General features: G+C 41.9%; 1 protein-coding gene, 1 long non-coding RNA gene, 1 other non-coding gene and 2 pseudogenes across 6 annotated transcripts; 2 read left to right on the top strand and 3 right to left on the bottom strand.

Annotated features, from left to right (window-relative positions):
- Positions 1 to 32397: 32397 nt before the first annotated feature.
- Positions 32398 to 54722, top strand: LOC140627286 (uncharacterized). The gene is made up of 3 exons (XR_012026122.1): positions 32398 to 33272; positions 33886 to 34055; positions 53957 to 54722. It is a non-coding gene; the product is annotated as an uncharacterized lncRNA (long non-coding RNA).
- On the bottom strand, positions 37813 to 38983 carry LOC140627285 (eukaryotic translation initiation factor 3 subunit H pseudogene; annotated as a pseudogene).
- Positions 49474 to 49966, top strand: LOC140627828 (large ribosomal subunit protein uL24 pseudogene; annotated as a pseudogene).
- A 2922-nt stretch (positions 54723 to 57644) lies between the features above and the next one.
- On the bottom strand, positions 57645 to 65328 carry LOC140628181 (melanoma-associated antigen D4). 4 transcript variants are annotated; one of them, XM_072817282.1, is made up of 13 exons: positions 65188 to 65328; positions 64005 to 64215; positions 62874 to 63710; positions 62310 to 62513; positions 62139 to 62202; positions 61813 to 61892; positions 61362 to 61453; positions 60556 to 60635; positions 60431 to 60473; positions 59957 to 60019; positions 58863 to 58977; positions 58075 to 58505; positions 57645 to 57882 (listed from the first exon to the last, which is right to left on the bottom strand). In XM_072817282.1, exons 2-13 carry the CDS (start codon positions 64212 to 64214, stop codon positions 57873 to 57875), a joined length of 2229 nt encoding a protein of 742 aa, XP_072673383.1. In that variant the 5' UTR covers position 64215; positions 65188 to 65328; the 3' UTR covers positions 57645 to 57872. The 4 variants fall into 4 exon arrangements, with proteins under 4 accessions (XP_072673383.1, XP_072673384.1, XP_072673386.1 ...); XM_072817283.1 differs by having other exon boundaries at positions 64005 to 64245; positions 65188 to 65322; XM_072817285.1 differs by lacking the exon at positions 65188 to 65328 and adding an exon at positions 65054 to 65187.
- Positions 59223 to 59354, bottom strand: LOC140628952 (small nucleolar RNA SNORA11). The gene has a single exon (XR_012026865.1). It is a non-coding gene; the product is annotated as a small nucleolar RNA SNORA11 (small nucleolar RNA).
- Positions 65329 to 72089: the final 6761 nt, after the last annotated feature.

The raw sequence follows: 72089 nt of genomic DNA, 5'->3' as shown, positions 1-72089 counted from the left end.
AACCAAAACCAAAAAAACAACAAAACCATACCATAAGAGACTCTTAACTATAGAAAACAAACTGAGGGTGGCTGGAAGGGGTGGGGGTTGGGGGATGGGGTAACTGGGTGATGGGCATTAAGGAGGGCACTTGTGTAATGAGAACTGGGTGTTATATGCAATTGATGAATCACTAAATTCTACCTCTGAAACTAATAATATGCTATATTTAATTAAAATGATTTTAAATTTAAAAATTAAAAAATAAACAACCACAATAAATCCATAGGAAGCTAGATCCTGTTTTCCCTAGATCCGAGGCTTTGTAGCATTCTATGATTGGTAGACTTGGTGCAGGCAAGATGTTTGTAATAGTCTTCCGGGTTAGGGGCCTCCGCTCTCATTCTCACGTGGATTTACCCTACAGGAGAGGTGCCTGCAAGAGCCAGAGGGGCGGGGCTTGGTGTAGCTGCTCAGTTCTCCACTTGGTGGTACTGTTTAGCTCACTGAGGTCTATCAGTGCTGGTGGGAGAGGGGTGAAAATAGTTTTGCCCCACTTTCTCATCTCTGGAGCGGGTAATTCACACCCACCTTTCTTCAAGAAGCCCTCACAGACATGCCGACAATCACCCCTCCTGTGACTCTAGCTTCTGTCAGATCCCACCTTCACCTTGTCCTTGACCAAGCTGTGTAGGACTCCTGGATTTTATCTCAGGCACAGCTATGTTTCAAAACCCCCCAGTTCAGAGACCCCCCCACAGCACAGACCTGGACTAATCCTCGGGGAAAAGGTCTCCCTGCACTGTAGCCAGTGCAGAATTGTCCCGGAAAACAGTCACAACAACAGCTGGCGCCAGGGTTTGCCCTCAGCAGGCATCTTTGTTCCAATACTGGTAAATAGGGCAGCTCATCGGTGCCTGAAAGGTCCTTTGCCCATGGATAGGCCATGTAACCCCTACGAAATGCACTCCAAGCAGGGGAACACCTTCTTCCCATGCAACCCAGTGGATCCTCAGACAGTGCTGCCTGCTCCTGGGCTCTGCCTTGCTTCCCCACTAGAGCACCACCAGGTATGACCTTGGCTATGGTGCTGACCTCCAAAACTTCAGACTCTGTGCTTAGCTGTTTATTAAAAACTGGCAGTATTAAAACCCTCTTTTTTCCCACTCAGTGGTTTTGAGAAATAATTTTCTTGTACAGTCCCCTGTGTATGTTTTTACTCTCTTTTTTTTTTTCACTATTTCCCTCTCTCCTTCTTTCTCGCTACTCTCTCTGCAATCAGGCCTCCCTCCCCTTGCAGTGCCCATGGCTCTCTTCTTCCACAAATCAACTCTCCACAATTCCTACCTTCCACGGGTCATTTTTTCTGTTTGTAGACATGCAGCTTTGTTCTCTAAGACTTCTGAAGAATTTCTTGGGTGTTCAGAATGATTTATCAAGCTGTGTTCCAGGGAGGAGTCAAGCTTAGGATTGCCTAACTCCTCTGCCATCTTAACCCCCTCCCCTGCAACAGATTTCTATATATTGCTTTTGTATCCTGCAACTTTACTGAATTTATTTATTAGATCTAACAGGTTTTTTTTTTTTTTGGTGGAGTCTTTAGGGTTTTCTATATATAGTATCGTGTCATCTGCAAAAAATAAGTTTACTTCTTCCTTACCAATGTGGATGCCTTTTATTTCTTTTTCTTGTCTAATTGCTGTGGCTAGGACTTCCAGTACTATGTTGAATAACAGTGGTGAGAATGGACATAGTTGCCTTGTTCCTGACCTTGGAAGAAAAGCTTTCAGCTTTTCACCATTGAGTATGATATTAGCTGTAAGTTTGTCATACATGGTCTTTATGAGGTTGAGGTAAATTGTCTCTATACCAACTTTGTTGAGTGTTTTTATCATAAATGCATGTTGAATTTTGTCAAATGTTTTCTGCATCTATTGAAATTATCATATGATTTTTATACTTCATTTTGTTTATATGGTAAATCATGCTGTTTGATTTGCAGATGGTTAAACATCCTTTCATCCCTGAAGCTTTACTGAGGCCAGATAAGGGTCCTAGGGGTGGGACATGCTTATAGCTTTAGCAATGAGAGAAGAGCATTGTGGGCAGAACACACCAGTGGCTTTGCGGAGGCTCTGTCCATGTGGACCTGCATGCACTAACAAGATAGGGGCAAGTGCAAAAATGGCACTTGTTAGTGCCTCTGTCCTTGAAGAAGTCGCAACTAGTTCTTGCCCCTCTGGCAGATACTTTAAGATTAGCAAATGAAATCTCTTTTATAAGTAATCTAATCACCTCTCAAATTTCTGCCTTTAAGTTGAGTCCTGGAACAGGTGGGTCTATGTGTGAGCCTCTCAAAAGGAGTATCTGAGGTCCCCATAGAGCCTCCTGGTACGCTGAATGTAAGCCCCATTGATTTCCAAAGTCAGATGTTTTGGGGATCACATTTCTCTGGTGCAGTTTCCAAGAGTTGTTGTGTCTGATGTGGGGCACAAACCCCCTCATTCTTCAGGGAGAAGCTATAGGCCCACAATATCCCTCCCTACTTTGTGTTGTCATGCCATGGGTAAGGTTTTTGGTAAGAATGTGTCATGTCTCTGCCTCTCATACCCATCTCTAATCCCTTATTCAGGGAGGGAGCTGTTTAGTTAGTTTTCATTTTCTTTTCAGTGGGAATTATTTTATATGTAGCTGTAGATTTGGTGCATCCATAAAAGGAGTTGAATTCAGTGTCTTCCTATGCAGCCATCTCAGACCAGAGACTTCTTTCTTGACCTATGAATTATTTATAAATTTATTGCTTATTTTCTAAATAATTAAGGATTTTCTATATTTTTGTTATTAATTTTTAGTCTAATTTAATTATGATCTGGCAGTGTGCTTTGTATGATTTGTATTCTTGCAAAATTTCTGATGAGTGTTATGATGTAATTATTATTCCTGTTTCTCTATAATATGCCCCTCCTAACCCTGGGATACCTTCAAGATTTTCTTTTCACCTTTGGTTTTCAACAGTTTGAATATGATATGGCTAGATGTGGTTTCATTTTAGTATTTATCCTTCATGGTGTTTTCTGAGCTTTTTGGATCTGTGGTGTCTTTTCTCTCATTAATTTTGGAAAATACTAGGTCATTATTTTTCAGATATTCTCTGTCCTTTTCTTTCTTCTTCTTCTTGGATTCTAAATATGCAATATGTTACACTGTTTAATATTATCCCACAGATCTCAGATGCTCTGTTCTCATTTTCTAAGTCTCTTTTCACTTTATGTTTCAATTTCTAAAACTTTTAATTACCTTGTGTCAAGTTTATTAGTTCTTCCCTTGGCTGTGTTGAGTTTATGGATAAGCCCACTGAGCAGTCTCCATCTTTACTACTATGTTTTCCTTTCTACCATTTCCATATAACTCTTCTAATAGATTTCACCTCTCTACTATAATTATCTATCTGATTTCAAATGTGTCTAATTTTCTCCTTAATTTTTTTAAAAGTAAGCTTCATGCCCAGTGTGGAGCCCAACACAGTACTTGGACTCACGACCCTGAAATCAAGACCTAAGCTGAGATCAAGAATTGGACAAATAACCAACTGAGCAATGCAGGCACCCCTAGAGATTTTAATATTTTGATCTTAATTGTTGTTATTTTTAATTTTTAATTCCTTCTGATCCGCCATCTGTGAGAAACCTAGATCTGGCTCTAATGATTGCTTTGTCTATTCATAATCTATTTTTTCTATTCTATTCTATTCTATTCTATTCTATTCTATTCTATTCTATTCTATTCATTTTTGTATATCTTTGTTTTCCTCTCCAAATTTAAATAAAATTTGTTTTTATTTAAATTCCAGCTAGTTAACATACAGTACAATATTAGTTTCAAGTGTAGAATTTAATGATTCATCAGTTACATACAACACCTGGTGCTCATCACAGCAAGTGTCCTCCTTAATACCCATCACTTGTTTAACCCACCTCCCCATCAGTTTTTTTCTCAATTTGCCTTTTTCCCCCATATTCGTCTTTTTTTTCTTGAATTTCACATATGAGTGAAATCATATGGTATTTGTCTTTCTCTGACTGACTTATTTCACTTAGCAAAATACTCTCTAGCTCCATCCACATCATTACAAATGGTAGGATTTCATTCTTTATGACTATATATATATATATATATATACACATCACATCTTTTTTATCCATCCATCAGTTGATGGACATTTGGGCTCCTTCCATAATTTGGCTATTGTTGATAATGCTGCTATGAACATCAAGGTCCACTTGCCCCTTTGCTTCAGTATTTCTGTATCCTTTGGGTAAACACCCAGTAGTGAAATTATTGGATCATTGGGTGTTCTATTTTTAACTTTTGGAGGAACTTTCTTTTTTTTAAGATTTTATTTATTTATTCACGAGAGAAAGAGAGAGAGGCAGAGACACAGGCAGAGGGAGAAGCAGGCTCCATGCAGGGAGCCAGACATGGGACTGGATCCCCGGTCTGCAGGATCATGCCCTGGGCTGAAGGCGGAGCTAACCTGCTGAGCCACCCAGGCAGCCCTTGGAAGAACTTTCATACCGTTTTCTCGAGTGGCTGCACCAGTTTCCATTCCCACCAACAGTATGAGAGTGTTCCCTCTTCTCTGCATCCTCACTAACACCTGTTGTTTCCTGTGTTAATTTTAGCCATTATGACTGGTGTAAGGTGATATTTCATTGTAGTTCTGATTTGTATTTCCCTGATGATCAGTGATGTTGGGCATCTTTTCCTGTGTCTATTAACCATCTGTCTGTCTTCTTTGGAAAAATGTCTATTCATGTCTTCTGCCCACTTTGTAACTAGATTATTTGTCTTTTGGGTGTTTTATACGTTCTTTACATTTTTTGGATACTAACCCTTCATCAGATATGCCATTTGCAAATATCTTCTCCTAGTCCATAAATTGCCTTTTAGTTTTGTTGATTGTTTCCTTTGCTGTGCAGAAGTTTTTGTATTTTGATGAAGCCACAATAGTTTATTTTTACTTTTTTATCTTATTTTTTATTGAAAGCTGGACATGTATAGAGTAGTAGAAATAACAAACATAAATAATATTTTTATCCTTGTAAATGAACATGATTTTTTCTAGACCTTGATTTTATTTTGTTTGCTACATTCATACTTTGAATTTCTCTCCCCACCTTTTTCTTTGCATCTTTCCTTTCTGCTGCTCCCTTGAGTGATTCTATTTCTTGAGATCTTTCAGCTGTTTTCCACTTTTACTCCAGGTTTGTTAGCATGGCAGTAAAGGGGTCAGGCAGGTGGGGTTTCCTGGTAACATGAAGGGTGAACTTTTCCAAAGGAGACAATGAAATCTTGTCATTTGCAACAACATGGAGCTAGAGTATATTATGCTAAGTGAAATAAGTCAGTCAGAGAAAGACAAATACCATATGATTTCACTCATATGTGGAATTTAATAACAAAACAGAGGATCATAGGAAAGGAAGAAAAAAAGAGAGAGAGGGAGGTAAACCATAAGAGACTCTTAACTAGGGGCAACCCGGGTGGCTCGGTGGTTTAGCGCCGCCTTCAGCCCAGGGTGTGATCCTGGGAATCCGGGATTGAGTCTCCTGTGTCGTGCTGGGCTCCCTGCATGGAGCCTGCTTTTCTCTCTCTCTCTCTCTTTCTCATGAACAAATAAATAAAACCTTTTTTTTAAAAAAAAGACACTCTTAACTATAGAGACCAAACTGAGGACTGATAGAGTGGAAATGGGTGAGGGATGAGCTAATGGGTGATGCATATGAGGGCACTTGTGATGAGCACTGGGTGTTATATGCAAGTGTTGAATCCCTAAGTTCTAATCCTGAAACCAATATTACACTCTATTTAACTAACTAGAATTTAAATAAAAGCTTGAAAAAATAAAATGTATTTATTTATAAATGTCATAATTATGTACATATACAATGCAAAAAATCTGCAAGCTCTTAGAACATATAAGTAAGGTTTGCAGGGTTAATATATAAAGGCCAATTATTTTTCTATATATTAACAATCAACAAATGGGAAGAACTTAAAACCACACCATGTACAATAGCATAAAAAGACGAAATACAAAGCAATGAATCTAATGAAAGAAGTACAAGGTAATCTTGCACAGTAATCTACAAAATATTATTCAGAAGTAATTTAAGAATTTAAGAAGTTCCCAAAAATGCCATGTTCTTGGATTGGAAGAATCAAAGTTGTAAAAATGTAAATATTTTCAAATTCTTCTCTACAAATTCTATACAATTCCAATAAAAATTCTAGTGTTATTTTTGCTGGTGGAAATTGGGAAGACGATTCCAAAATGGACTTATAGAAATACAGGGGATCCCTGGGTGGCTCAGCGGTTTAGCGCCTACTTTGGCTCAGGGCGTGATCCTGGAGTCCCGGAATCGAGTCCCGCGACGGGCTCCATGCATGGAGCCTGCTTCTACCTTGGCCTGTGTCTCTGCCTCTCTCTCTCTCTCTTTCTGTCTATCATGAATAAATAAATAAAAATCTTAAAAAAAAGAAATACAAAGAAGTGCCAAGACAATCTTGAAGAATAATAATAAGCTGGGAGATGCACAACTACTATAGATAACAAAAATTATTTATATACAGATAAAATATTAAAGATTATTAAACTTCTTATTATTCTATTGATGAAGTCCCAATAGTTCATTTTTGCTTTTGTTTCTCTTGTCTTCATAGATGTATCTTGCAAGAAGTTACTGTGGCCAAGTTCAAAAGGGTGTTTGTTGCCTGAGTTCTCCTCTAGGATTTTGATGGAATCTTGTCTCACATTTAGATCTTTCACCCATTTTGAGTTTATCTTTGTGTATGGTATTAGAGAATTGTCTAGTTTCATTCTTCTGCACATGGCTGTCTAATTTTCCCAGCATCTTTTATTGAGGAGACTTTTTTCCAATGGATAGTCTTTCCTCCTTTGTCGAATATTAGTTGACCATAAAGTTGAAGGCCTATATATTAATTACTTCTCTATTGTGTTCCATTGATCTATGTATCTGTTTTCGTGCCAGTACTACACTGTCCTCATGATCACAGCTTTGTAGTACAACTTGAAATCCAGCATTGTGATGATCCCAGCTCTGGTTCTTTTTTGATATTCCCCTGGCTATTAAGGATCTCTTCTGATTCCACACAAAATTTAAGATGATTTCTTCCAACTCTCTGAAGAAAGTCCATGGTATTTTGTTAGGGATTGCATTGAACGTGTAAATTGCTCTGGGTAACATTGACATTTTCACAATATTAATTCTTCCAGTTCATGAGCATGGAATATTTTTCCATCTCTTTGTGTCTTCCTCAATCTCTTTCAGAAGTGTTCTATAGTTTTTCGGGTATAGATCCTTTCCCTCTTTGGTTAGATTTATTCCTAGGTATCTTATGCTTTTGGGTGCAATTGCAAATGGGAGTGACTCCTTAATTTCTCTTTCTTCAGTCTCATTGTTAGTGTACAGAAATGCCACTGACTTCTGGGCATTGATTTTGTATCCGGCCACACTGCCGAATTGCTGTATGAGTTCTAGCAATCTTGGGGTGGAGTCTTTTGGGTTTTCTATATACAGTATCATGTCATCAGCAAAGAGGTAGAGTCTTTGTCAATTTGAATGCCTTTTATTTCTTTTTGTTGCCTGATTGATGAGGCTAGGACTTCTAGTCCTATGTTGTATAGTACTGGTGAGAGTGGACATTCTTGTTTTTTTCCTGATCTTAGGGGAAAGGCTCCCAGTGTTTCCCCATTGAGAATGATATTTGCTGTGGGCTTTTCGTAGATGGCTTCCAAGATGCTGAGGAATGTTCCCTCTATCCCTATATTCTCAAGAGTTTTGATCACGAATGGATGCTTTATTTTGTCAAATGCTTTCTCTGCATCTATTGAGCAGATCATATGGTTCTCGTTTTTTCTCTTGATGATATGATCTATCACGTTGATTGCTTTATGAGTGTTGAACCAGCCTTGCATCCCAAGGATAAATCCCACTTGGTCATGGTGAATAATCTTCTTAATGTATTGTTGGATCCTATTGGCTAGTATCTTGTTGAGAATTTTTGCATCTCTGTTCATCAGGGATATTGATCTATAATTCTCCTTTTTTTGTGGGGTTTTTGTATGGTTTTGAAATTAAGGTGATGCTGGCCTCATAGAATGATTTTGGAAGTATTCCATCCCTTTCCATCTTTCAGAACTGCTTTAGTAGAATAGATATTGTTTTTTCTTTAAACGTTTGATAGAATTCCTCTGGGAAGCCGTCTGGCCCTGGACTTTTGTGCCTTGGGAGGTTTTTGATGACTGCTTTAATTTCTTCTGTGGTTATCGGCCTGTTCAGGCTTCCTCTTTCTTCCTGTTCCAGTTTTGGTAGTTTGTGGTTTTTCAGAAATGCGTCCATTTCTTTTAGATTGCCTAATATATTGGCATATAGTTGCTCATAATATGTTTTTTAAATCATTTATATTTCCTTGGTATTGGTTGTGATATCTCCTTTTTCATTCCTGATTTTATTAATTAGAGTCTTTTCTCTTTTGTTTTTAATAAGGCTGGCTAATGGTTTATCTATCTTATTAATTCTTTCAAAGAACCAACTCCTGGTTTTGTTGATCTGTTCCACAGTTTTTCTGGTCTCTATTTCATTGAGTTCTGCTTGGATCTTTATTATCTCTCTTCTTCTGCTGTGTGTAGGTTTTTTTTAGGACCACCAGTTTGGATTGCATCTCATTTAATTGATCTCATTTAATTAATCTCTTTTAACTGATTTTTAATTTCAGCCTGATTAGATCTGAATTCTGCAGTCATGAAGTCTCTTGAATCCTTCATGTTTTTTTCCAGAGCCACCAGTAGCTTTGTAATTGTGCTTCTGAATTGGCTTTCTGACATCGAATTGTACTCCAAATTTTGTAACTTGTGGGAGAGAGTACTGTTTCTGATTTTTTCTTTTGTGGTGGGTTCTTCTTTCTAGTTATTTTGCTCAGTGCAGGTGGCTAAAATCATGTTGTACTGGAAAAAGGTAGAAAAAAGAAAAAAGGGGGAGAAAAACAAAGAACAGAAAACAGAAACAAAAAAACAAGGAGGAGTATCCTCCAGTTCTATATACTGTAAATCCCTTGACATCCCATGGAGTTTTCCAGTGCTGCTTGGTCAATAATTTGCTTTTCTCCTGTCCTTCCAGTTGGTCTTCTGGGGGAGGGGCCTGCTGTGCTGATTATCAGGTGTGTGCACCTGCGAGAGCTGCGCCGCCCCCTGCCAGGTGCGCGGCTCAGTGGGAGCTGTTTATCCTGTGCAGCCCCTGTTACCTGGCGGCCCTGCTCCATCCTAGGCACAGGGTGACACCAGGAGGAACAACAGCAGTGGCAGCGGCCAGTTCTCCAGTCCTAGAGTCAGCTCGAGCAGCAAGTACCACAGTCTCCCGGTCCACACTGGCCTGGATGCTTCGGGAGTAGGGGGCAGCTCGGGGGCGCCCGGTGGCAGGAGCGTCCTCAATTTCCTGTGCCCTCCTGGCTTCTGCCTGTCCCGGGGGGAATGCAGGATCCTGGGCTGTCCCTCGGAGTCCTGGGCTCTGGGGCCTGCGCCACTGGAATTGCGTTCCTGATGCCGCGCAGCACCCTCTGTCCAGAGCCCCCGCCTGAGCTCTTCCCGAGGTCCCACCCGGCACAAGCTCTAGCCCTTTACCGCACTCTGCCTGTGGTGTGTGGCACGCTCTCCCCTGGGGCACACATCCTCTGTTAGTGACCCTGGGAACCTCGAGGCTCCACTGCCCCTCCTGGGATCCTGCCCGAGTTCCCTGAGAGAGCCTTTCTGTCCGGGAAGATTTTTAAAGTTCCTGCTTCTCCGGGGCTGGGCTTTCCTGTCCTGGAGGCACTCACCGCCTGGCCTTAGCCCGGCTCCTCGTGGGGGACCCTCCCCACTTTATTCTATTTTAGTTATTTATTTTTTCCATCTTCTTACCTTGTTAGGAACGCAAACTCCTCTCTGTAGCATTCCAGCTGTTCTCTCTTTAAATCTCAGGGCGAATTCATAGGTTTTCAGGATTATTTAAAAGTTATCTAGGTAAATTGGTGGGGACAGGTGACCCTACTCTTCCGCCATCTTGCCTCCTGTCCCTGTTCCCAGGTATATAGTTTAGTGATTCAGCATTTACATACAATACCTGGTACTCATCACAAGTGCACTCCTTATTCCCCATTATTTACTTAACCCATCCCATCCACCTCCCCTCTGGAATCCCTCAGTTTGTTCCCTATAGTTAAGAGTCTGTTTCTTGGTTTTCCTCTCTCTTTTCCCCATGATCGTTTGTTTTGTTTCTTAAATTCCACATATGAGTGGAATGATATGGTATTTGTCTTTCTCTGACTGCCTTATTTCTCTTAGCATTAATACTCTAGCTATATCCATGTCCTTGCAAATGGGAAGCCTTCATTCTTTTTTATGTCCAATACGATATTCCATTGTATAGCTTTTTATTTTTTAGTGTTTTCTTGTATGTTTGTTTTTCAATATAATATTTATTAGCAACTTGTGTAGCTCTGCTAAAATTCTTGACATTTTTGTTGAAATTGAGTAAAATTTATTAATTAAGGAACTTTATGATGTTGAGTCATCCCATCTAAGTACAAGTAGAATCTTTTCATTTGTTCAATTTAAAAATTTTTCTTGATTGGGGCATGTAGGTGGTTCAGTCAGTTAAGTGTCCAACTCTTTATTTCAGCTCAGTTCATGATCTCAGGGTCATGAGATTGAGCCCTGTAAAGGGCTCTGCACTCAACAGGGAGTCTGCTTGAGGATTTTCGCTCTGCCCCCCCCCACACTTGCTGTCTCTCTATCTCTCAAATTAATAATGATTTTTTAAAATTTCCTTGATCAGACTTTCTATTTCATTTTTTTTTACAATTTTTAAAATTTTATTGAGAATGTGTTTGGTAAGTTTGAGCATTATGTATACACCCATAAAATCATTCATCAATGACACAAGATAACATATCCGTGACTCAAAATGTTTTCTTGTGCCTCTTTGTAAATTTCTATCTTCTTTTTCTCTGCCTATGTCACCTCCATCCTCAAGCAACCACATATACTTTCAGTTATTATGGTATACATTTATTAGAATTTCACATAAATTATCTAATATATACTTTTTTACATGAACTCTTGCTCAGAATCTTATTCATTTATGTTATTGTGTATTTATTTTTTTATAAATTTGTTTTATTGGTATTCAATTTGCCAAATTATAGAATAACACCCAGTGATCATCCCATCAAGTGGCCCCCTCAGTGCCCGTCACCCAGTCACCCCCACCCCCGCCCACCTCCCCTTCCACCACCCCTTGTTCGTTTCCCAGAGTTAGCAGGCTCTCATGTTCTGTCTCCCTCCCTGATATTTCCCATTCGTTTTTCTCCTTTCCCCTTTATTCCCTTTTAGTATTTTTTATATTCCCCAAAAGAATGAGAACATATAATGTTTGTCCTTCTCTGATTGACTTATTTCACTCAGCATAATACCCTCTAGTTCCATTCATGTCGAAGCAAATGGTGGGTATTTGTCATTTCTAATGGCTGAGTAATATTCCATTGTATACATAAACTGCATCTTCCTTATCCAGTCATCTTTCGATGGACATCGAGGCTCCTTCCACAGTTTGGCTATTGTGGACATTGCTGCTAGAAACATCAGGGTGCAGGTATCCCGATGTTTCATTGCATCTGTGTCTTTGGGGTAAATCCCCAGCAGTGCAATTGCTGGGTTGTAGAGTAGATCTATTTTTAACTCTTTGAGGAACCTCCACACAGTTTTCCAGAGTGGCTGCACCAGTTCACATTCCCACCACCAGTGCAAGAAGGTTCCGCTTTCTCCACATCCTCTCCAACATTTGTTCTTTCCTGCCTTGTTAATTTTCCCTATTCTCACTGCTGTGAGGTGGTATCTCATTGTGGTTTTGATTTGTATTTTCCTGATGGCAAGGGATGCGGAGCATTTTCTCATGTGCATGTTGGCCATGTCTATGTCTTCCTCTGTGAAATTTCTGTTCATGTCTTTTGCCCATTTCAGGATTGGATTATTTGTTTCTTGGGTGTTGAGTTTAGTAAGTTCTTTATAGATCTTGGATACTAGTCCTTTATCTGATACGTCATTTGCAAATATCTTCTCCCATTCTGTAGGTTGTCTTTTAGTTTTGTTGACTGTATCTTTTGCTGTGCAAAAGCTTCTTATCTTGATTAAGTCCCAATAGTTCATTTTTGCTTTTGTTTCTCTTGCCTTCGTGGATGTATCTTGCAAGAAGTTACTGTGGCCAAGTTCAAAAAGGGTGTTGCCTGTGTTCTCCTCTAGGATTTTGATGGAATCTTGTCTCACATTTATATCTTTCATCCATTTTGAGTTTATCTTCATGCATGGTGCAGGAGAGTGGTCTAATTTCATTCTTGTGCATGTGGCTGTCCAATTTTCCCAGCACCATTTATTGAAGAGACTGTCTTTTTTCCAGTGGATAGTCTTTCCTCCTTTGTCGAATATTAGTTGACCATAAAGTTGAGGGTCCACTTCTGGGTTCTCTCTTCTGTTCCATTGATCTATGTGTCTGTTTTTGTGCCAGTACCACACTGTCTTGATGACCACAGCTTTGTAGTACAACATGAAATCTGGCATTGTGATGCCCCAAGCTATGGTTTTCTTTTTTGTAATATTCCCCTGGCTATTCTGGGTCTTTTCTGATTCTACACAAATCTTAAAATAATTTGTTCCAACTCTGTGAAGAAAGTCCATGGTATTTTGATAGGGATTGCATTGAATGTGTATATTGCTCTGGGTAACATTGACATTTTCACAATATTAATTCTGCCAATCCATGAGCATAGAATATTTTTCCATCTCTTTGTGTCTTCCTCAATTTCTTTCAGAAGTGTTCTATAGTTTTTAGGGTATAGATCCTTTATCTCTTTGGTTAGGTTTATTCCTAGGTACCTTATGCTTTTGGGTGCAATTGTAAATGGGATTGACTCCTGAATTTCTCTTTCTTCAGTCTCATTGTTAGTGTATAGAAATGCCACTGACTTCTGGGCATTGATTTTGTATCCGGCCACCCTGCCAAAGTGCTGTATGAGTTCTAGCAATCTTGGGGTGGAGTCTTTTGGGTTTTCTATATACAGTATCATGTCATCGGGAGAGTTTGACTTCTTCTTTGCCCATTTCAATGCCTTTTATTTCTTTTTGTTGCCTGATTGATGAGGCTAGGACTTCTAGTCCTATGTTGTATAGCACTGGTGAGAGTGGACGTCCCTGTCTTGTTCCTGATCTTAGGGGAAAGGCTCCCAGTGCTTCCCCATTGAGAATGATATTTGCTGTGGGCTTTTTGTAGATAGCTTTTCAGATGTTGAGGAATGTTCCCTCTATCCCTACACTCTGAAGAGTGTTGATCAGGAATGGATGCTGTATTTTGTCAAATGCTTTCTCTGCATCTATTGAGAGGATCATATGGTTCTTGTTTTTTCTCTTGCTGATATGATCAATCACATTGATTGTTTTACGAGTGTTGAACCAGCCTTGCATCCCAGGGATAAATCCCACTTGGTCATAATGAATAATTTTCTTAATGTATTGTTGTATTCTATTGGCTAGTATCTTTTTGAGAATTTTTGCATCTCTGTTCATCAGGGATATTGGTCTATAATTGTCCTTTTTGGTTGGGTCTTTGTCTGGTTTTGGAATTAAGGTGATGTTGGCCTCATAGAATGGGTTGGAAGTATTCCATCTCTTTCTATCTTTCCAAACAGCTTTAGTAGAATAGGTATGATTTCTTCTTTAAACGTTTGATAGAATTCCCCAAGAAGCCATCTGGCCCTGGACTTTTGTGTCTTGGGAGGTTGTTGATGTCTGCTTCAATTTATTCCCTGGTTATTGGCCAGACTTTCTATTTCAAATAGATTTTCTAAATCATTATAATCTCCAGCTAATTATTGTTTGCTTATGTAAAGGCAATTAGGTTTTATGTGGTCATTTTCTATCATGTTTATTTTATTGAATTCTGTTCTTGTTTGAGTGACCTTTGTCATTGATTCCTCTGGGTTTTCCAGATATATGATCATATCATATAGTAGTAAAGGTAGTTTGGATTTTTATTTCCTAGGTTTTATGCCTCTATTTAATTTCTATTATCTAATTACATTGGTTAATTTCTCTATAACAGTAAATAATATAGTTGAAGACAGAGGGAATGCTTGTCATTTCTTTTTTAAAAAGATTTTATTTATGTATCTGAGAGAGAGAGCACATGCGCTGAGCAGAGGAGGGGCAAAGGGAGAGGGAGAAACAGGTCTCCAATGAGCAGGGAGCCCAACCCCAGGCTCACTCCCAAAATGCTGGGATCGTGACCTGGGCTGAAGGCAGATGCTTAACTGACTGAGCCACCCAGGTACCCCTGATTTCTTAATGTCTTAATGAGAAATGCAATTAGTCTCTCACTATTAAAAAGGATGTTAGACTTAGCACTAAGATTGTATATATAATGCGTATGCATGTGTGTATATAATATATGCAATATTCATAAGTGATATCAGCCTAGCATTTTTAGTATTGTGTTTATTAGATTTAGATATAAATGTTTTAGTTGATTTATAGAAAATTATAAAATGCTCATTTTGATACTTGTAAAAAGTTTATGGGGCACTTGGGACTATCTGGTTTTTGAAATTTGGAAGAATTCCCCCTGAAAACATCTAAGCCTCATACTTTTAGTGGGGATAATTTTAACTGTCTTTCTTTCTATGGAAATCAGTTTGTTTAAGCTTTCTATTTCTAATTGGGTCAAAATCAATAAATGGTTTTTCCTAAGAAATTCCACATTTCATATACATTTTCATATTATATGTGTACAGGAATAGAAAAAATGTATGATTTCTTTAAAAGTGCTATTTCAATGTTTATTATCCTTTATCATATCATAAATTAGTAATTTCTGCATTTTTATTGATCAGCACTAGTGAGTTGTCTATATTGGTTTTTTCCTACCATTTATCTCTCTCTAGTTCATTACTTTCTCCTTTTATCTTTACCATTGGCATGCTTAGATTTATTGCAGGTTCAGTTCCATATTCAATAAAGTGAATATTACAGTAAAGTGAATCTTTTTGCTGCTGGAAGGTCTCACCTTAATGTTGATAGCTGCTGATTAATCAGGATAGTGATTACTGAAGTTTGGGATGACCATGGCAATTTTTTCAGGTTTACATATTTTAGAGAGAGAGTGTGTGAGCAGGTGGAGGGGCAGTGGGAGAGGGAGAGAGAGAATCCTCAAGCAGACTCTGTGCTGAGTGTGGAGCCCAGTTGAGGGCTCTATCCCAGGACCCTGAGATCATGACCTGAGCCAAAATCAAGAGTCTACCACTTAACCAATTGAGCCACTCAGGCACCCCTGTGGCAATTTCTTAAAATAAGACAACAGTGAAGTTTGTCCCATTGATTGACTCTCCCTTTCACAAGTGGTTTCTTCGTAGCATGTGATGCTATTTGACATTTTACCCACAGTAGAGCTTCCTCCAAAATTAGAGTCAAGGGTCAAGCTTCTTAAACCCTGCTGCTGCTATATCAACTAAATTTATATAATATAAATTTCTTGTTGTCATTTCAACAATATTGACAGCATCTTCACCAGAAGTAGTTTCCATCTCAAGAAACCACTTTTTTTGCACATCCATGAGAAGCAACTTCTTGACCATTAAAGTTTTACCATAAGATTGCAGCCATTCATTCATATCTTCAGGCTCCACTTCCAATTCTAATTCTTTTGCTATTTCTAACATATTTGCAGTTGCTTCCTCTGTTGAAGTCTTAAACTCTTCAAAGTCATCCATGAGGGTTGTAATGAACTCCTTCCAAACTCCTGTTACTGTTGATATTTTAATCTATTCCTATGAATCATAAATGCTCTTAATGGCAACTAGAATGGTGAATTGTTCCCAGAAGGTTTTCAATTTACTTTGCTCAGATCCATCAGAGGAATCACTATGATAATTATAGCTTTATGAAATGTATTTCTTAAATAATAATATTTGAATGTCAAAATTACTTCTTGATCCAGGGGCTGCAGAGTGGATGTCATGTTAGCAGGCATGAAAATAACATTAACCTCATTGTACATCTCCATCAGAGCTCTTGAATGACCAGGTGCATTGTCAATGAGCAGTAGTATTTTGAAAGGAATCTTCTTTTTCTCAACAGTAGGTCTCAACAGTGAGTTAAAAATATTCAGCAAACCATGTTGTAAATAGATGTGCTATTATCCGGGCTTTGTTGTTCCACTTATAGAGCACAGGCAGAGTAGATTTAGCATCATTCTTAAAGGCTTTGAAATGTTCAAAATGGTAAATTAGCATTGGCTTCAATTTCATGTCACCAGCTGCATTAGCCCCTAACATGAGAGTCAGCCTGTCCTTTGAAACTTTGACGTCAGGCATTGACTTCTCACTAGCTATGAAAGTTCTAGATGGCATCTTCTTTCAACAGAAGGCTGCTTCATCTACATTGAAAATCTGTTGTTTAGTTTAGCCACCCTCACTAATTATCTTAGCTAGATCTCCTCTATACTTTGCTGCAGCTTCTACATCAGCACTTGCTGCTTCACTATGCATTTCTATGTTATGGAGATAGCTTCTTTCCTTAAACCTCACAAATCAACCTCTGTTAGCTTCAAACTTTTCTTCTGCAGCTTCCTCATCTCTCTAAGCCTTCACATAATTGAAGAGAGTTAGGCCATACTCTAAATTAGGCTTTGGCTTAAGGGAATGCTGTGGCTGGTTTGATCTTTGATCCGACCGCTAAAACTTTCTCCACATCTTCAACAAGACTGTTTCACTTTTTTATCATTTGTATGATCACGGAGGAACATTTTTAATTTCCTTTGAGAACTTTTCCTTTGCACTGTAAATTTGGCTATTTGGCCCAGGTGGTCTAGCTTTTAGCTTATCTCAGATTTTGTCCTTCTTTTCTCATGAAGCTTAATTATTTCCAGCTTTTGATTTAAAGTTAGAGACATGTGACTCTCCCTTTCACATGAACACCTTAAATTAGCCTAATTTCAATATTTTGGTGTCTCAGAGAATAGGAAAGCTCAAGGAGAGGGAGTCAGAACACACACATTTACTGATTAAGTTTGCTAGCTTATATGGGTGCAGTTCATGGTGTGCCAAAACAATGACAATAGTAACATTAAGGACCATTGATCACAGATCACCAAACAATGTAACAATTATGAAAACGTTTAAAATATTACAGGAATTAGCAAAATGTGATGCAGAGACACATGAGCAAATGCTGTTGGAAAATAGAACTGTTAGGTTTGCTTGACTCACGATTGCCACATTCAATTTGTAAAAAATGCAGTACCTGTGAGGCACAGTAAAACAAGATATGCCTGTACTTCATACCTCATGTCTTCTTTACGTTAATTTCCTGTTATTTTTCCAGCTTTTTGAGATGAGAATTTATTTTCAATACTTTTAGTTATGAAAATGTAAGATTCTGAAATTTTCCTTTAATTACTGTTTTATGTGTATGGCACAAACTTCCATATGCAGTGTTTTTGCTAATTGTTTTTAAAAAGCCCATAGTTTTGGTTTATAAATCTCATTCTTAATAGTTTAAAATTCTTAGGTGGAAAGCTTCATAGGCTTTCTTATTTTGATTAAAATTGTCTATTTTATTCCATTATGATTAAGGGTGCTGTTTGTAATACTTCTGCTTTATAGAATGTAATATGCATTATTTGTAACCAAATGGAAAAGATTTTTAAGCAAAGTCCAAAGTCCAAAAACAATTTTAAAAAAACACAAATGGAAGGATCCCTGGGTGGTGCAGCGGTTTAGCGCCTACCTTTGGCCCAGGGCGCGATCCTGGAGACCCGGGATCGAGTCCCACGTCGGGCTCCCAGTGCGTGGAGCCTGCTTCTCCCTCTGCCTGTGTCTCTGCCTCTCTCTCTCTCTCTCTCTCTCTCTCTGTGACTATCATAAATAAATAAATAAAAATTTAAAAAAAAGATACACCTCAAAAAAACCACAATGGAAAGGAGAAAAAATGAGTGGGAAATATCAGAAAGGGAGACAGAACATGAGAGACTCCTAACTCTGGGAAATGAACAAGGTTGTGGTGGAAAGGGAGGTCGCCGGGGGGTAGGGGTGACTGGGTGATGGGCACTGAGGGGGGCACTTGGTGCAATGAGCACTAGGTGTTATGCTATATGTTGGCAAATTGAACTTCAATAAAAAATTTTAAAAAATAAAAAATAAAAGAATAAAAGACCACAAATGTGTACATATATATATACAAAAAATAAAGAATAAAAATGATAATAATTGTACTCTTTGTGGTTCTTATGAACTTTTGTTCATGAAAAGATACTATTAAGAGTGAAAAGACAAACCACAGAATGAGATACAATATTTGCAATACATATATTCAAAATTACTCTTACTTAGTATGTATAAATAAAACTAAAAAATCACTATAAACAAGGCAAACAAATCAGTAGAAAAATTGACAGAAGTGTGGAGCAAGCACTTTACAAGAAAAGATTTCAAATGATTAAAAAAAATAGGTGACAAGGTGCTAGGCATCAGGAAATCAAACCTACAATTCATGTCCCACTACATACCAACTCCATTGACTAAAAACAACAACAGTAAATAACAATGCTAACTTCTGTTAAGAACATGGAGATATGCAAACTGTTATACATAACTGATGGGAGTGTAAATTGGTATGACCATTTTGGTAGCATATATTAATCTGAACATATGCAATGCCCTGTGACCTAGTGCTTCCACTGTTGGATAAACATTTGCAGAAATCCACATAGATGAGTCCAATTATTACCAAAAGATATATACAACATTGTGCTTAAGCACAATATTGTATACATGCATGTGCTTCATGTAATATGCCACATGAAGAACTACCCAAATATCTATAATGAGTAGAGGTAATTAATAAAATCTGCTACATTCATATGATGAAAACATTCCATTAAAATGTTCCAAACCAACAGTGTTTTTGAAAGTTTATTTATTTAATCTTGGAGGAATCTTCTAGGAATTAATATCTGTTCAATTAAAAGGATCTTTGACAAAGTTCCACCTCTTTTTTGTTTCCCTTCTATTTTATTTTACTTTAATAAAATGAAAACTAATACTTATTTTGAAGACCATATAAACTAATCATTCATTCAAAAATTCATTTCTGTAAAGGTATCTTTCTTTTTTGCTTTTCACCTACTAGCCTATCCTTTTATTTTAAAAATGAATGGGACAATGTTTGTAGTGATTTTGACTCAGTGTAAAAACTAGATAATTCTGACATTACAAATTAATATATTTATTGAATCTGCCTTCATATGTTCTTATAATACTTGATTTTACAGTAATTAACATGGTATAATAAATTTATTAAGAGACTAACCTTTATTTTTAACATATATATCTCACACATATTTTATGAACATTTCTATATGTTGTCAATTAAACTATGTGGTCAATTTGCACTTTGATGAAAAGCTTTAAGATTCTTAGCATTTATATGCTAGATTTTGTTATTTTTTAATTGAAAATTTACAGAATTCACGTTTGTTTTGAAAACAAGTCTATGTTTTAACAGTTTACAAATTTGATACATTGCAGACTTCAACAGCAAAATTGGTTTTACACATGACCTCCTTTATCTATGATCAAATCAGTTTCTCTTTTTTTTGATATTTTAAAAGTTTATTTCTATTGTAACTAGCCAGCAGCCCCAATTCTTTGAGAAATGAGCTCATGTCTTTCTAGCACAATGTCTATGGACCTCGCTCATGGTAACTTTCTTCCCATCCCCTTCCAAAAGGCACCTTCTATCATGATGCACATTTTAAGTTGAAATTGTCAATACAACCCTCAAAGTGCAAGCTTATTGAATAAGGCTGAGAAGAGCAGTAAACAGACAAAAATATGCATCACCTAAATAAAAGAAAATTCATGTATTTACAAAGTTTAGTAACAGGTTTTTAAATGCAGAAATTAATGCACAGGAAAATGTTGGTAATAGAGTTTGGATGTCTTGAATGCTGAAAGAAATGAACAGACACAGAAACACATTAAGTTTTAGCTATAGGTCAATTAATGAACCTATGCGGTCCCCACACAGTCACATATTTTAGTTCCAATTCTTCCTTTTAGGCACGAGCAGATTACCATATTCTTTGTAATGGTTGATGGTAATCATTAATAATGTTGAATTATGGTAGCAAGTTTAAATATCCCTTCATTTACAGAGCCATCCATCCCATCAGGGAAGTATGCAACATGCCTCATAGAATAAGAACAGAATTTTAAAAGCTGAGGTTCTATCATAAAAGTATGAATGGAGGAAAACCAAGTAGTATCTGTGCAACACAGTGCAGTATTTTGTACAGAATATTGTTAAGGCAGTCCATAAATTAAAACTGATATTCATTAAAAGAACTTACTGCTGACTGCACTTTCGAGTGCTCAGCATGTTTAGAAATGCACTGTCTACATGAGTGCTGCTTAACAAAAAGAACAAGATCACACAGTGTGGGGCAACACATACATGGGTGTAGCATAAAGTTTTATCTACTACAGTGGCTTATGTGAATAACAATTTAAGTGACCAAGTATTAATATATCCCTTTATGTATATGGAAATCACTAAACTACAAAACTTGTTCGTTTTAAGTTTTTATACAACTCCGTATCATAGAAGCAAACAATACACAGTATCAGTTTGTCAGTTCTCTCTGTGATTATTAAACAACCTGCAGACACTGCGCATGATTACATTAGTTAGAGCAGGCAGGTCTAGAGTTGTCACAATAATCAAGATGTCTGATGGCACCAGACAAAAGACTGCCAAACTTTACATTAATAAGAGAGAAAAATAAGAATTTTTACTTATTTCAAAATAAATACTGTGCTGAAAGTCTATGACTGGATATAAAAAGTCAAGAGTTAGAGTGTCATGCAGCAGCACTGATTTAATGACTAGAGATAAAAAGAACAAATGGGGGGTGGGGCAAGATGGCAGAGGGCCAGGGTCCCAAAGTCACCTGTCCCACCAACTTACCTAGATAACTTTCAAATCATCCTGAAAACCTAGGAAATTGACCGGAGCTTTAAAGACACAACAGCTGGAATGCTACAGAGAGAAGAGTTTGCGCTTCTAACAGGTACAACTCATTTTTAGCCACTCTGCACTGAGCAAAATGACTAGAAAGAACTCACCACAAAGAAAGAATCAGAAACAGTCCTCTCTCCCACAAGTTACAAAATTTGGAGTACAATTCGATGTCAGAAAGCCAATTGAGAAGCACAATTATAAAGCTACTGGTGGCTCTGGAAAAAAACATGAAGGATTCAAGAGACTTCATGACTGCAGAATTCAGATCTAATCAGGCCGAAATTAAAAATCAATTAAATGAGATGCAATCCAAACTGGTGGTCCTAACGATGAGGGTTAATGAGGTAGAAGAACAAGTGAGTGACATAGAAGACAAGTTGATGGCAAGGAAGGAAGCTGAGGAAAAAAGAGAAAAACAAAAGACCGTGAGGAAAGGTTAAGGGAAATGAATGACAGCCTCAGAAGGAGAAATCTACGTTTAATTGGGGTTCCAGAGGATGCCAAAAGGGACAGAGGACGAGAAAGTGTATTTGAACAAATCATGGCTGAGAACCTTCCTAACTTCGGAAGGGAAACAGGGATTCAGATCCAGGAGATAGAGAGATCCCCACTAAAATAAACAAAAGCCGTTGAAAACCCCGACACTTAATAGTGAAACTTGCAAATTCCAAAGATAAAGAGAAAATCCTTAAAGGAGCAAGAGACAAGAGATCCCAAACTTATATGGGGAGAAGTATAAGATTAAAGCAGACCTCTCCACCTGGCAGGCCAGAAAGGGCTGACATGATATATATAGGGTACTAAATGAGAAGAACCTGCAACCAAGAATACTTTATCCAGCAAGGCTCTCATTCAGAATTGAAGGAGAGATAAAGTACTTCCAAGATAGGCAGAAACTGAAAGAATATGTGACTACCAAACCAGCTATGCAAGAAATATTAAGGGGGACCCTGTAAAAGAAAGAGGAAGTCCAAGGAAACAATCCACAAAAACAGGGACTAAATAGGTATCATGAAGACACTAGATTCATATCTTTCAATAGTAACTCTGAACGTGAATGGGCTTAATGACCCCATCAAAAGGCGCAGGGTTTCAGACTCCATAAAAAAGCAAGACCCATCTATTTGCTGTCTACAAGAGGCTCATTTTACACAAAAGGACACCTATAGCCTGAAAATAAAAGGTTCAAAAACCACTTACCATTCAAATGGTCCTCAAAAGAAAGTAGGGGTAGCCATCCTTATATCAGATAAATTAAAGTTTATCCCAAAGACTGTAGTAAGAGATGAAGAGGAACACTATATCATATTTAAAAGATCTATCCAGAAGAGGACCTAAAATCATGAATATCTATGCCCCAAATGTGGGAGCTGCCAAGTATATCAATTAATAACCAAAGTTAAAAAAAAAAAAGTTAAGACATACTTAGATAATAATACACTTATACTTGGTGACTTGAATATAGCACTTCGTACAAACGACAGACATTCTAAGAACAACATCTCCAAAAAAACAAGAGCTTTAAATGATACACTGGACCAGATGGATTTAACAGATATTTACAGAACTTTACATCCAAACGTGACTGAATACACATTCTTCTCAAGTGCACATGGAACTTTCTCCAGAATAGAACACATACTGGGTCACAAATCAGGTCTTAACCGATACCAAAAGATTGGGATCATCCCCTGCATATTTTCCGACCATAATGGTTTGAAACTAGAACTAAATCACAAGAAAAAGTTTGGAAGGATTTCGAACACGTGGAGGTTAAGTACCATCCTGCTAAAAGATGAAAGGGTCAACCAGGAAATTAGGGAAGAATTAAAAAGATTCATGGAAACTAATGAGAATGAAGATACAACCAATCTTTCGGATACAGCAAAAGCAGCCCAGAGGGGGAAATACATCACAATACAATCATCCATCCAAAAACCAGAAAGAACTCAAAAACAAAAGCTAATCTTGCACCTAAAGGAGCTGGAGACAGAATATTACTCAGCTATTAGAAATGACAAATACCCACCATTTGCTTCAACGTGGATGGAACTGGAGGGTATTATGGTGAGTGAAATAAGTCACTCAGAGAAGGACAAACATTATATGGTCTCATTCTTTTGGGGAATATAAATAATAGTGAAAGGAAATAGAAGGGAAAGGAGAAGAAATGGGTAGGAAATATCATAAAGGGAGACAGAACATGAAGACTCCTAACTCTGGGAAATGAACTAGGGGTGGTGGAAGGGGAGGAGGGCGGGGGTTGGGGAGAATGGGTGACGGGCACTGAGGGAGGCACTTGACGGGATGAGCACTGGTTGTTATTCTGTATTGGCAAATTGAACACCAATAAACAATAAATTTATTATTAAAATAAAAATAAAGGAGTGGAGAAAAAAGAGCAAGTAGATCCTAACCCAGCAGAAGAAGAAAATTAATAAAGATTTGATCAGAACTCAATGAAATACAGACCAGAAGAACTGTGAAACAGATCAACAAAACCAGGAGTTGGTTCACTGAAAGAATTAATAAGATAGATAAACCATTAGCCAGCCTTATTAAAAAGAAGAGAGAAAAGACTCAAATTAATAAAATCATGAATGAGAAAGGAGAGATCACCACCAACACCAAGGAAATACAAATGATTTTTAAAACATATTCTGACCAGCTATACGTCAATAAATTAGGCAATCTAGAAGAAATGCATGCATTTCTGGAAAAACACAAACTACCAAAACTGGAAGAGGAAGAATAAGAATACCTGAACAGGCCAATAACCAGGGAGGAAATTGAAGCAGTCATCCCAAAACTCCCAAGACACAAAAGTCCAGGGCCAGATGGCCTCGCAGGAGAATTTTAGCAAATGTTCAAAGAAGATACCACATCTATTCTACTAAAGCTGTTCGGAAAGATAGAAAGAGATGGAATACTTCCAAACTCTTTCTATGAGGCCAGCATCACCTTAAAATTAAGAAATGTTAAATACCCAAAACCAGGCAAAGACCCCACCAAAAAGGAGAATTATAGACCAGTATCCCTGATGAAAACAGAGGCAAAAATTCTCAACAGGATACTAGCCAATAGGATCCAACAATACATTAAGAAGATTATTCACCATGACCAAGTGGGATTTATCCACGAGATGCAACGCTGGTTCAACACTTGTAAAGCAATCAACGTGATTGATCATATCACCAAGAGAAAAAACAAGAACCATATAGGAGGCTTTCCCCTAAGATCAGGAACAGGACAGGGAAGTCCATTCTCACCACTGCTATTCAACATAGTACTAGAAGTCAGCCTCAGCAATAAGGCAACAAAAAGAAATAAATGGTATTCAAATTGGCAAAGAAGAAGTCAAACTCTCCCTTTTCTCCGATGACATGATACTGTACCTAGAAAACCCAAAAGACTTCACCCCAAGATTGCTAGAACTCATACAGCAATTTGGCAGTGTGGCAGGATACAAAATCAATGCCCAGAAATTAGTGGCATTTGTGTACACTAGCAATGAGACTGAAGAAAGAGAAAAGAAGGAGTCAATCCCAAATACAATTGCACCCAAAATCATATGATACCTAGGAATAAACCTAACCAAAGTTGTAAACTATCTATACCCTGAATACTACAGAACACTTCTGCAAGAAATTGAGGAAGACACAAAGAGATGGAAAAATATTCCATGCTCATGGATTGTAAGAATTAATATGCGAAAATGTCAATGTTACCCACGGCAATTTACACATGTAATGCAATCCCTATCAAAATACCATGGACTTTCTTCAGAGAGTTGGAACAAATTATTTTAAGATTTTTGTGGAATCAGAAAAGACACCAAATAGCCAGGGGAATATTGAAAAAGAAAACCAGAGCTGGGGGCATCACAATGCCAGATTTCAGGTTGTACTACAAAGCTGTGATCATCAGACAGTGTGGTATTGGCACAAAAACAGACACATAGATCAATGGAATAGAATAGAGAATCCAGAAATGGGCCCTTGACTCCATGGTCGACTAATATTCAAGAAAGGAGGAAAGACTATCCACTGGGAAAAGGACAGTCTCCTCAACAAATGGTGCTGGGATAATTGGACAGCCATGTGCAGAGAATGAAACTAGACCATTCTCTTACACCATACACAAAGAGAAACTCAAAATGGATGAAAGATGTAAATGTGAGACAAGATTCCATCAAAATCCTAGAGGAGAACACAGGCAACACCCGTTTTGAACTTGGCCACGGCAACTTTTTATTTATTTATTTATTTATTTATTTATTTATTTATTTATTTATTTAAGTTCAATTTGTCAACGTATAGCATAACACCCAGTGCAACTTCCTCCAAGATACGTCTATGAAGGCAAGGGAAACAAAAGCAAAAATGAACTATTGGGACTTCATCAAGATTAAACGCTTCTGCACAGCCAAAGAAACAGTCAACAAAACTAAAAGACAACCTACAGAATGGGAGAAGATATTTGCAAATGACCTATCAGATTAAGGGGTAGTTTCCAAGGTCTATAAAGAACTTCTTAAACTCAACAGCAAAGAAATAAACAATCCAATCATGAAATGGGCAAAAGACATGAAGAGAAATCTCACAGAGGGAGACATAGACATGGCCAACAAGCACAGGAGAAAATGCTCCGCATCACTTGCCATCAGGGAAATACAAATCAAAACCACAATGAGATACCACCTCACACCAGTGAGAAGGGGGCAAATTAACAAGGCAGGAAACCACAAATGTTGGAGAGGATGTGGAGAAAGGGGAACCCTCTTGCGCTATTGGTGGGGATGTGAACTGGTGCAGCCACTCTGGGAAACTATGTGGAGGTTCCTCAAAGAGTAAAAGTAGAACTGCCCTAAGGACCCAGCAATTGCACTGCTGGGGATTTACCCAAAGATACAGATGCAGTGAAATGCTGAGACAGGGCTGCACCCCAATGTTTATGGCAGCAATGTCCACATTAGGCAAACCTTGGAAGGAGCCTCGGTGTCCATCAAAAGATGAATGGATAAAGAAGTTGTGGTCTTTGTATACAATGGAATATTCCTCAGCCTTTAGAAACGACGAATACCCACCATTTGCTTCAACATGGATGGAACTGGAGGGTATTATGCTGAGTGAATCAAGTCATTTGGAGAAGGACACACGTTATATGGTCTCATTCATTTGAAGAGTATAAAAAATAGTGAAAGGGATTAAAGGGGAAAGGAGTGAAAATGAGTGGGAAATGACAGTGAGGGTGACAGAACATGAGAGACTCCTATCTCTGGGAAACGAACAAGGGGTGGTGGAAAGGGAGATGGGTGGGGGGTTGGGGTGACTGGGTGATGGGCACTAAGGGGGACACTTGACGGGATGAGCACTGGGTGTTATGTTATATGTTGGCAAATTGAACTCCAATAAAAAAATTATTTAAACTCCAAATAGTTAACATAGAGTGTAATATTAGTTCTAGGTGTACAATACAATGATTGCAGACTTCCATATAACAGCTGATGCTCATCATGTCAAGTGCACTGCCTAATCCCCATCACATATTTACCCATCCCCCCACTAATCTCCCCTCTGGTAACCATCAGTTTGTTCTCTGTGGTTAAGTGTTTGTTTCTTGTTTTGCCTGTCTTCTTCTCTCTTTTTTCCCCCCTTTGCTCATTTGTTTTGCTTCTTAAATTCCACATATGAGTGAAATCATCCAGCATTCGAATTTAAAAAATTCTTTGAATAGCATTTTGTGGTTTAATTGCAGAGACCTTGCACTTCTTTCATTTGATTGGTTCCTTTGTATTTTGTCTGTTTAGTGCTATTGTGTATGGTTTGGTTTTAATTTTTTTGAAAACATTGGTTGGTTGCTAATACATAGAAAATGATTGATGTTTATTTATTGGCTTTACACCCTGTGATCTTGCTAAACTCACGTATGTATTCTAAGAGCTTGTAGGTTCTTTTGAATTGAGTATACATGTAACTATACCATCTGTGAATAAAGATATTTTAATTCCTTCCTTTCAATATAGTTGATCAATTATTTATTTATTTATTTATTTATTTTTAAGATTTTATTTATTTATTCATGATGGACAGAGACAGAGACAGAGACATAGGCAGAGGGAGAAGCAGGCTCTCCACGGGAAGCCCAATGCAGGACTCAATCCCGGGACCCTGGGATCATGCCCTCAGCTGAAGGCAGACACTCAAACACTGAATCACCCAGATGCCCCTTGATCAATTTTTTAAATTGATTTTCCTCTACTTCAGTAGTCAGGGTTACCACTATATTTTTGGACATAAGTGGAGATAATAGCCAACCTTGGATCCTTTCTACCATTCAAGTCTCAGGAAGAACACTTTCAGTAATTCACCATTAATTATATTGTCTGAGTGTGATCCTTATCAGAACAAATAATTTTCTTCTATCCCTTTGTTTCTATATATGTATGTGTATATATGTGTATATATATATATATATGTAATATTATATCTATTTATCTATGTTTTATTGGAGTTTTGTTTGCCAACATATAACACCCAGTACTCATCTAGTCAGGTGCCCCTGCCCCACCTCCCCTTCTGCTACCTCTTGTTCGTTTCTCAGAGTTAGGAGTCTCTCATGTTTTGTCACCTCTCTGATTTTTCCCACTCATTTTCTCTCCTTTCCCTTATAATCCCACAGGTAGGCCATGTTATTCTACTAACAAACAGAAACATATTCACTAAATACAAGTCTCATACAGGGTTATTCTGAGACCATGATAAAATGAAACAAAGCATGGCTGTTCCATAATTGTGTCCAAGCACAGGCAAAAGGAAAGTCCCTGTGCCACACATAAAATACCATACACCCACTCTCTTGGACAAAATGAGTGACTGCTGCTTCTTTACCAACTATAAATTTATCATCCTTTTAATCCCTCCTTCCTGTAGATAAGGTGTAGTGAGATAGACAACCAATGAGAAGATTATCCATGCCTTCTGAAAGCATTCAAATTAGACTGGATCTTCCCTTGTGTTACATCGTCCTTCAATCATTCGACCAAAGCTCAAATCCTGTAGAAGGTTCTCTTTAACAGCCTCTTACTGACACTCCCTGTGATTCTCCATGGCGTGTGTTCCCCCTCATTGCAACTTGTTTAATTAATGTTCCTGGAGCTCTTTTGGCTGGAGGACATTGAAACCTTAACCTACGAAATTTGCTTGATGCTTTGGATGAAAATCAGTTGGCTCTGTGAATAGGTGGCTCTATTTCTGGAATTGATTATCATCCATTTGTCTATTTGTCTACTCTTAAAGTCTTGATTGCTGTATATTGTCTTGATTACTGTAACTTTATAGCAAGTCCTGACGTAGGGTAACATAACCTGTCTTCCTCAAGAATGTGTTGACAATTCCGATACTTGGTTTTTCTACATACGTTTTTAGTCAATTTGTAAATTAGTTTTAAAAGTCTGCTGCAGTTTTCATAGCAGTCAAAATGAATCTGTAGATCAATCAGGGGAGAAATGACATATAACTTGAGTATTTTTTAAAAAAGAAACAAACCAAAACACATACTCTTAACCATAGAGAACAGAGAGTTACCAGAGGGGAGGTGGGTGGGGGATGGGTAGGTAAAACAGGTGAAGGGGATTAAGAGCACATTTACCTTGATGAGCACCGTGCAATATATGGCATTGTTGAATCACTACATCGTGCACCTGAAAATGATAGAACACTGGACGTTAACTACACTGCGATTAAAACTTTTTGTTTTTTAGCCTTTTTGCATTTATTTAGTTCTCTTAAGCTTTCTCTTTGTGATATTTTGTAGTTTTGGTGTAGGAATATTGTACACTTTTGCTAGATTTATTCTTAGATATTTGGAATTATAACCGTATTATTTTTTAAACTGCACTTCCAATTGGTAATAATCAATATATAGAGACAGCTGATTTTTTTAAATGACTTACCTGCAACCTTGCTTTTTAATTTAAATTTTGTTAGTTAACATACAGTGCAATATTGATTTCAGGACTAGAATTCAGTGATTCATTGCTTACACAAAATACACAGTGCTCATCACAACAACTGCCCTCCTTAATACCTGCCTGCAACCTTATTAAACACACTTGTTATTTGGAGCAAGTTTTTGTAGGCTGAACATGTTTTTCCATGAAAAAAAATCATGTTATCTAGAAAATCACATTTTGACTTCTTCTTTGCCAATATTTATGATTTTTATTTTATTTTCTTGTCTTCTAGCACTGATGAGGATCTCTGGTACATCGTTAAATAAGGGAGGGGTTGCCCCTGATCCTATGGGGTGAACACTTAGCCTTTTATATTTGAGTATAATGTTACACGGAAGTTTTTCACTGCTATCCTTCACAGGTTGAGGAAGTTTCCTTCTCTTCCCAATTTTCTGAGAATTTTTATCATATATGTGTGTTAAATTCTGTCAAAAGCTTCTTTTCTTTCTATTCATAACACCATATCATTTTGTTTTTATTCTGTTGAGATACATTACATTACCAGATCTGTAAATGTTTAAGCAACTTAACATTTTATCCAGTTCACACTGGCCTCATAAAAGGACTTGGGACATTTTCACTTTTAATCAATTTTCTGGAAAAATTTGTGTAGAAATGGCATAATGTCCTCCTTAAATGTTTAAGAGAATACACTGGTGAAACTGACTGGGATGGAGTGTGCTATTTGGAAAGTTTGGATTGTAAGCTCTATGTGGGACCATGTGCATAGCCTGTTTTGCCATATGTCAGTTTGGTAAGTTTGTATTGTTTCAAGGAGTTTTGTCCTTTCCACCTAAATGTTCCAAATTGTTGTTACCAGTTTTTATGGTATATTTTACATTCTTTTAAATTCTTACAGAGCCTATAGTGATGTCCAATTCTGCATTTCTTATGATTTTGAGACTTTCTCTCTTTTTCTTGATCTTGTATGTCTCAGGCTATATAAACCTGCCTAATATTTTTAAAGAATGACTTTTTGAATTTGTTGACTTTCTAGAGTTTTTTATTTTTGTTTTGATGCTCTTCACTGTTATTTTAAGCATTTCATTCTTCTATCTACCATGGATTTGATTTTCTGTTCTTTTTTTTTTTTCATTTCTTAAGGCAGAAGATGATTGATTTAAGATGTGTCCCACAAATTTAACTTTGATTCAGTTCAGAATATTTTGTAAATTCCCTTGTGATTTCTTCTCAAAAAGATTTATTTTCGATTGAACAAACTTGAGCCTTTTTCTATCATAATCACACCCTGATTCATACAGAGGTTGGCAGGTGTGTGTTTGCAGTCATAAGGGGAAAAGAAATATGTTCTATTTTATTTTTAAGCCACATTAGTGAGATGTGATTGACATACGAATAGCTGTATATATTTAAGGCATATAAGTTGATTAAAAGTAACTTAGAAAATGTACAAAAGGAAGAAAGGAGGATACAGAGCACCAGCCTAGAGCGTGTCAACCTGTATAGATGTTTAGAGGAAGAGGAGCCCTTAACTAAGTCAAAGGATAGGATCCACGCAGGAAGGAAGAAAACCAGAAGAGAGTGGTTTCATGAAATTCAAGAGATATCAAGGAAGAGGAAGCAGGCAGCATGTTTAATGTTACTAAGAAGTTAAACAGAAGCACAGCAATGATACTATGATGTCACATCATGCTGGTTGTTGAAGAGCACGAAAAAAGAAGTTTAGAGGGCAGAGGGGGATGCAAGACTTGTTGGAGGGAGAGGGGAGAAGTGGAGACAGCCCAATTAGACAACTTATGATAGAGGCTTTGCTGTAAAGGGTAGCAGGTATGTGGACCAATAATTGGTAGGGAAGTGTAATCAAGGAAAGGTATTTGTTTAAAATGGAGTAGAATGGAGCATGATTGTATGCTGATGGGAATAACCACTAGAGCAAAAGAACATGAGGATGCAAGAGAAACAGTGATTACCTGCAGGAGTTAGATCTCTTAAAGGGTCAGAATAAGGATTAGATCAACTGGAGATCTAGCCTTGTTATAATTATGACCTACCTGCCTCAGGCTTCATACTCTTACTTAAAGACATGCTGATACTTACATCCTTGTATGTATGGCCAAATTGAGAATGAGAATATTAGCAAACCAGTAATGGCCAGAGGATGAGGGAATGAGGTTTGAAGTCCATGAGATCCAGACTCAGTACTGGAGGTTAATGTAGACTGACAAATTTAAATGTTGAGAAGTGTATTGGTTAGGGATTACTGTGTGCCACTGCTAGATCTAGGGCATGCGTGTGAGTGCCTTGGTGTGTTTGTATGTTCAGAGTTGGGGGTTGGAGATGTGGAAAGATCCCATTGTTAAGAAAAGGCCAAATCCCTACAATGAAGGAGAGAATGGAGGGGACTTTCTCTTCCTTGAGGGCAGGGGGTGGGGAGAGAAAAGGGCAGTCCTCAAGACAGAAGAAAAGCTAGGAACAGGAATCAAACCAGAGTGGAATATCCCCAGAAGGCATAACTTTTTGTGGAGAAGAAGGTGATGGGTGATTTTCTATGGGCTCTAAGAACATTGATATTTAGCCATCATTTCCCAGTAGTTTTGTTCCATATTATAATTGCCTCTAGTTCCTCTACTTACCTTTTACCTGACAGTAAGATCTACTGCTCTCATAAAGTCTAGAGTGGTGTTTGGGGGGATTTCAGGAGAAGGGCATCAGGCAAAGCATTGCATTACTGTTCCACTTTGGTCCTACTCCAAGGGAATCTCCTCCTGGACATCCAGACGGAGACCAGCATCCAATCTAATCTGTGATCCCCTGAGAGGGTTTTGACACATAGAGAAGTGGCTGGCAGGTGGATACTGGCAGTGGGCTTGAAGCAAACTCCTCTTACAAACATAACTTGGGTGACTCAAAGAGACCCTGAGATCAGGAGAATGGGCAAGGCTTTGGGTTCTGTCCAGTGTGGGTTATTCAATAGGAGTGGGGATGAGATTCCTCAGATTTTTTGGACTTCCAGTACAGGGAAGGGATTCCAGTACATGGGAAATGGTGCCCAGCTGCAACCCAGGAAAAGAGAGTGAGGCTGGACAAATGGACTTCCAGAGATATCTACAAAACTGGGAGAGAAGGGAGGGGCAGATGGGACATGCCCTCACATTTGGTGCTGTCTCTCCTCACAAATTGGTGCACCGGGAAGCCTCATGTCCTGCCTGGCACCATGCTTGCCCAGCCTCAGAAATGGGGAGAAAATGCAAAGGAAGAAGTTGGCTACACTGGATAAGGGGAGAGGGAAGGGGCGCTTCAGTACTTTTGCTGTATTCCAAAATTGGGAGCCTGGCAGAGACCTCCCTCCTCTGAGTCTCTCCAAGGCCCTTAGTGGAACAGGGGAGGTGGAGCAGGAAGTAGGAGTTTTAATAACTGGTCTCATGGTCTGGGTAGAGGTCTCCCAGGCTAAAGAGGAGAGGAGGAAGTTGTCTGTCCTGAGTGACTCGTGGAGTCACTGTGGATCAAAGACCTTTTCTGGAAGCAGTACTTTTGAAATCTGGCCAGAACTGAGGCTCATGTCAGAAAATGGGGCTACTGGAACCCCCACCACCCATAATGTGATAGAGGCTACAGGGTAGGACGAGGAGGAGCAGGTTATGGGGCAGGAATCCTGGGTTTCATGGGCATGGTTTGGGGGTACAACAAATTATTGGTGAGAAGGTGGCTAAGGGGCAAGGGAGTCCAGGTCTTCCAACCATGTGGGTACATTATGGAGAGGTAGAAATTCTGGGTTCATATTGGACCTCTCTACAATTTCTGTCCTCCTCCACCAGGCATGGGCACAGGGCAAGATGGAACTAAATAGACTGTGCTTTTATTGTTTTTTTTAATTTTAATTTTTTTAGACTGTGCTTTTAAATCCCTGAATAGGGGCTTGTGTACCTCAGTGGAAGACACATTTCTCTGCCTTTCTCTTTGTCTCATTCTTAGTCCCTAGACGTGACAGGAAACAGATAGCTTGGTTACCATGGGAACGGAAGCTGAGTGATGCATTGGACTGTGGGAGAAAAGCAGAGGTGGTCCTGACATAAAGGCCCTCAGGGGAAGAGATTTGAGCAACGCACTCATATTTGAAAGAATTCACAATTTCTACAGGTAGGTTGAGCCCAGCCCTGTAATTATTATTACACAGAAAACACGCAGGTGCATGCACGCACACACACACACACACACACACACACACACACACACACACAAGGAAATGCACATTTCTCTGCAGCATACTGCAGGCCCACAGAATTCATTATCCTCTTCCTTTTCTCACTCCTCCCTGCATTGTTTTTCGGTTTCTCCTCATTGCATCTTCCTCTATCCCTCATCTCAGTCTCTCCCTCCTTAGTTTTTCATTTTGGTCCCCCTTTGTTCTGTCCTCTCTTTCCCTCCTCCTTCTCTCTGTTCTTCCTCGCACCCACTCTCCCCTGCCCCTACCCAGCTGCTTATGGAGTGACTAAGAATTAATTCATCCAATTATGATCGGCTAATATGGCCATGCATATTGAGCTTTCAGCCTGGTAGGGCAGTGCGTCATAAAATGAATCACAAAGGCATCATTGTTACATTGCAAATTATGATAAGTGATATGTAATTAAATGACAAGGAGCTATGACTATGAACAATAGGGGAACTAATTTCCATGGTGGGTTCAGTGGAGGGAATGTCACTGGCATTTGGTGTTCTGCCCTCCAGTGTTTTCTTATTGCCTCTTTAGGTAACTGTCTTCCCCTTAATGTTGAGGACAACTATCCTCTTCCATCGTTTGCAGCGGGATGGAACTCTCATGACAAGACCTAGCGATCCTGCCCTCTACTACCCAAGGTGTGAACATGAAGTCCAACTGCATGCCCACTCCTTGGGATCTAACACATGCACCGAAACAGGGTGAGGAGCTGTTTTATCGTGTCACTGGACGCTTGCTCCTGTTTCCAAGTGCCTCCAGGCACCTCTGTTCATGTCCTTCATCCATTCTCCTTCTCATTCTTTGTTCTTCTGTTGATTCTTCCTTCGGTACTCCTGGCTATATCCTCTTCGTTAGACACCTAACCCCACAAGGACAAACAGGATGGGTGAGGAGACAATAATTATAAAGTATGAGAAGGTGGAAAGCAGACAGATGAGTGATGTCTGACTTAACTGACTCAAGAGCATTTAATCCTAACCCACCAGTGACGAAAAGTCCAAAGCAATGGTCTTTAATCCTCCTCACCAGACCTTCAGTAGTTTGTGAGATTGGCAGTGGCATGTTCCCCTGCACTTTAGGGGTAATGGTAGGGGTTGTAAATTACATGATGGCTCTAAAGTATAGATAAGACACAGATAGACACCCAGAACCCCTCTCGGCAACCTCTGGCGGGGAAAATTGCTTTCCCCAAACCCTTGGGAGCTTGAGGAAACACTTACTCTCTGAAGGGGATAAATGGATGATTAATGGACTTTAAGATCTCAGCCTCAGGTGAAGGCAGGCCTCCAAACCCAATATAGGGATTTAAGTAAAAAAGCTACATAACAGTTTAATTCCTAGCTTCATTCCCAACTTGTACAAACTGCTGGCATCTTGCCTTTTCCCATAGATGCAGGAGATCCTTCCCTGAGAAATCGAACCATCACAGGAGGAGAGATTCAATAATTATAGCAGGCACAAGACTCTCGAGTTTTCATACTAGTCAGTTCAAAATAGTTTCAAATTTCAACGTGATTTCTTCTTAGAGCGCTGGGTATTCAGGAAGATATTTCTTTCTTTACAAACATATGAGGGATTTTTCTAATGATTTGGGTTATTAATTTACAGTTTAATGGCATGGTGGTCAGAGAATATACAAATCACCAAAGAATCGATTCTTTATGTACACTCCTGGGACTCTCCTTATTAGAATATGTTTCTCTAACTTTTCAGTGGAATACAACACCAAAACGGAATTGCATGAATCATAAATGTACCACTCAGTAAATTATTATATCACAAATATCTGAGTAGCTACAATCCAGGTCAAGAGATCTGGCATTGCCAGCAACCAAAAATCAGCCTTATGCCTCTACCTAGTCATTGCTATGTGCCACCTCAGCAAGTCTAACCAGTATTTCGACTTTTAACATTGGAATTTTGCCTATTTGTGAACTTCATTGCAAGTGATAAATACAATCATTATAGTACATATTCTTGTAATCTAGCTTTCTTTTGGCAACATTATATTTTTCACTTACTACTCTTCATTCTTTTGTAGTTTGTTAACTGAGTTCCTGGATATTCATTGCTGAATAATATTTCAACGTGTGTAAATATACCACGATTTTTTGTACAATCTGTTTCTGATGGACATTTCAGTAGTTTCCAGTCCTGGAGTATTAAAAATATTACTGTGGACAACATTCATATGCATGTCCTTTGATTCACATGTGTATGCATTTAGGGCTGTACTGCCTGGATCATTTTTATTACTTTTTCTTTCCTTATGGTATACCAGGGATAACCTGGTCTTCTTCATGGTCTCAGAGGGATGACTTTCAATATTTCATGATTAAGTGCAATGGTTTTGGTAGGCTTTTATATTTTCAAGTTTTTTTTTAAAAAAGACTTATTTATTAGAGAGAGAGAGAGAGAGAGCACTTATGAGTGGGGGGAGGGACAGAGGGAGAGAAACTTCAGGCAGACTCCCCTCTGAACAGGGAGCCCAAGGCCAGGCTTGATCTCACAACCTGTGAGATCATGACCTGAGCCAAAACCAAGAGTCAGAAGCTAAACTAAGCTAAACTGAGCCACCCAGCTGCTCCTGTTTTTGTAGGCTTTTCAAAATATTCTGATTGGTTTGGTTTTTTTTTCTGTTGTTTTTTTTCCTGATTGGTTTAAGAGAGTTCTCTTTTATTGCTAGTTTGCTTAGAGGTTTTATCATAAATGTATTTTTACTTTTTAAAATATTTCCAACATTATTGGTATATATATTTGGCATATAACATTTGTAAATTTAAACAGCATGATGATTGGATACACACACACTCACATATATGTGAAATGATCACTACAATAAAGTCAGTTAATAACTCCTTCACAGTACATAATTATAATAGTTTGGTGAGAATATTTAAGATATTGGTTTTTAGCGACTTTCAAATACATGTAACACTATTGTTAACTATAATCACCATGCTGAACATTAGTACTCCAGAACTTTTTCATCTTATAACTGAGAGTCTGCCTCCCTTGACCAACATCTCCCCACATCCCCCACCCCCTAGCCCTTGGCAAGCACCTTCTACTGTCTGTTTCTATGATGGCGTTGTTTTAGATTCCACATATAAGTGAGATCATACAGTATTTGTCTTTGCCTGTTTGACTTATTTCACTTAGCAGAATGCCCTCAAGGGCCTTCCATGTTGTCACAGGTGGCAGGATTTTCCTCGTGTTTATGACTGAATAATGCCCCACTATAAAACCTTTTTTATCCATTCATCTGTTGATAGACACCTAGGTTATTTTCAAGTTTTGGCTATTGTGCATAATGCTGGAATAAACACCGGGGTGCAGATATCTCTTAGAGATAGTGCTTTTACTTTCTTCAGATATAAACTCAGAATCGGAACTGCTAGATCCTAGGGCAGTTCTATTTTTAACTTTTTGAGGAACTTCCATACTATTTTCCAAAGTTCCTGTACCAGTTTACATTCCCACCAACAGTGCACAAGGGTTCGCTTTCTCCACATTGTTGGGTGTTTAGTTTTTAAAACTCAAATTCATGACATATTTTCTTCTGCATCTGCAGGGAATGTAACGAATTTTTCTTAATATATTAATTCTGTGAAATACATCTATTTTTCAAGTGCTCAACCACTCCATTTGTAGAACTGTCTTGACTTTCTTCTGATATATTAGCCTTTTAAAACATATAACGGGATTTGTTTTGTTAGTGTTTTATTCGTGATTTTTCCTTCTATGCTTTTGTGAAGGATTGGCCTGTGCATTTCATTTCTTATAATGTTCTTATAATGTTTAGGCCTCATAGAATGAAATGAGAGGTGATTCCTCTTTTTTCCCATTTTCTGGCTGGTATGCAAGATTGCCATTATTTCTTCCTAAAAGTTTTGTAGATTTAATTGGTGGGGTCATCAGAATATGGAAATTGTTTGTTGCTGTTTTCTTCAGATTCCACGTATTTAGTATTTAGAAGCATTCAGAGGATGGTTTGTTGTTTTTGTGTCATTTGTGTTTTCTTGAAGTTTGCACATTGTATCTAAACCTTCAGATTTATTTACATACAGCTGCTCATGATTTTGACTAATGATCTTGTAATATCCTTATTGTCCGTAGCTATGTCTCTTCATTTGTTCCAGACATTGTTTTTTAGATAACTTCTCTCTTTTACCTTCAGGCCCACAAAGGTGATGGTCAATTGTGCTGTCCTTCTGAAGAACCAACCTTGGCTATTTTGTTTTATCTTTAATGTATTAATGCTCTTATCCTTATTTCATTTCACCTGCTTTCTTTGACTTTAGTCTGCCATTCTATTAAATTACTGAAATAGACATGCAGGTTATATTTATTTTTTTATGCCTTTCTTTTTGGAGTATATACATTAAATCAGTATCCTACAAATTTTCATAATACACAGTTAAAATATATGTATTTAAATTTTTTGTTTTATTTTTATCTTATTGTTAGCTAGAAAGACTTTTCAATACGCAAATGTATTTCTTCCAAGGGTCGCCCCAATGTGATCTCAAGAGTCCACGTTAACTCCTTTTCTGGGAACTTCCTTTTCTCAGTTGTTGTATTCCTGAAGAGCCTGGGCCATGAAGAGTTTGCCTAAGTTTTGGGCAGTGAACTCCTTGATGTTCTGGCAGTAAGTGTTAATCTGGCCTGCAATGAGTAGAGAATCCATCCTGGCAGGAGGCTGGGGTGGTTTGAAAAGTTTGGACAGATCCTCCTCAGGCAGTGGGGCTTCTCTTTGACTCTGGTGCTGCATATTCTCCTGCCGGCGAGGCTGCTGATACTGACGTTTCTGCTGCTGTTGTTTACTCGTGTTCCTCATGTATGTGTTATATTTAACTATATCTTGGCTCATTTCATCCACTCTGTCCATCAGCAACTGTAGATTCTTCCCCAAATGATTGCTGCTAGCAAGACTGAGCAATTCATGTTTATCTGCTACAGCTGACTTCTTCTCAAGCTCCCACAATAGGACGTTGATCAGATGTGAATTTTTAATTCCAATCGGCACTTCTTCAAACGTGTGCTCAAAGGTGATATTTCCCTTTTTCAATGCTTCAGGAGAAAAATCCTTCTCTTCACAAACTTCCATTAGTTTAGGAGTCAGTCTGTATGCTTTCAGCGAGAGAGACCCTTGGGCAGCTTTTATGGGATTGTAAATGAGAACGACAGATTCTTCAATGGCATGCTGGTAACTGAACTGAGAATCCAGGAGTGCTCAGGTGACGAACAAACCATAGTATGTGGACTGGTACCAGCCCACGTGGAGGTGATTGATGTTGACATGGCAAAGGCTGCACATCATTTCCACCTGATACTGGACTTCATCAAAATCAGCATCATCTTCTGTGTGCTGGGGGAAAGGGAAGCAGTTGGTAATTTCAAGTCAATCTTCTACAACCAAGCCCAAAAGCACTTCTTGAACCACTTCGGTTGCTTGTCCCTCTTCTTGATAATGTTCGATTATTTTTAATACCACCAAGCCATCTATCTGCCCTTGTTTCACGGCAGAATCTCTGGACCCGCCTTTGCCTTTGCCTTTCCCCACCTGGCCGGTGGTGGAGCTGGAAGAAGGGGCAGCAGAGCCGGTGCCTTCCTTGCGGGATGCCATCTTTTCCTAAAATTTCATTAACACTTTCTTCTTTGAGCTCTGAGTTAAATATCCTCTAAGGAAGGATATTTCTTAATAAAAAGCACATGGGTGATTTTCTAGCTATCACTGGTTATTAACTTAAAGCCTAATGGCATGGTAGTCAGAGACACTACTCCTTATTATTTCATTGTCTCAAAATTTGCTAAGATGCGCATCATGGTCAACGTGTAGTCAGTTTTGATAAATATAAATATCACTTAAAAGCCCATGTATCCTGCAGTTGTCGAGTGCACCAATATAAATGCATTCGTTCAATGAGACCAGCATTACATTACCCTGATACCAAAGCCAAACAAAGACACGACAACAAAAGAGAATGAATACCTCTGATTAACATAGATGCAAAAATCCTTAACAAAATACTAGCAAACCAAACCTAACAATACAATAAGAAAATCATTCACCACAATCAAGTGGGATATATTCTCAGGATGCAAAAACGGTCCACCATTTGCAAATCATTCAACACGATACATCAAACTAATAAGAGAAAGTTTAAAACCATATGATCCTTTCAATAGATGCAGAAAAAAACACTTGACAAAGTGCAACATCCATTCATGATAAATACCCTCAACAAAGTAGGTGCAGAAGGAACATACCTCAACACAATAAAGGGCTTATATGAAAAACCCACAGTCAACATCAATATTCAATACTCAATGGAGAAATACTGAAAGCCTTTCCCTTCACGTCAGGAACAAGACAAGGATGTCCACTCTCATCAGTTTTATTCAACACAGTACTGGAAGTCCTAGCCACAGCAATCAGACAACAAAAAGGAATAAAAGTCATCCAAATCTGAAAGGAAGAACTAAAACTTTCACATTTGTAGATGGATGACATGATATAATTTATGGCAAATGAGTGAATGGGTGACGGGCACTGGGGGTTATTCTGTATGTTAGTAAATTGAACACCAATAAAAAATAAATTAACTTTAAAAAAAAAAACAAATGTTAACTAATTGAAAGAGTGCTCATTCAATAAATCATTCATTCAGTGAAAAACAAACAAACAAACAAACAAAAAAAAAAAACAAAAGACTCCACCAAGAAACAAATAGAACTAATAAACAAATTCAGTAAAGTCACAGGGTACAAGATGAATGTACAGAAATCTGTTGCATTTCTTTTCTTTAAGATTGTATTTATTTATTCATGAAAGACAGAGAGAGAGAGAGAGAGGCAGAGACATAGGCAGAGGGAGAAGCAGGTTCCCTGTGGGGAGCCCGATGCAGGACTTGAACCCAGGACCCCGAGATCACGCCCTGAGCCGAAGTCAGACTCTTAACCAGTGAGCCACCCAGGCGTCCCTCTGTTGCCTTTCTATACACTAATAATGAAGCAGCAGAAAGAGAAGTTGAGAAAACCATCCCATTTACAATTGCGCCAAGAAGAACAAAATACCCAGGAATAAACTTAACCAAAAAGGTGAAAGACCTGTACTCTGAAAACTACAAAACATTGATGAAAGAACGTGAAGAGGACACAAAGAAATGGAAAAACATTCCATCCTCACAGATTGGAAGAACAAATATTATTAAAATGTCTATGCAACCCAAAGCAATCTACGGATCTAATGCAATCCCCATCAAAACAACTACAGCTCTTTTCACAGAACTGGAACAAAAAAAAAATCCTAAAAATTTATATGGAACCACAAAGGACCACAGGGAGCTAAAGCAATCTTGAGAAAGAAAAACTAAACTGGCAGTATCACAGTTCTAGAATTCAAGTTCTATTACAGAGCAGTAGTAATCAAAAGCAGTATGGTACTGCCCCAAAACTAGACACATAGTCAGTGGAACACAATAGAGAGTGCAGAAATTAATGCACAGCTATATGGTCAATTAAGGTATGACAAAAAGGGTGAGAGTATACAACGGGGGAAAAGACAGTCTCTTCAACAAAGACTGTTGGGAAAATTGGATAGCTACATGCAAATGAATGGAACGGGACTGCTATCTTACACCATACACAAAAAGAAACTCAAAATGGATTTAAAGATCTAAATGAGAGACCTGAAACCATAAAAATGCTACAAGGGAGCACACGTAGTAATTTCTGTAACATCAATCACAGCATCATTTTTCTAGATACGTCTCCCGAGACAAGGGAAAGAAAAGCAAAAATATACTGTCGGGACTACATCAAAATAAAAAGCTTCTGTAGAGGGACACCTGGGTGGCTCAGTGGTTAAGCGTCTGCCTTCAGCTCAGGGCGTGATCCTGGAGTCCCGGGATCGGTCCCACATCGGGCTCCTTGCATGGAGCCTGCTTCTCCCTCTGCCTACGTCTCTGCCTCTCTCTCTCTCTCTCTCTCTCTCTGTCTCATGAATAAATAAACTTTTAAAAATGCTTCTGTACAGCGAAGGAAGCAATCAACAAAACTAAAAGGCAACCTATTGAATGGGAGAGAATATTTGCAAATGATATATCCAAAGATATTGGGTTAATATCCAAGATCTATGAAGAACTTGTACAAATCAATACCTAAAAACCAAATTTAAGGGCAGCCCTGGTGGCTCAGCGGTTTAGCGCCGCCTTCGGCCCAGGGTGTGATCCTGGAGACCCGGGATCGAGTCCCATGTCGGGCTCCCTGCATGGAGCCTGCTTCTCCCTCTGCCTGTGTCTCTGCCTCTCTCTCTCTCTGTGTATCTCTCATAAATAAATAAATAAATAAATAAATAAATAAATAAATAAATAAATTCCTTAAAAAAGCAAATTTAAAAATCCAACTTAAGAATGGGCAGAAGACATGCACAGATATTTCTCCAAAGAAGACATCCAGATGGCCAACAGATACATGAAAAGATGTTCTACATCACTGATCATCGGAGAAATGCCAATCAAAAGTACAATGAGATCACACCGCACACCTCTCAGAATGGCTAAAATCACCAACACAAGAAACAACAGGTGTTGACGAGGTTGTGGAGAACGGGTAACTGGATGGAAATGCAAACTGCTACAGTTGCTGTAGAAGACAGTAAAGGGTTGCTCAGAAAGTTAAAAGTAGAACTACCATATGATCCAGCAATCAGATTACTAGGTAGTGACACAAAATATACAAGAACACTAAATTCAAAGGGATATTTGACCCACAGTTTTATGGGTTATAAACCTATATTTATTGCAGCATTACTTACAATTGCCTAATTATGGAAGCAGCAAAGGAGCAACGGAAACAAAGGAGTAAAGGGAAAAGAGGGAGAGAGAGAGAGAGAGAGAGAGAGGGAGAGAGAGAGGGAAACCAAGGAACAGACTCCTAACTATAGAGAACAGATTGATGGTTACCAGAGTGGAGTTTGATGAGGGGATGATCAAAATAGGTGGTGGGGACTAGAGAGTACAATTATCATGGTGAGCACTGAGTAATGTACAGAAATGTGGAATCACTATATTGTACACCTGAAACAAATAAAGACTGTATATCAACTATACTGGAATTAAAATTTAAAAACAATAAAAACATACATGCATATTGCCAAGTTTGTTCATTATATTTTTTATGTATTTTTTTTATTGGAGTTCAATTTGCCAACATATAGTATAACACCCAGTGCTCATCCCTTCAGGTGCCCCCCTCAGTGCCCATCACCCAGTCACCCCATCCCCTCACCCACCCACCTCCCTTTCCACTACCCCTTGTTCGTTTCCCAGGGTTAGGAGTCTCTTATGTTCTGTCACCCTCTCTGATTTTTCCCACTCATTTTCTCTCCTTTCCCCTATAATTCCTTTCACCATTTTTTATATTCCCTGTATGAGTGAAACCATATAATGACTGTCCTTCTCCGATTGACTTCTTACTTCACTCAGCATAATACCCTCCAGTTCCATCCACGTCGAAGCAAATGGTGGGTATTTGTCATTTCTAATGGCTGAGGAATAGTCCATTGTATATATTGACCACATCTTCTTTATCCATTCAACTGTCAATGGACACCGAGGCCCCTTCCACAGTTTGGCTATTGTGGACACTGCTGCCATAAACATTGGGTTGCACGTGTCTCAGCTTTTCACCGCATCTGTATCTTTGGGGTAAATCCCCAGCAGTGCAATTGCTGGATCGTAGGGCAGTTCTATTTTTAACTCTTTGAGGAACCTCCACACAGTTTTCCAGAGTGGCTGCACCAGTTCACATTCCCACCAACAGTGCAAGAGGGTTCTCCTTTCTTCACGTCCTCTCCAACATTTGTCTTGTTAATTTTCACCGTTCTCACTGTGTGAGTGTTCATTGTATTTTTCAAATCTTTTATATCTTTGTAATTTTTTATCAGAACATTCTGTCGGTAGTGAGAAAATTGTTTTAAAACCTCCCATCATGCTTATGGATTCACATATATGTCCTCGCAGCTCTGCCAAGGTTTGTGTTATATTATGAGACTGTTGTTCAGTGCAAACAGGCTCATAACTTTTATATCTCTGGTGAGTTATGCCTGTTATGATTATTAGGCATCCATTTTTACCTATTGTAATGCTTCTTTGCCTAAAAGGCCATTGTTTCTGATGTAAATCAAGCTACACCAGCTTGTCTTTCTTAATATTTTAAGGTATATGTTTTTCTAATTTGTAACGTTGAATTTTTTGTATAGCTATACTTGAAGTACATTTTTGTAAGCACCATAAGGTTGGTTTCCGTCTTCTTCTCCTCCTTACCCGTCCTTCATCCTCCTCTTTTTCCTCCTCCTCCTCCTCTGCATCCAGACTATTAATCTTTGTCTTCTAATTGGAGTATTTACCTCTATAGTGATTATTGACACATTCAGGTTTAAATCTAACATCTTAGTATCTTCTATTTCTCCTGCTTGTTTATGCTCATTTATCTCTTAGTTTTTGCCTTCTTTTGGATTAATTTAAAAATGCGTCTATTTTCCACCTCTATCACCTTGATAGATATTTGCTTTTTAATTGTTCTTTTAGCGGTTATTTGGAGACTACTACATGCATTTTTAACTTCTCAGCGTCTAATATAAATTGACCTTTTCATGTCATCACAGAAAAAGTAACTACCTTAGAACACTTAGCGCACATTTACTCTCTCCTTACTTTAATGTTCCTGCTGCCAATTTAATCGCTCGTAGACAGACAAATGCAACCACACGTGGTTTTAACCTCAAAAGACATTATCCTTTTTAGTGTCATTTTCTAAAACCAGCTTCATTACTTCCTCATCTTTAAGTTTGATCAGGGGTCGTTCTCTTTCTGCTTAAAGAATACACTTACGTATTTCCTTAAGAGTGGTGGTGCTGGTGAAACATCCCTTTCTAATTTAAATTAATAGATTTTAACATTTGCCTCAGTGTTGTGCTTATACAGAATTGTTTGGAAAGTATAGAGAGTTCCTGCATACTCCTCCCCACCACCTGCACCCTGCCCTTGGATTCCCCTATCACTGACATCTTGTATTACTGCGGTCCATCTGTTACAACTGATGAACCAATCAATATTGATTCATGATTATTAAAGTCTATAGTTTACACCCCAGTTAATTCTCTGTGTTGTACTTTTGACAAGTGTGTAACGACGAGTCCATCATTACTGTAACATAGAGAATACTTTCACTGTCCTACGGCTCTCTTTTGCTCCATTTATCCTTCCTTCCTTCCTTCACTCCTCCCAAAGCCTGGCAACCATTGATCTTTTTAGGGTTTCCACAGTCTTGCCTTTTCCAGAATAGCATATGTGCTTGCTGGAATCATACAGTCGGTAGCCTTTCCAGGTTGTCTTTTTCCATGTGGCAACATGCTTTTAGGTTCCTGAATGTGTCTGCAACTCGGTAACTCTTTTCTCGCTATCGCTGAATAATACTGCATTACATGGATGTAGCACAGTTTATCCACTTACCTATTACAGGTCATCTTTTGTTCGAGCTCTAACGAGGTATGGTTGACAAGTAATAATTGTATACATTTAGGTGGGGCAACGTAAGGTTTTGATCTACACAATGGAACGACTACCATGATCAAACCAATTAATGCAGCTACTTTTTTTTTTTTTTTTGCGGTGAGAACACTTGGTATGTACTCTCTCGGCAAATTTCAAGTATACGATGCATTATTATGAGCTATAGTCACCATGCTGTAATTATTTCATTCAAGTTTTAGCAATCATGAATAAAGCTGCTATAAATTTTTGTGTGCAGGTTTTAGAGTGGACAAATGGTTTCGACTCACTTGGGTAATTACCAAGAGGCATGATCGCTGGGTAATAAAACAGGAATATGAAACATTCATTGTTTTGTTTGTCTGAAAGTATCTTTATTTCCCTTTCTTCTTGGGTGGTATTTTTCCTGGTTATATAACCCTAAGTGGGCCATTATATTCTTTCAGTACTTTGAATATATCACTGTACAGACTTCTGGACTTCCTTGAAAGTCAATTGTCACTCCCATTTGTCCAGCTTTGAAGCAACCATTTACCCTGGTTGCTTTCATGATGTTCTTCTTGTTTGCCTTTCTTTGTTGTTGTTGTTGTTGTTTTCGGTTTGGTTTGGTTTGGTTTGGTTTGACAATGTAAGTTTAAAAGCTCTTTCCTTTAGAATTATCTTGCTTGGGATTCTAGTCTTCCTTGAGTCTTGAGCAAGATGTTATTCATCAGTTTGGAAACACCAGGCCCTTATCAGTTCAAATATTGCTTAGGCACTTTTCTCTATCATCCCTTCACTTAACTCCAATTAAAATATGTTACATGTCCGTTCGCCTCTGCATCTGCTGATTCTCTTCCTACCCATTCTGTATTTTCCAACGTGTTTTCTCTCTACATTTTGTTCCGGATATTTTTATCTGATCCATCGTCGAGTGCACTAATCTCTCCTCACCAAGTGTTAAAAACATACCCAACACAGTTCTTGCTTTCAGATATTTTTATTTTTTATATGTACAATATCCGTTCTGTTTATTTTTTGTTTTGTTGAGACATATATTACGTTCAATAAACTCAGTGGACAATGAACCGTAAGTGTACGGTTTGATGGGTTTTGACAGATTGAAACGTGTGTGTAACTATCACCAATATCAAGATAGAGAACATTTCAAGTGTCCTCCAACGGGCTCTCCTGTGCCTTTCAAGTCATTCTCCTTGCTCCACCTCCAGCCCTGGGCAACCACCTAGCTCCCTTGTCTCGTTTGAGTTTTAACTTCTCAAGAATTATATGCCAAACGAAACAGACAGCATGCAGAATAGTGTTTCCAGTCTTCCATGTAATGCTTCTGATATTCCCAAGCATTGTGTATGTTGTTGGTAGTTTGTTCCTTTCTGATACACTGTATGGAGGATACTTGATGTAAGGAGCACTGGGTGTTATATGCAACTGATGAGTCACTAAATGCTACCCCTGAACCTAATAATATACTATAGGTTAACTAAATTTAAATAAAACATTTTCTTGAAAAAGGATATCAATGAAATAGAAGACAAACCACAGAGGAAAATGGAACGAAACCAATGGCTGTTTATTTTTTTTAAGATTTATTTATGTATTCATGAGACAGAGAGGCAGAGACACAGGCAGAGGGAGAAGCAGGCTCCCTGCAGAGAGCCTGATGTGGGACTGGATCCCCAGACCCCGGGATCAAGCCCTGAGCCGAAGACAGATGCTCAACCGCTGAGCCATCCAGGTGTACCCCAACAGCTGCTTAATCAAATAATTAATACAATCAATACAACTCTATATAGACTAATCAAGAAAAATTAGTTAAGACGCTAATGACCTGTATCAGGAATAGTGGAGGGGACATGACTTTAGAGTGCAGAACCGCAAAAGTAACAATAAGGGAAAGTATGAATAATTTCATTACCGAAAAATTGCCAACGTAGATAAAATGGACAAATTCTCTCAAAGATGCAATCTATCAAAGTCCATACAAGGAAATACAGAATGCTTAAATATACTTGTATCCCTTAAAGAAATAGAATCTGTGGCTAAAAACCTTCTCACAAAGGAAGCTCCAGGCACCATTGGCCCCGCTGATGTGTGTTCTACAAACTATTTCAGGAAGAAATAGCACCACTTTTACAGAATTCTGTCAGAAAAAATGAAGATGGAATACTTCTCAGTTCATCCTGTGAAAGCTAGAAGTGTCCTTGTGCCAAAACCAGAGGCATTACAAGGAAATATAACTGCAGATCAATATCCCTCAAGAACATAGACACGAAAAATTTTAACAAATGTTAGTAAATTGAAACCCCAATATATGGAAGACATTCTTTATGGCAAAATGAGGTTTCTCTCAAAATGTAAGTCCTTTCAAACATAATCAGATTAATCGATTTGTAATCTATTAAGATGGCCTCTAGAGCATAGAAAAGGCAAGGAACGGATTCTCCCCTAGGGTCCTCAGATGAACATAACTCCTCCGTAGACACATTGATTTTGGCCTTGTAAGACCCATTTTACACTTCTGACCTCCAGAGCCCTAAGATAACACACCTGTGTTGTTTCAAGTCACTGAAGTATGTGGTAATTTATGATAGCTGCAATGTGATACTTATATAAACCAGAAAAGGCATTTTAATTTTTTTGTAAGAACTTTTTTATTTTTTATTTTTATTTTTTTATAAATTTATTTTTTCATTGGTATTCAATTTGCCAACATAAAGAATAACACCCAATGCTCATCCCATCAAGTGCCCCCCTCAGTGCCCGTCACCCAGTCACCTCCACCCCCCGCCCACCTCCCCTTCCACCACCCCTAGTTCGTTTCCCAGAGTTAGGAGTCTTTCATGTTCTGTCTCCCTTTCTGATATTTCCCACTCATTTTTTCTCCAGAAAAGGCATTTTTAAATATAAATTCAATTAGTCAACCTTTAGTACATCATCGATTTCAGATGTAGTGTTAAATAATTCATGAGATGGGTATAACACCCAGTGCTCATCACATTACGTGCCCTCCTTAAGGCCCATCATCCAGTTACCCCATCCCCACACCGACCTCCCCTCCAACAACCCTCAGTTTGTTTTCTAGAGTTGAGAGTGTCTTATGGTTTACCCACCTCTCTGTTTTTTATCTTATTTTCCTTCCTTTCCCTTATGTTCATCTTTTTGTTTCTTAAGTTCCACACATGAACGTCAGCTTCTTTTTTTTTTAAGATTTGTTTATTTATGAGAGAGAGAGAGAGAGAGAGAGGCAGAGACACAGGCAGAGGGAGAAGCAGGCTCCATGCCGGGAGCCTGATGCGGGATTCGATCCGGAGACTCCAGGATCGGACCCTGGGCCAAAGGCAGGCGTCAAACCGCTGAGCCACCCAGGGTGCCCGAACGTCAGCTTCTGATATCTTTTTGCTTCCTTCTTTCTACTTCCTCTCAGTTCATTTTTTACACCTTTTTGTTGCATCTTAGCTTCGTATTTTATTGATGTTAAACCTTTCTTCTTTCCTAATATAAACACATAAAGCTACAATTTTCTCTCTAGGTGGTGCTTTAGCTGAATCATACAAGAGTCTACAGGATGTGATACAATTCTCTTCAGTTCAAAGGACTTTCAAATTTCCCCAGTGCCTGTCTCTGGCCCTGTGTTATTTTGAAGTCCGTTGGTTAATTTCAATGTTTTGCGGATTCTCTTGAAATCTTCTTGCTATAGATTGCTTGTTTAACTCCACTGTGCCCAGAGAACATCCTTTACATGGATTTCAGTCCTTCTTCATTGATGGAGCATTATTTTATAACCCATGATAGACTCGTGCTTGTTGCACATTTCATTGCTTGTCAAGAAAATGCGTCGGGCAGCCCCGGTGGCTCAGCGGTTTAGCGCCGCTTTCAGCCCAGGGTGTGATCCTGGAAGCCCGGGATTGAGTCCCACGTCAGGCTCCCTGCATGGAGCCTGCTTCTCCCTCTGCCTGTGTCTCTGACTCTCTCTCTCTCTCTCTGTGTGTGTGTGCGTGTGTGTGTCTCGTGAGTAAATTAATAAAATCTTGTTTTAAAAAGGAAATGCAAAAAAAATTAAATTAAATTAAAAAATAAATTAAAAAAAGAAAACGCATATTCCACTCTACTGGGTGGGATGTTCTATAATTGAGTTGATTTAGCTGGTAGTGTTGTTAAAGTCTTCTTCATACTTCTGGACCTTCTATGTATTTGCTATATCAAAATCTAAGAGAAGTTCTGAAATTTCCAACTATTAAATATATTGGTCTATATGTCTTTTCAGTTCTATCAGTTTTTCACTTTATGCCATTTAAAGTTCTGTTTTCCAGTGTACCTGAGGATTGTTATGCTTTCCTGAATTATTGATGCTTTTATCATTATTAAATGTCTCTGTGTATCATCGGTAATACTCCTGGTCCAAACATTTAACTTAGCCATTATCATAACTTGTTTTCTTACAATTTATGTTCACATGGTATCTCTTTTTCAATGCTTTTACATTTAACCGATCTCTGTCTCCATCTTAAAGTGAGTTTCACACTTCCCTTCTGCAGCCATCACTGAAGCGCCAGCAACCAACGTGATGTTCAATCCCTCTGTGACTTCTGACCAGAGCAAAACCATGAAAGACATTGCAGTGCACCTTCCCACATTCGCAGGAAGGTTATGTCTTCCCCTCTTCCTAAAGAGCTGAGACAGAAGTACAACCTTTAATCTATGCCCACCTGAAAGGATGATGAGGTACAGGTTGTGCCAGGACACTGCAAAGGCCAGAAAATTTCAAAGTAGTCCAGGTTCACAGGAAGAAATATGTCATCTACATTGAATGAGTACAGTGTGAGAAGGCAAATGGCACAACTGTCCATGTGGGCATTCACCCTAGCCAGGTGGCTACCACTAGACTACAAGTAGACAGAAACTACAAAATGATCCTTGAAGGTAAAGCCAAATCTCGCCAAGTAGGAGAGGAAAGGGGCAAATATAAGGGAGAAACATTGATAAGAGACAGGAATAAAGTATTCTTATATAAGTCTTTAAATAAAAAAAATTGTTATAATGAAAAAACACCAAAGTGAGTTTCCATTCAATGGCATGTTGTGTCTTGCAGCTCTCCTGCCTAGCAATCTCTGCCTTTCACTGGGAAAGTTTAGAACATGTACAATTAGCTTAATTATAGACATGATTGGCTTTAAAGTCATCATCTTTTTTGAGTAGCATTATTTCTTCTTTTCTTTCTTCTTTTCAAGCTTGCTTATTTGCTTCCTTCCTTCTTTTATTTCCTTCTTTCCTTTATTTTTCTTTTCATTCTTTCTTTAACCCAATTCTCTCACCAACTTATGTATTACTGAAGTATTTTTCATTCTCTTTTCTTAGTTTGAAATATTCTTCTGTATCCCAATTTCAATCTACAATATTTCAATATTGGTTTAATACTTACTCCTTTTGTTTTTCATTCAAGTGGTTCCTGTAGGGATTATATTATACATAGTTAAAATTAGGCATTTCATAAGTCAATCGGAGAAGGACAAACATTATATGGGGAATATAAAAAATAGTGAAAGGGAATAAAGGGGAGAGGAGAAAAATGAGTGGGAAATATCAGAAAGGGAGACAGAACATGAGAGACTCCTAACTCCGGGAAACGAACAAGGGGTGGTGGAAAGGGAGGTGGATGGGGGGTGGGGGTGACTGGGTGACGGGCACTGAGGGGGGCACTTGATAGGATGAGCACTGGGTGTTATGCTATATGTTGGCAAATTGAACTCCAATAAAAAAATTAGGCATTTTACCTTTAATGATAAAATTTTTCTTCATGTACAAAGTATGCTTTTATTTCTACACTCCCATCTGTTTGCTTTTATTTCCATAGACTTTATTTATACATACATTGTGTCCCCCACAATGCATTGTTATTGGTGGTGTAAACAGAGTTAACTTTTTAAAAAAGATTTATTTATTGATTTGAGAGAGGGAGAGAGAGAGAGAGAGAGAGAGAGAGCGAGCACGGGCACACAGGAAAAGGGGAAGGCTGAGAAGGAGAGAGAGAGAGAGAATGTCAAGCAGACTCCCTGCTGAGCATGTAGCCTGATGCAGGGCTCAGTCTCAGGAGCCTGAGATAATGACCTGAGCCAAAATCCAGAGCTGGACGCTTCACCGACTGGGCCACTCAGGCTTCCCAACATTCAGTTAACTTTTAAAGAAAGGTTTTGAAAGGTAAAATAATTAACCCTCGCTGTATTTACCATTTATATAGCTATTCATTCATTCAGGTTTATCTGGGTTGACGTTTGGGGTGGTTTTCTTTAACCCTAAAAGAATGTAGTCAATATTTTCTATAGTGGAGTACACTGCTGTTCAATTCTAATGATTTTTTTGGTCGAAAAGAACTATTTTGTCATTCTTTCTTTAATTGTATTTTAAAAATCGTGACATGGACTTCTTTTGGACATCTGGTTCTAGGGATTTGAACACATGTATGGATTCTTGTAGCCACCATAACCATATGTGTTCAGAATGCTTCCATAGCCCCCCTGAAGTCCCTGGTGCTATCCCTTTGTAGTCACATACTCTCTCTACACCTCACTATGGGACCACTGACTTGCTCTCTTTTATGATAGTTTTGTCACAGCAGGAGAGCCATAGAAATGGAATCATTTAAAATGTGACCTTCTGAGACTGGCTTCTACCACTAAGCAGAATGCTTTTGAGTTTTATCCAAGTTGTTGACTATATCAATGCTTCATTCCTTTTGGCCATTGAATAGTATTTAATTGTATGGAAAGAATACACTTTGTTGGCAGGATACTTGGGTTGTTTCAAGTTTTGAGTGATTAGGAACAGAGCTGCTACAAACACTCATTTACAGGTTTTTGTATGAAATCCAGTTGAAACTTCTCCGGGAGAAATACTTGAGAGTGCGATTGCTAGGGCCATATGGCTGAGTATATGTTTAACTTCATAAAAAGCAATAAAATTGTTTTTCAGAGTGGTTGTGTTGCCTTACGTTCCCTCCAGTAACATGTGGTGAATCCAGTTGCTGCCCATCCTCAATACCATTTGATATTGTCACGTGTTTGTGGTTTCCTTGCTTGTTTTTTTTTTTTTTGTGGCAATTTCAGCAATTTTAATATAGGAATACTGGTTTCTCACCATCATTTTAATTTGCATTGCCTGAGAGCCAGTGAGTGTGATCATCCATTCATGTGCTCAATTGCCACCTATATATCCTTTTGGTTGAGGTATCTGTTCAAGTATGTTCTCCATTATTTTCTTGCTGTTGAGTTTTGACAGCTCCTCATATACCCTGGATATATGCTCTCTGTTGTTTAGGTAATTGTAAATCCATTCTCCCAGCCTGAGATTTTTCTGCTCAAACACTCAACAGCGTTTTTCGCAGATAAAAAACAAGGTGGCGGGAAAGTGGGTGGTGTTTTACATAGAACATCTTTCTCAAATGCAGGTCAAAGATTTTGTTGTTTCCTTCTAAATGTTTTGCAGTTTTATAGTCTTGATTTATATCTAAGATTTATTTTTCCTGAGTTATAAGATGTGAGATTCTTTTTCTTTTCGATGGACATTCAGGTTTTTCCACACATTTGTTGAAACCTTCTGTACTTAGGTAATGTGATTCCTCCACATTTATTTTTTTCCCCCATACTTGTTTTGCCTATTCCTTTTGCTCGTGTGTTTGTTTTTTCTTTCCATATAAACTTTAGGATAGGCTTGTCTATATCTACAACACATCCTGCTGCCAGGATATTGATTGAAATTATAGTAAGTCCAGACATAAATTTCAGAATTGACTTCTTTATCATGTTGAATATTCTAATCTGTGACCATGGCATGTTCTTCTATTTATTTGGATATTCCTTTATTTCTTTTTTTCCCCAGTGTTTTGCTGTTTTTAGCACATAAATACCCTGCATCATTTGTTAGATTCGCATCTAAGAATTGACTTTCTTTTTTGAGTGGTAGATTTCATTTTCCAACTCTTCTTCGCTAGTGTATAGAAATATGGTCGATTTTTGTGTTTTAATCTTGTATCCTGCACTCTAGATTGATTAGCTTATTAGTCCTAGGATATTTTTGTATGTCTGTATGACTTTAACACAGACAATCAGGTTGTCTGTGAATAGGGGCCATTTTGATTGAGTGATTGATTGATTTTTAAAATTTTTATTTATTAGCTTGAGATAGAGAGCTAGAGAGAGGATGAGCCGTGGGGAGGGGCAGAGGGAGAGGGAGAAGTGGGTTTCCCGCTAAATGGGGAGCCCCAAACCAGGCTCCATTCCAAGACCCTGAGATCATGACCTGGGCTGAAGACAAACGCTTAACCGCTTAACCGACTGAGCCGCCGAGGTGCCCCACCATTTTGATTTAATCTACTGATTCATGGTGTCACCGCACGGATGAATAGCCAAAGCATTCAAGCAGAGCAAAAGAAGGCGGGCACGAAAGATTACATACTGCACGTTTATGTGTATAACAGACACTAGGAAAGAGAATTCTAATCTATGGTGATATAGAAAGAAGGTCACTGGTGGCCTAAGGCTGGATGTGGATGCTAGGGATTCACTGGGAAGGGGTGCAAGGGAACACGATTAAGTGGTGAAAATGTTCTCTTCCTTGATTGGAGTGGGAGTGACATGGATGGAAGCATTTGTCAGTGTCCATGGAACTGGACACTTCAATGGGCATTATTTTGTTTGTAAATTAAACCTCAATAAAGCTGATAAAGAGAACCCCATTGTTAGGTCAATTTGGAGTTCCTCAAGTTGCTAAAAGGCAAAACAGAGACCTGTGATAATGAAAACATTCAGGGCCTTATCATCATTCAAAGGTTGTGCTCGTGGGCACCATGCAGAAGGCTCTGGCCAGCCTCCCCTCCCACCCACCCCTGCCACCACACAGATGAATGAACAAAGTGTGCTTCAGAACAAGAATTTGAAACTACAATGGTTGGACTCCATCTCCTGGGAAACGGCCTTCTGCATTGATTTTTTTTCTCTTAACTTACCCTTGCCCTCACTGCATTCTGACCCTGTGCCTTGTGCCCTTTTTTTCAGGTCAAGGGGGAAAAAAAGCAAGAGGAGGAGATTTGAGATGGTGGCCTGATTGTAGAGGTGCTCCACTGTGTCTCCATTCCAGTTGCTAGGACCCCAAAGTTTCATAGGCAGCTTCAGAAACAGGCTAAAGCATCACATGCAGCTGCTATTCTTCCACAAGGCACGTGATTCTCCAGCTCTCAGGGATCTCAGATTCCTGGCTAATAGCGATGGGCTAGTGGTAGTAGAACTACATCTTTCCATTTCTTCCCTCTCTATGTCAGGAGGCCCACGTTCACCTAGACCTTGTCTCTGATATCTCTTCCCCTGAGGCTCATGAGGTAGCACCACGCTGTAATTGCCTAATGTTTTTCAAAGGCCAGGTACAAATCGAGACTTCCATGGACAGGGTAGGGGAGCTGCTTTGTTCCATACCCTCCTAAACTGTAACCCCACAGTCTCTGTAATTTTCTTCCTTCATGTGGTGATTGGTATGTACACTGCTTTCATTTCTTGAGCTTTGTAACCCATAGATACGTCAACTATTTCCAAAGAAAATTGCCTGCATTGGTTGAGCCACAGACTAAGGCGGGAAGCCTGGCAAGGAACTGTTGTGTCACCTTCAGGTGTGAGAGCCCTTTTCTGACATGGAAGCTGAAGTGCTGGCACCTCGGGAAACCGTGAGGGTGTGTGAGCAGCGTTCAAAGTCATGTTGGAAGTGTACGATGTCCTGCAGATTTGTATCATTTCTATGATGGTAGTTTCCAAATAAAGCACACTTGCAGTATGGAGTCATCCAAAATTGAACCCCGGGGAACTTGGCAACTTGACATCGGACAAGTAATTTCCTCTGTCTGGCCTTCCGTCTCCTCACTGGAAAAGATGGTTGAGTTTAGGCTGAGGTTTCTGGTGCTAGTAGATTTCCGATACCTTCCAATCTCTACTGCTCGGTACCATCTTGGAGACGGTGAGGCAAGCACTGTAAGTAACCCTGGCTGCGCAGATGAGAAAATGGAGACTAGGCTCTGAGAGGTGGAGTGACTTGCCTGAGGTCACAGGGCTCAGGGGGACAGGGAGGAGTGTTAGTCTCAGGTGCTTTCCAGAGGACCTCCATCTCAGACATGTGGAGATTGAGAAGGGGGCACATGCACCTGTCCTTCTCCGACTGCTTTACCCACTTCCTACCCACTTTCATGCACAGGTCATACCAGCTGCTCCCAGCCCCCATGGGAGCTGGGCCAGGCAGTGCTGGGTACATGCTTTTACCCTTATTACTCAGTGAGGAAACACTTGAGGCTCAGAGAGATGATGTGACAGGGGAAAGCAGATCCACAGGACCTCAGAGCTGGGGCACACTAAGAGTACATCTAGCCCAATCCTGTGCTGTGAGAGGTGGGAACTCTGAAGGCCAGAGAGAGAAAAGGCTGAGCCAAGGTCACTCGTCCAGGTGGTGGCAGAGCTAGGTCAGAGGCCTCAGGCAAGTCACTCCCCTTCTCAGAGTCCATTTTGTCATGTGTGCCGTGGGAACAGTCACCCCTGCAGAGTACCAGGGAGGATGGAATGAGATCCTGCACCCAAGCACTGGGCCCCAGGGCCTGACAGTGATGATGACAAAGAGGAGGAGGAGGCTGGGAGGGTGGTGGGGGCCTTAAAAGCCCAGGATGAACCATGGGGACAGGGAAGCCGCGAGGGGTGGGGTCCTGGCCCAGTGAAGGGAGATGGGAAGTACTAAGCACAGCCTGGATGGGTGAGAGTGGCTGTTGTTGGAGAGTGGTGAGAGATAGAAGTGTGGCTCCCATGACACTGTGAGCCCCTCTAAGGTGGTGGCAGCCAGCTACAGTGGACAGAGCACACATTTAGCCTTGGAGGATCTTGGGTTGGGGCCCCAGGAGGGAGACTTGCCTTGGTGGCACGTTTGCCCTGTGAGTAAGCAGGTGGGCTGCCTCTCAGGTGACCAGCCTGAGAGTCAATCTGTCAGCATTCCCCTGGGTGTTCCTTCCTCCCTCTTCCAGAGGCCACCCCACTGTGTTCTTCCTCCCCGCCCACCCTGCTCTCAACTGTCCCATGCAGAGTGCAGCTCCAGGGAAGCCCCTTGCCCCCATCCCGCCCACCCCATGAGAGGGGCCAGCCAGGGGAAAGGAAGATGGAAGAGGGGAGTGTTACAAGCCCACAGGCCTGGGGAGGTGGCACCCTCACCAGCACCCTGTTTCTGAGAGCTGCTTTCTCCTCCTTGCCAGATGAGATGCTGTACCTCAGGTGTCCTCTGCACACAGTGCTCACGCTCACACCTGTGGCTTTGGGTGAGTGTCTGCACCCTCATCCATGAAAAGGCATGTGCCTGCTGTGTGCACAACAGGGTCCTGGGAGGTTCCCAGGGTGAGCGTGCCAGAAAAATCTTGGATCATTCATCACCCCAGGACTCGGATGCCAGGCATCGTTCATCCCTCTCTCATCCCAGACCATGCATCAGGAAAGCTAAAGTGAAGGGGACTCAATTTCTGTCGGAATCACAGTGTCCACGTGGCCAAGCAGGGACCCAGCAGCCAGGCAGGCAGACACCACAGAAGTGGTCGGCTAGACAGAAACCCAGCTGAAGCCTGACTTCAGGGGAGGAAACCTTATACAGCTAGCATCCTGAGGGTGTGACCTATGCAGCCCCATGGGACCCTTGCTCCGAGGGCCTGCACACGTAGTTCAATGCGTTACCGTCACTCTCTTGGGATTCTTAATGATTTCCGAGCAAGGGGTCCCACGGTTTTCATTCTCCACTGGGCCTGTGAAAGTATGTGCCTGGATCTGGGTCAGGAGCCAAGTCTGGGTGAGAGGAGGGAACCTCTTCTTGGGGGAAAAGAGGCAATGGTGTGCAGGGGCCCTCACACGATCCTCTTCTTCTTCTTAACCTGGGGCCTCGTTCTTCAACTGTGGGCATCACTGAGGGACCTGAGAGAGCTCTGGACACTGTTACTGCGTGCCACTGAGCTCTTCCCAGGCATCTCTGCTCTTACTGTCGTCCCTTGCAGGAATCGCAGTCCCAACCCCGCTCCTACAGGGATCACCCCAAGCCCTGGAAGACACCAGAACTTAGGCCCAGCCTTGGCCTTCACTGGTTCCCAGCAAAGGAGAGCTCTGGAGCCCACAAACAGGCCTCGGGTCCGGTCACAGGTTGTTGAGGTCTGTTTTCATTAAACCTACTCTGTGGGCAATTATGGCTCCTCCCTCAACCTGCTGGAGGGGTGAAAATGTCCCCGAGGCCTATCTCATTGTCCTGAAGACTCCACCTGAGGGAGAGATGAGGTGCTAAAGTTGTGTGGATGATGAGGGAAGGGTTCCAAGATGGCACCTCCAAAGATGAGGTGGAAGGGTCTTGGTGGATGTCTGTGGACCCTGCACCTTGGTGGGAGGGATAGTGGCACCAACCCACAGCCTTTCATTCCACCCCTCTTCCTGCCAACCCCCCTCCCCCTGCCACCGTTGGCGCCCAAGTGAGGTTGTACCTCGTAGGAAGTCACGCCACCGTGGGGACTGGAGCCTCTCAAAACTCATGGTCTGGACACCCAGCTGGCACCTCCACATCTTCCCAGCACCCTACCCACACCTGCTGCCTTCCAGGCAGAGGCGGGTAGTATCTACCTCAAAGCCCTCAACCACGTGCCCCCCAGATGGCCACGTCCCCAGGTCCATGCACAAGGGAAGGAGGAAACGCCCCAAGTAACTTTGCAACTTTAATGTAACACTGATACCAAAAACATGAAAACACGACAAAGGCGCACCACGGAAGCGCACAAGGAAAGCACATGATGAAAGCAGGAAGGGCAAAGAGAGCTTCATCTTGCATGCCATCTGGGATGGGCAGGTCGAAGCTGCCTAGAGTGCCTTGTTAAGGAGGGATCCGAGGAGGCACTCTGGCTTGGTGAGGGACGGTTGCGGTTCGGCAGCGTCAGCGTTGCCTGTAAAGGAAGACACAGGAGCAGGTGCAGAAGTATAAACACATGGCAGTGGGGGAGGGGTACGAAGAACGAAACAAGGGTCTTTCACACTCTTTGCTCCCCCACTGCACCCAGGCCTTCCCCCGACTGGACTCCTCACAGCCCCTTCCCATCCCTTGCTTCGGGGTTTTGTTTATGGACTGAAAATCTTACTGGATCCAGGAGAAGAAGTTGGCACTCGTTCTGGCGGCATTTCTGGTCCGGATGGTGGAGCTGGTGCTGGGCCCATCCAGAATGCTGGTGCTGGCCCCGCCATTGGTGCCACTGCTGACGCCGGCTCTCCAAGTGGCTCTCCGGTTGGCACGGTTGCTATTCAGGATGTACTGATGGTATCTGGCCCAGAATGCAAAGGGGATCCTGGCCCAGGCGTCGCCAAAATCTCCATCCTCATCCCAGGTCAGGAGCTCCACCTGTATGTCATCCCAGCTCCACCGTCCAATCAGGGCTTCATCGCCGATGTTCATCTGGGCTCTCATCTGGGCCCTGGCATGTTCCTCAGCCATATCCACGTCCATCGTCTTGAAAGCATCATCCACGGCCTCCAAGAAATGAGCCTTCCATTCCCGGGGGTCTCGGTTCTGATTCTGCGGTAGAGCAACAGAGACCATGCAAACAGCGACCCCACGTTCACGGGGCACCTGCTTCCTGCCATACACTGCCACCACCAGCTCCCACCCCCAGTGCCTTGTGCATGGTCCCGACGAAAGGAAAGACCATTGGGATCCGGCTCTCCTAAGGACTCCCTGCCAGCCCCAGGACCTCACCCCATGCCTCCCACTTACTACACCTCTGTGAACTTGGGGAAGACACCTACTTAGGAATGCATCAGTATCCTCACTGGACAGACAGCCTAAGGAAGGGGGCCATGACCAAGAAACAGAGAAGGTATGGCACAGACCAAACCCACACCCCACCGCCTGGCCCCAAACAGAGGCAGTTACCTGGGCGATGAATCTCAGCACCCTCATCTTGCTGGTCTCGTGACGGGCTCGCAGACCCCAGAAGAATTCATACTCGGGTGGGCTGCTATTGGGGACCTTCTTGTATTCCAGGTACCTCAGTGCGAGAGGAAGATAAACGTTTGCCTCCAGCCAAGCAGACCTGCTGTTGTGCCAAGGGCTCCCGGGTCGTCCCTTCCCAGCCCCGATACTGCAGCTCAGCTCCTGCAGGAGGACTGTCCTGGCCCTCCAGCCCATGCCTCACGCCCATGCTCACTCCCAGGGTTTCTGCCTCCAGGACCGAGGCCTCCACGTGGCGCCGGTCCTGCCCAGACGCCACAGGAAGTGCATGCAGAGTGGAACACGTGTAGGGTGTCTCTGTTTGTAGTAAGGCCACCAGTTTCTGGCCCCTTGTCACAATGAACCCAGATTCCCATTGGGTGTGTCGTAAACAGAGGAGCCATTTCTTCGGGTCCCCTGCTCTGAGCACACTCCTCGGCAGGGTCCCGCCCATGGCCTGGCGGAACCCCAGGACAATCCACCATAGGAGAGGACTGTAAAGGGGAGAAACGCAGCATACTCTCCGCACACCCCCCAACTCCGTGTCTGTTTGTGTGCGCACACATTCGCATGTCTGTGTGCACCCGGGCATGTGTAGTGCGCCTGCATGAGTACACACGTGTTCTCCTACGACCAAGGACCGGGTGGGCCCTGACCAGAAAGGTAGGCGGGCTGGGCTCCAGGACCCAATGGGCCCCTCACCAGCTGGGGCCACGCTCAGGCTTCCAACTCTCTGAGCCCCAGGTTCCTGGGATGTAAAGCAGGAGACATTCTCCTACAGCCTAGGGGGACAGGGGCCAAATGGCACAGTGGTTCTAACACAACCTGCACTGGAGTCTCTGTCGACTTCTACTCCCTCTCTCCAAGGCTGCGCTGGAAGTCTACTCCCCGCCAACACTCACACACCCCACCCACCCTCACAGAAGAGACGCCTATCCCGCTGTGCTAAGATCCGGCATGGAGAGTGGCTCGCTCAGCCTGATCAGCCCACGAGGAATGCGCGAGTGTGAGACAGAGTTAACTTGGCCAATACTTACTTCTGCTTCACAAAGTCCTCTGTAATGAGCTTCTTCAGATCTCCAAGGAATGGGTGCCTCACCCTGAGGGCCAGGAAAGGAAGGAATCCATAACCACACACAATGGCAGTGCCTGGATGTGGGCAGGTGTGCTCCCTAGCGGGATGGAGAGCGTCCCAGCCTGTGGGGCATCCCCATGGAGGTCTGGAGTGGCAGCAGGGGCCACATGGCCCCATGTCAGGGATGCCCTCGGCAAGGGTCGGATTTGAACCCTCAATTCTGATGGGTTCTCTGAGATCTCATCTGGGGACAGAGGGGGGACACGGAGCAGAGAGGGGCTTGAGAGTCCAGGGCCATTTCACCATGCACCCTCAGCGCTCAACCCAGTCCAGGACATCCACCCTCCTGCACGAGGCCACCAGGCTATTTACAATCCCGGGGCCACCAGTGCCCAAGGACAGCACTGAGGAGCGGGAGCCGAGAGCCCAATCATACCCAGGGCGCAGTCCCATCTTGCGTAGTGCCTCCCAGAGGACGGCTGCGAGAGGAGAAGAGACACAAGAATTCAGCACACCAGGCTGAGACTGGGCAACCCCCTGGCTGCGGGTCCAGCCACTCACCCTCGCTGGCACGGTTGCCATTCATGAAAATGACTCCCAGGATCACCAAGAGGAGGCTCAGCCTAGGAGTGTCCTTGGTCCTAGAGGGGTAGAAAGAGGGATCCTGTCCAGCAGCCGTTTGCCCAAGAGACTAGGGCTGGCTCACCCAACCAGCTTTGCCCACAGGCCTGGGCTACGGGGTTGTTCTTCGCACACTACGCACAAGTTGCTCTCTAATCCAGACCATTCATTCCTCTGTCTGAGACTGAATCGCTTCATGCCTCAAATGCGGATGTGAATGCCCCCTCACAGAGTTCCATCCAGGAGGGGGTCAGGCAGGGAGCAACCACTTGGCAGTGGCAGCAGCGGCAGCAGCAGCAGCAGCAGCAGCAGCAGTAGCGTGTTCGTGTTCGGGGGCACATCCAGACCTTCCCTGCCCCTTGAGCATCGGGAGTTACACTGGACAGGAAGCTTCCTTCCTCCAGGACCACCACTGCCAAGCCCAGGCCAGGCACATAGCAGGAAGAGGCAGGCAACAAGGAGCCCACTTTTTTTTCTTTCCCAGAAGATGGGGTTTGGAGGTGGTGTGGGGGGTGGGGTTATGGGCGTGGGGAGGGGAAGCCCCCCCCGAGAGCATCAAGAGCATCGAGCAAGGCTTCAGCCTAGGCCACTTCCCCTTTCATCCCCTAATCACTGGGTACCACGGACTGCGGGGCTGGGAGCCGGAGCTGTGCCAGGCACCAAAGGCCCCTTTTCCAGCTGCTCTGAGAGGAAGGGGAGGGGGAGGCCACAGTGAGGAAGGCCACAACCCTCCTGCCCTTTCTTACTTTCCCAGGAGGCGAGCTGAGGAATCCCGGGTGCACACGAGAATATACAGGTGTTCCTCCTTGTCAATTTCCTTCAGGTGGATCCCAAACTTCTATGTGGGGGAGAAGACAACATGGGATCAGAAACCCGTGCTGCCTGTCCTGCAGGCAGTCCTTGAGTTCCCCGCTAGAACTTTCCCTCCACAGGCACCCCGAAGTTATTCGGAAGGCTCAAGGAGAGAGGCTGCAGAGAACTGCCCTGTGGGAGCTCTGGCACTGGCTTCAGGAGACCAGGGAGGCTCAGAGAACAGACAGCATGAGGGAGGGGAAGCCTCGAAGAAGGGATCATGCGGGAGAAGCTAGGAGAGCCCGCCAGAGGAGGTGTACTGAAAGTGGACCTCAGGGGGCTGCAGGGTGCAAGGCTTCCCTGCAGCTCTTGTACCACAGTGAGCTGCCTCTGCCCCTCGCTCACCTTTTCCAGAGTGTATGTTGCTCGTTCGATGATCTCAGGGAAATGTTCATCATATTCTCGGATGACATCCTTCATCATGTCTGCGGGGGAGTGGGGTGGAGAGAGCACCTGGGCTGAGCAGGGTCCAAAGAGCTGCAGCAACCCTCGGTCAACCCTGCTGAGGGGAGCACCGTCGGGAACCCCACTCCCCCCTCCACCCCGTACTGTGCACATGGAGGGATCAGCTGGGCCTGCCGGGTGGAGACATCTGATGCCAGGCCCCATAGGGTAGAGATGGGGATTGTGGGGGGTGTGCAGAGCTCGGGGAGGGGGCCCGGGCTGCCCACCTGAGCGCTTGATGGGGATCTTCTTATAGTCCTTAATCATCAGATATTTCACCAACTTATTTGCCTGGAGGAGGAAGAGGAGCACACGGGGAGAGCAAGGCATGGGTGACCTCCAGGAACTGGCCCACAGGAGAGGAGAGGAGGGAGATGGGAGAAAAGCAGGTTTCTTACCCTCTCTTGCAGAAGGGTCACGTTGCGGGGTGGCAAGCACAGCACGTGTCTTGAGGGCACCTGGGACCTCAGGGCCATCGAGGGCCGGGGAGCCACCTGAGCCCGCACCGTCAATGGGGGCTGCGGTGCTCTCCAGGTTGGTGGGACCGCAGGAGGCTCTCTCTCCTCCTCGCTGCTCTCATATTCGTCATCCAGGTGCTTGGACTATAGTCAGAGTGTCAGAGAGAGGAGACCCAGGGCTAGCAGGCTCACCGTCCAAGAGTGCCCAGCACACATCTCAACCAAAGCACGTACTTGGAAATAAGAGTAGTACAAACAGTGGATGACATGTGCTGAGTGCTTACTACGTGCCCGGCACTGAGCCAACCTCTTCTTCCTCCACGCCTGAGGGCAGAGACTCGGTGGAGTCTGAGCATGCTAGCAAACTCATGTTGGACAAACATGCAAGAGCTGAGAGAAGGGGAGGAGGGGAGGAGGGTGGGGAGGGGAGGGGAGGGGAGGGGAGGGGCCAGAGAAGAGGGCTGAACAGAGAAAGGAGGGTTGGAGATAGCAGGGAGGTCTCACCTTCTTGGTCCTCTTGCCTCCCATCCTGACCCAGGGCTCAGCACTGCGCTGAGCAGTGGCAGCTGCGCCCTCGGGCTCAGGGATGCTCGTTGTGGCCATCTTGGCCTTGGCAGCAGCTGCTGCCACAACATTCTGGGGCTCCACCCACCGAGTCTTGGCAAGAGCCTTTCCAGACTTGGTCGTCTTGGGCCGGGTGGCCGCCCCCTCCCTGGCAGGTGCTGCCTGGGGCACCCCGGAGGAGGCAGCACTGGGGCCCTCTGTGGCGGCCTCTTGGGCTGGGGCAGGTCTCTTGGGGCGTGGGAAGGCCATGCCACTGACACCTGCTGGCTGGGTAAAATCAAAGATGTCGTTCTGACCCAGGAAGGCGGTCTTGGGCCGAGTGGCATCCATCTCACTAGCACATGGAGCCTGAGAGAAAGCACAGGCGCTACTAGGGCCCTCGTTTGCAGCCTCCTGGGCCTGGGAGGCTGTGTGGGGCTGTGTGGACGTTGCCGGAGCTCCTGGGGCGGCCATCTCACTGTTGACTAGCATCTGGGAGATGTGTGGAGCAGCACGGATTGTCTCAGGGGTGGCTGCCTGACCCTGGGCCCCATATGTCATGGGCCGAGGATCTTCTCCTGAAGCCTGGTCTGTGGTCACCGGGTGGTTAGCAACCACCTGATTGTAGGTGGCACGGGCCGCAGCAGCAGCGGCCCTAGCAGCACGGTTGGAGGCAGCTGCGCGGGCTACGTTGGCAGCACGGGCGGCAGCCTCATTGGCAAGTGTTTCTGGATCCAGCTGAAATGCCTCCATCAGAGTCCTAGCCAGCATAGGGTTTTCCAGTTCCCAGGGCTCATTCTGCAAGGCCAGAGAGAAAGGGAGGGGAGGGCAGACAGCTCTACATGTGCTGCACATCATGCTTCCCTGTGCTGGCCAGCCTCCCCCCTGCAGCCAGCTCCCCCTGCCCCCACCCCCCCCACCCCCGGCCCCAGACTTCCGAAACCCCCTTTCTCTGAGCAGGAGAGGGAAGGCTGGGGAAGCTGGGCAGTCCTTCCCCACACAACCCTCCCTTTCATCCACAGCAGCCCCCTCTCCAGCAGCTTCACAGGGGAAAGGGCCCAGGGCCAGCAGGTGGCCCACAAGGGGTCTCACCGATAAGATGCGAAGGCCTGGACCCAAGCTCCCAAAGGCTCTGAGGATACGGATGTCAAAGCTGGTGAGGGTGCCGTAGCCTCCAAAAGCACCGAATTCTTCATAGTCGTTTCCTTCAACCATCTCTTCCTCCCCCACTTCATCACTGCCCTCATCCATGTCTTCAACGTTGTAGGTTTCCGATTCCGTGCGGTAGCTTCCCTCAGCCATGCTGGGGGTCCCAAGGAGAAGAGAGCTCAGCCTGGGAGGGAGGGTGAGGCCTCTTCAGGGGGAGAGGGCGGGACACAGCGGGAGGTGGGATCTCTCAGGAGGTGGGGGGCGGCAATCATCAGGTTACTAGGCAGTACAAGGCAGAGGGAGGGGCCAGGGAGGGGGTGGGCGTGTGGGGGTTCTGTTGGGTTAGATAGTGTCAGAGGCAGAGCCCTAAGAGAGGGACAGAGGTGGTCGGAGGAAACCTCGCACTTAAAGGGGAGTTTAGGCTGGGCAAGCTCCCCATCCCAGCGGCTAGCTTTGAATAGGGAGTGGACTGGCGGGCTTGGGTCTGAAAAGTCCCAAAGGGGATGTGCATCGAGAGAGGGAGAAACAAAGGGTTTTGATTTAGTGATGAAGGGGGAGCAGATGACATGAGAGGGCTCAGACAACAGGGACCCCGGAAAGCTATGGGAAATTGAATCCAGAGACCCTCTGGCTAGGTCCGGGTGGGGGCATTCAGCTGATTCAGGTCTGGGTTGGGCTCATACAGCAGCTCTAGGGGTGTGTGTGTCGGGGGGTGGGGTAGGGGCTCGGAGTAAGTGAGGCATGAATTGGAACGCTGGAGGTCTCAAACCCCAGGACTGCAACTCCAGGAAGGGGGCAACGCGGGTCAGCAGGTTGGGAGTGATCTAGGAGTGGTTGGGGTGGGGGTAGGGCCTCCGCTCTAAGGAAGCTCAGCACGGAGCACACGGATCTGCTAAAGGGGTTCGGATGGTGGGCTCCGGTGTATGCAGGGCTCTGCGTCTCCTGGCAGAGATCCTGGCGGGAGACGGCACGGCGAGGGGGTGGGGTCCTACCTAGACCGTGGGTCTAACAGGGCTCGGTTCTGAGTGCCTGGGCTTTGTTCGGATCCGGGTGTGGGGGCGGGGAGGGCGCAGCGTGCCGGGTGCCACTCGCCCTCTCCCGGTCCGGTCTGAGGCTGGATCCTTACCTTCCCTGGGGTTCCAATGGCGTCCGTCCTCAGCACCAGGAACCCCGCAGCCGCGCCCTCGCCTACTGCTGCCAGCACAGCAGCTCCCACCACCCCGCCCCTTTTCTCCGCGCACCCCCCGCGGCTGGGAAGCCGGCGCATGCGCGGACCCCTCCAGCCCGCCCGCTTTCCCAACAAAAGCCCTCTCCACCAGGTCCCCAGTGCGCATGCGATTCCGCGAGTGGGTGGGCGCGGTGGGGGACTTTTTCTCCCTCCCGCCAGATACCCCCCACCCCTCCTCTTACCAGAGGCGCGCGCACTCGCAGCCTGTGGTGCGCTTCGACCACCCAATCATCTACCCTCAATCCCCGCACCTTTGCACGATGCTTCTGGTCCCTGCCCTTCCCATTCCCGCTAAACTCCTCCAGTGTGGTCTGGAATACACTATGCCTGGCTTCCCTAGCATGACCCCTAGGTCACAAACGCAGTCTCTAGCTGGGTCTCTAACTCTAACAAGGAGAATGGAAATGGCCAGAAGATGCCCGTTGCCTTTGTGTTCCCCAGCACTCTCCACCTCTATGGCCCCCAGACACACTGGGAACATCTGCTTCCCCAGCCACTCTTTATGCAGCTTGGGCATCAGAGCTCTATCTTTGCTGGGGCTGGTCTTCTCTCTTAGCAGCCCTGGGAGGTGGTAGATGTCAACATCCCCATTTTACTGATCAGAAAGCTGAAGTGCGGACACACCGCGTGAACTGACAAGGCCACAGAGCCAGTAAACAGAAAATGCAGTATGTGTGCCTGAGTCTTCCTGACTCCAAACCCCATGTCCCAGCAGTGGTGGCCTGGGGACTGAGGCACGCTCCCCTCTCCAGTTTGAGCGACAGTTCCACACCCACCCCCCACCCCACCCCCAACACACACACCTCTTCTGCCTGCCAACACCTGTCCCAAACAAGTGAAGCTTGTGCTCTCCAAGACTCAAGCTCAAGCTCTGCATCCGGGACATGGGTAGAGAGAGATTCCCCAGGCTCCACCCCTCGCCTAATGTACGTGGGTCCCTCCAGGTGTGGGAATTGCTCCTTGGGGTCCGCTCCCTGCCCCAACGGTCAGGCCTCTTTGCTGTGAGTGGCACAAACGCTCTGCGCCCGAGGCCTTCCTGGTGCCCGCTGGGGCGGCCAGGACAATCAGGCACTTGTGTGTCTGAGCCATGGCAAGCCCTGATTCAGAGTAAATGTTTGCCCGGGGTTCCGTCCAGGGCAGGGGCCTGGGGCAGCTGTGGTCTTGTGGAAAGAAGCTAGGCTGGTCTTCAGAATTCCAGGCATGAAGTGCTGAGCCAGTCTGCTACTAGCGGTGTGAGCCTGCTCAGGTCACTGGAGGTCTCTGACCCCGCTTTCTCGATATGCAAAATGGGAAGCACAGGAAGCACTTCCTGGGGTCTTACCCAACCCAACACATACCGCTAGGCTTCCAGAATGGCTGGAGAGACTGCTTTGGAGGCAGAAAACGCTAGGTTTGCAACTCAAATCGATCCTGTGCTTTTTACAAAAACCATGGTGGACTTTTATATTTGTTTTTTGTGTCAGCCTCTCCGGAACTCCTGTACATGAATGGAAGCTATTGCTAGAACCACGACTTTTACTCTCCAGTGACCAATATCAGTTCTGGCTGGTTGGATGGCTTTCCTCAGCTGTTGCATAGCAACCTCTGCTGTCTTCAGCCCTTCCTGTGTAACACGTTTCTGTGGGAGGTGACCAGACCCTAGAAATGAAAGCCTCGACAAACTGCTCAGTGCTAATAGAAAATACTATGTTCCCATCTCAGACTGAATCTGTTCTTTTTACAAAAACCATGGAGGACTCTTTTATTCCTTTTGTTTGCTTTATGATTTAAATTTCCTTCCTTCTTTCCTTCCTTCCTTCCTTCCTTCCTCTCTCTTTTTTAAAAGTGAGATATAATTGACATATAACCTTATGTTAGTTTCAGGTGTACACCATAGTGATTCAGTATTTTTATGTATTGCAAGAGGATCACCACAATAAGTCTAGTTAACATCCATCACAGTACATAGCTACAACTTTTTCCGCCTATGATGTGAGCTTTTATTACATTTGTTTTTATATCAGCCCCTCTCTCTATGCTATATAACTGTTTATGCTCATATGCCAATAACTACAAAATCTACAGCCCCAGTTTGAACTTCACCTTTGAGACCCAAATCCATATATTCATTCTCCCACGCGACATCTCCATTTGGATGTCTCGAGGGCTCTTCATAGTGAGTCTGTCTAGAACCAGTCACTTGGCAAACCTACCCCTTCCCACACACCCACACTCCCCAACTCTCTTGCTTTTAAAACTCCCACCTTCATCATCTCAGTAAGTGGCATCATTATCCACACAACTACTCACTCTGGGAGATGGAAGTCAGCTACCACCCCCTGCTCCTTGCTAATACACTGCACCCTGATGGGAAACCTCTGCAGCTCTCCAGAACTACCTCTCTGTGTGGCTCTCCCCTCCCTTACTTCCAGCACATTCTAGGCACGTTGGCCTCTCGGAATTCACAACTCTGTCTCCTTCATTCAGGTTCTCCAGTGGGCTCTGTTTGTGTTCAGTCTTCCCATGCTGTGCCCTGTAAACTCTATCCAGGCAAGAAGTTGGGGGAATCGGGCAATCTGAGGGCTCACCGTGTTAGTTGCCTCGCCCTTCTCTCGGGGATCACTGTCCCGTGGTGCCTGTGGTACCACGAGGTAAAGCTTTATAATTTTTTTGGGGGGGAGGGGGTTTATAGATACTTAGGTGGGAGAGTAAGTTGGGTTCGTGTTAATCCATCATGGCTATGGGCATGATGGTATAACATGTTTCTTAAATCTGAATTTTTTTCACTGATTTTTTAAAAAAGATGTGTTTATTTTGCTATGCATGCATCTAAGATCTACCGAAGTGACAATGCACAGATATCGCATGGTGTGTATTCATGACATTCTTCCAATCTGCTCCCCCTCACTCCTAAGGAAGTGGGAGACCAAAACATTATAGAATCATTCAGGACCAAAAGTGAGAATTACAGGGAACTTCTTATCAGAAACAATGCAAGTTATAAGAAAGTGGCACACCATCTTTATAATAGTGAAGTAATTAAGAACTGTCAACTCAGAATTTTACATTCAATGGGTATCTTTTAAAAGTGAAATTAAATTAAAAATTTTTTCATACTTAACCAGAGTTGAAATAATTCATCATCATTAGATATGCACTACACTAAATATTAAAGGGTATCTTTTAGGCACAAGAAAAGTACAGTAAAGGTAAATATGTTTGACACAAATGGATAACCAATACTGGAGATGCTAAATATGATGAGAGTAATAGAATATTTATTATTTTAAACATTCCTTATGAATCAATTGAGAGTGCAATCGTAAATTCATACCAATGCATTGTGGAATATAAATTATGTGGAGTTATTAATTTCTTGGACACCAACAGCACAGGGACTTGGGGGAATATAAATATACCGTTGTAAGATTCTAATTCTACATGTGAGGTAGTACAATATTACTTGAAGGTAGACTGTGGCAAGTTAAAGAAGTGTCAAATATAACCCCGAAAGTATCTGTCCAAAGTATTATGACTAATAAGCCTACACAGGAGATAAATGGTATCATGAAATGCTCGCTTTATTTATTTATTTATTTACTTACTTACTTACTTATTTAGACAGAGAGAGCATGTGCAGGAGGGGTGAGGGGCAGAGAGACAGGGAGAGAGAGAATTTTAAGCAGGCTCCATGCCCATCAGGGAGCCCCACACGGGACTGGATCTCATGACCTTGAGATCATGACCTGAGACAAAATCAAGAGTCGGACGCTTAACCCACTGAACCACCCAGGTGCCCCCTCACTTAATTTAAAATAAGTCCTAAAACGGGGAGGGGAGCAAGACGATAGATGAGCAAGTAGAAAACAGCTAGCATGATAGCTTTAAATCCAACCATGTCGTTAACAGTATTAAGTACAAATTGTCTGAATTCACCAAATAAAATGTAGAGATTGACAAATTGGATTCCTTTCTCCTAAGCAGACTTTATTTTTTTTCCTTTTCAAAATTATATCCTATTTTTTTATTGAAGTTCGATTTGCCAACATATACTGTAACACCGAGTGCTCATCCCATCAAGTGCCCTCCTCAGTGCCCATCACCCAGTTACCCCTTCCCCCCGCACCCGTCTCCCCTCCACTACCCTTTGTTCATTTCCCAGAGTTAGGAGTCTCTCATGTTTTGTCACCCTCTCTAAAGTTTTCCCTCCTTTCCCTTATAATCTCTTTCACTATTTCTTATGTTCCCCATATGAGTGAAATAATATGATGATTGTTCTTATCCAATTGACTTACTTCACTCGGCATGACTTTATATTTTAGAGCACTTTTAAGTTCATAGCAAAATTGAGCAGAAAGTACGGAGCCATCACATAAACCTCTTGCCCAAAACAGACACAGCCTCCCCCACTACCCATATCCTGCACCAGACTGGTATACTTCTTACAGTCAATGAATCTATACCAACACATCATTATCACCCAAAGTCCACAATTTACTTGGGTGTTCACTGTTGGTGTTGTGCATTCTATAGGTTTGAACAAATATAGAATGACATGTATAAAAAAAAGAAAAAGAATGGCATGTATCCACCATTATAGTATCATACAGAATTGTTTCACTGACCCCCAAATCCTCTGTGCTCCACATACAAACTCCTCTCTCTCTCCCAACGACAGGCAACCACTGATTTTTTTTTTTTTTTTACTGTTTCCATAGTTTTGCCTTTTCTGTAATGTCCTATAGTTGGAATCATATGTAGCTGTTTCAGATTGGCTTCTTTCAGCAAGTCATATGCATTTAAGTAAGGTTCCTACATATCTTTTCATGGCTTGATAGCTCATTCCTTTTTCATGCTGAAGAATATTCCACTGCCTGGATGTGCCACAGTTTATTTATTCATTCACCTACTGAAGGTCATCTTGGTTGTTTCCAAGTTTTAGCAACTATGAACGAAGCTGCTAGAAACATACATGTGAGAATTTTGTGTGGACATAAATTTTCAGCTCATTTGGGTAAATACCAAGGAGCGATCCACATAGCAGAGTAGACTTGGTTTTGTAAGGAACTGTCAAACTGGCTTCCAAAGTGGTTGTACGATGTTGCATTCCCACCAGCACTGAAGGAGAGTTCCTGTTGCTCCACATCCCTGCCATCATTTGGTATTGCCACCGTTCTGGATTTGGGCCATCTTAATAGGTGTGCAGTAGCATCTCATTGTTTTAGTTTACATTTCCCTGATGATGTATGACATGGAATTTTAAAAATAAGATCCAGCTGTATGCCAAATACATGAATCCCGCTTTAAATATAAAGGTACATAGAGGTTAAAAGTAAAAATATGGGAAAAGATATCTCATGCTAGTGGTAACTAAAACAAAGCTGTAGTGGATATGGATATATCAGTATCAGACGAAGCAGATTTCTGAACAAAATATATTGCCAGGGATGGAGAGGATCTTATATATAAGAGAGAATCATTTATAATTGGCTAAAATGGCCAATTCATCAAGTAGATGTAAAAATTCTTAATGTTTATATGCCTATAAACAGCAGAGTTTGAAAATACATGAAAGAAATAAAAGTTCACAATTAGGGTCAGAGATTTTTAAATCTTTCCTCTCAACAATTGAACCAGTTGACCAAAAAAAAAAAAAAAAATCAGTAAGTCGTACAGACTGAAAGACACTATCAGCCAAATTAATCTAACTAACATTTTAGAACACTCTCCCCAACAATAAAGAGCACACACTATTTTCATATGTACATGGAAATTTACCATGATAGGCAATATGTTCTGGGCCACAAAGACGTCTTACTAAATTTGACAGGATTAGCATCACCCAAAGGATCTTCCTAGAGGACAGTGGGATTAAATTAGAAGTAGATAACACAAATGTATCTGCAATATTTCAAAAGTATTTGGAAAGTATGTAATACATTCTTCAATGACAGATGGGTGAGAGAGGAAATCAAAAAGAAATTTAAAAAGTCATTTGAACTGAATGAAAATTAAAGCACAACTTACTGAAATTTGTACGATGCATCTAAAGCGGTCCTTAGAAACAAATTTATAGAACAAAAATGCCTATATATAAAAACAGGGATTTGAACCAACGGCCTTAACTTCAGTACTAAGAAATAAAAATGCAAAAACAATGAAGACCAAAATAGCAGAAGAAAGGAAATAAGGGAAAGTGCAGAAGTCACTGAAGTAGACAGCAGAGAAAATAAAAGACATTAAATTTGATCTTTAAGAATATCAATATAATTGAAAAGCCTGTATCTAGAATGATTAGGGGAATAAACGAGAGAAGACACGAATTACCAACATCAGGAATGGGAGAACTGTCATCAAGGATCTTTCATTAAAAATGTGTAAGTGCGTATTATCAATAACCTTACTGTAATCAATGGAGTTTTATACAACAAAAATAAATAATCAAGAAAGCGAAATTTAAAATACCATTTGCAGTAGCAAAAATACCATTTATAATAGCCTAAAAATATGAACTGTTTAGGTACAGATCTGACAAAACACATGCAACATTTTACCTGAAAACGCTAAAATATTGCTGAAAAACAATTAAAGAAAACCTAAAGTAATGGAGAGATATACTATATTCATGACTCCAAAGACCAGATATTGTTAAAGAGTCAACTCTCCACAAATTCATCAAAAGACTCAGCACAATCTCCATAAGAATCCCATTAGGGTTTTGGTAGGAACAGACAAACGGATTCTAAAATTTATAAGGAACTGATTGAAGAACACCTAGCATAGCTTAAACAATTTTGGAAAAGAAAAAACAATTTGAAGGA

The sequence above is a fragment of the Canis lupus genome, chromosome X (assembly GCF_048164855.1).
Source record: "Canis lupus baileyi chromosome X, mCanLup2.hap1, whole genome shotgun sequence".
NCBI classification, from domain to species: Eukaryota; Metazoa; Chordata; class Mammalia; order Carnivora; family Canidae; genus Canis; species Canis lupus.
The sequence above is the reverse complement of the archived record's forward strand: the minus strand, read 5'-3'. Positions and strand labels throughout refer to the sequence as shown.

What these genes read in the sequence shown, in the direction of transcription:
- LOC140628181 (XM_072817282.1), bottom strand. Translation starts at nt 64,214, where the DNA reads ATGGCTGAGGGAAGCTACCGCACGGAATCGGAAACCTACAACGTTGAA. An exon ending in TGACCCTTCTGCAAGAGAGG is followed by an intron (nt 62,203 to 62,309) that starts GTAAGAAACCTG and finishes TTCCTCCTCCAG; the next exon opens with GCAAATAAGTTGGTGAAATA. An exon ending in GATCCCCATCAAGCGCTCAG is followed by an intron (nt 61,893 to 62,138) that starts GTGGGCAGCCCG and finishes ACTCCCCCGCAG; the next exon opens with ACATGATGAAGGATGTCATC.